General features: G+C 34.7%; 4 protein-coding genes and 2 long non-coding RNA genes across 7 annotated transcripts; 2 read left to right on the top strand and 4 right to left on the bottom strand.

Moving 5' to 3' along the window:
* The first annotated feature begins 1216 nt into the window (after positions 1-1216).
* LOC136803948 (E3 ubiquitin-protein ligase SH3RF1-like) lies at positions 1217-12133 on the top strand. Its single transcript, XM_067060674.1, has 12 exons — positions 1217-1761; positions 5119-5189; positions 5763-5877; positions 6234-6344; positions 7178-7273; positions 7889-8245; positions 8373-8743; positions 9190-9418; positions 9664-9758; positions 9929-10022; positions 10617-10681; positions 10905-12133. The coding sequence occupies exons 1-12, from the start codon at positions 1405-1407 to the stop codon at positions 11071-11073; spliced, it is 2130 nt and encodes a 709-aa protein (XP_066916775.1). The 5' UTR covers positions 1217-1404; the 3' UTR covers positions 11074-12133.
* Positions 12134-12936: 803 nt separating this feature from the next.
* Positions 12937-17067, bottom strand: LOC136803947 (uncharacterized). 2 transcript variants are annotated; one of them, XR_010846220.1, is made up of 4 exons: positions 16911-17067; positions 16020-16105; positions 14441-14509; positions 12937-13279 (listed from the first exon to the last, which is right to left on the bottom strand). It is a non-coding gene; the product is annotated as an uncharacterized lncRNA (long non-coding RNA). The 2 variants fall into 2 exon arrangements; XR_010846219.1 differs by lacking the exon at positions 16020-16105.
* A 600-nt stretch (positions 17068-17667) lies between these two features.
* On the bottom strand, positions 17668-40070 carry LOC136803946 (glutamate receptor ionotropic, NMDA 3A-like). Its single transcript, XM_067060673.1, has 5 exons — positions 39840-40070; positions 38910-39364; positions 22666-23506; positions 21594-21763; positions 17668-18817 (listed from the first exon to the last, which is right to left on the bottom strand). The coding sequence occupies exons 1-5, from the start codon at positions 40041-40043 to the stop codon at positions 18262-18264; spliced, it is 2226 nt and encodes a 741-aa protein (XP_066916774.1). The 5' UTR covers positions 40044-40070; the 3' UTR covers positions 17668-18261.
* LOC136803945 (uncharacterized) lies at positions 29630-34477 on the top strand. Its single transcript, XM_067060672.1, has 3 exons — positions 29630-29835; positions 30535-30562; positions 32906-34477. The coding sequence occupies exon 3, from the start codon at positions 32913-32915 to the stop codon at positions 34095-34097; it is 1185 nt and encodes a 394-aa protein (XP_066916773.1). The 5' UTR covers positions 29630-29835; positions 30535-30562; positions 32906-32912; the 3' UTR covers positions 34098-34477.
* A 3480-nt stretch (positions 40071-43550) lies between the features above and the next one.
* Positions 43551-45719, bottom strand: LOC136804036 (uncharacterized). Its single transcript, XM_067060776.1, has 4 exons — positions 45607-45719; positions 44740-44855; positions 44078-44158; positions 43551-43667 (listed from the first exon to the last, which is right to left on the bottom strand). Exons 1-4 carry the CDS (start codon positions 45668-45670, stop codon positions 43575-43577), a joined length of 354 nt encoding a protein of 117 aa, XP_066916877.1. The 5' UTR covers positions 45671-45719; the 3' UTR covers positions 43551-43574.
* Positions 45720-54054: 8335 nt separating this feature from the next.
* Positions 54055-59551, bottom strand: LOC136803952 (uncharacterized). Its single transcript, XR_010846221.1, has 3 exons — positions 59439-59551; positions 57617-57694; positions 54055-54461 (listed from the first exon to the last, which is right to left on the bottom strand). It is a non-coding gene; the product is annotated as an uncharacterized lncRNA (long non-coding RNA).
* Between the last annotated feature and the right edge of the window lie 1397 nt (positions 59552-60948).

Below are 60948 nucleotides of genomic sequence, written 5' to 3'. Positions count from 1 at the left end.
TAAAAAGATTCTAAATATAGATAACCGATTAATCGACTCCGAATCGACACAACGCAGTAAAGACTTATTATATTCTTTGAACTCGCAGATTGACTGTCAATACATTCACACGCAAAAATCATATTTTGTCAGTAGATGATTAGAAAAAGTTTTAAAGCACAGCAAGAGTAAGGTCAAATAAACCCTCCCTCGACTGGATAACAGAATGACTTATTAATAGAACTAACTGAGAAACATAAACATCAATTTTTCCGATTCGTCATTCGCACGAAAAACACAAAGGACTTCGTTCTCGATACGACTGTTATGGGTATTGACTTATCTTTGCTAATAAAACAACCCCCCCCTAAAATTAGAAATTATTTTATTACTATGGCAGTATTCTATTTCTCGATTAAAGTTATATCGAAGTTAGGAAAACATTTTCTTACTTTTGCTGACGCTATTATGTAAAATTCCAGTCTCGGTTTTATGGAGATTAACAGGTACTATATTATATTTCAAGTGAAGAACCAAAACACAATATAAAGCTCCCAGTCTGTCCTACTTTAGACCCGCGCAGTAGCAGGGTGTGCACCTGAATTACCGGCCCAAGACCTGCGGAACTTTGCGATTTTTGAGACTTGCTTTTTTGGAAAAAGAGGCCCCATGGAAAAGTACTTCAAATTGATGATCTTCTAATGAATGTGTTCTACTAGTTATTTAGAACTTTTTAGGCCGATAAGTCAGGTCTGGGGCCACTATAAATTCTAAAATCATGGCAAAAAAGCAAGTCTCAAAAGTCGCAAAGTTTCCCAGGTCTTGGGCCGCTAAATCAGGGCTTGGCCCGCTTACGGAAAAAAAATTTGCGTCGGAGTTGGATAAGTTGTAAAAAAGATTGATTGAAAAGAGGACGATTGAGGTCATCACTATTTTTGAGAGCGTTACCACCTCGATAATGAGAAGCATATTAGCATTAGGAAACTCTCAAAAACGACTCAGTATTTTCGCACGGGAAAATGGTTTTTATAACCCACTTTCAAAATAAAATCTTTCGCAAAACTCATGACGTCACAAAACATTAGAACAATCAATAAATCAAAACAGGCCTCTTTATTAACCCTGGACTCACATCCTAAAACGAAGGTCTCAGTTTTCACCACCACGGCACGGAATATCTTTTTATAGTGAGTGTGAGCATTATGTATATTAAAGATGTGTATTTTAAATGAAAGCTAAGTTGTAAACATAAAGGCCAGTTAACTGTGAGGGACAACATTGAAGGTTCACTTTTTATAACAGAGAGCGCCTTTAGTTCATAGTATAAAGTTTTATTTTTACCTGATTCATTTTTTAACTAATCCTCAAATGTTGGCATAAATGTTGTATTAAATTTATTGGTGTCGTTGTACTTTTTAAAACGATATGGATGGTCAGAAATTGAAAGACTTACTACAGTGTGCTTATTGCTTGGAAAGACTCGACGAAAAGAGCAAAGTGCTACCCTGTCAACACACATTTTGTACGAAATGCTTGAATATTATTGTGGAAAATAAAGGACATTTACATTGCCCAGAATGCAAGAGCGATTTTAGGAATACAAACATTGATGAATTACCAAAGAATATGTTATTATTGAGGATATTAGAAACTTTGAAAAATACAAACAATAAATTAAGAGGTTGTAGCGATAAACTTACTGAGGGACAAGATGAGATTCCAAGTGTACCAAAACATGAGAACCCAAAACCAAAAGACGCAGTTAAAAGAATCTCTGCTAAGGTATATATAATCTTTTTGCTTTGTCTAGACAACTTAGACGTCTAAGTTAGTTGACTGCTTGAGACTGGCCTTTGGCAGTTAGTCACACTAGGAAATTAAGCTTTCAGAAAAAACAACATCAGTCATCTACAGGATACATTTCAACAACAAGGATGAGAGTTACCTGAATCAAGTTTGCAAGACAATATTAATTAAAACTTGAAAGTTGGAAACAAAATAAAACGTGCAACAGCCAAAATCAACCAACCAAAATTTGTCATTCAATTCCCGAGACAGCGCTTCGATTTTTAATGCCTTGTTTATACGCTAAAGTAAAAATAATTCCGCACATGTAAATGGGTCATTGTTTGAGGTCCGGCAAAATTTCCGGGAGATAGCCTATCCGGTGGTGCGCGGATCTAGGTGGGTTCCGCCTCCCCCGTAGATCTTTTTCTTGGGAAGTTGATCTTCAAATTAGTTTTCGAGGTTGGCTTGGCTCAAAATTTTTCATCTATGACTCAAATTTTAGGCAATTTCTCAAAATTTTTGAAAATGTTAATTTAATTAAAAAGCGCCGGGTTATTTTTTCACGAATCCCTTTAGAAGTTTTGCGGCGCATATTTTTGCTTGAGAGTTAAGTAAAAGATATAGCGCTTTCGCAGCATTAATCTTTGATACGCATTTTGGCGGGACGCTAGTGTGACTAACTGTTTGGAATCCTAGAATACATCCATCCTTTTAAAGCACAAGATTGTCGATGTACGTGCAGGTGTAGCCTTTGCTGCCTTACTCAGTTCTTCTCCAGTAGATCCCTTTTAACCAGCCTAGCTTTGCATGCACACAAATGACAGTGAATGGGCCATTCCAGAAAATTTTCGGAATCGACTGGAGACGACATACATTTTTAAATTTTTTCTAGCCTCAGAAATATTTTTTTTCCAGTGATGGTTGGAAATTCTGATGAAAATCTATGTGCTTTTGCAAAATGTGTTGGAAATTCCACTCTTTTAAATACCAAACAGAAATTCAATTGCCTTGGAAATTCATACATTTTCTTCTCTCGCCTTGGAAATTTTGAAAACTTTTGCCCTCGGAAATGCCATGTCGTCCGCCTCCCTGTTACAGACAAATTCTGGAATGGTCCAATAATAGCTGTTTAGGAGATTGCACTACCAGTTCTGCTTGATGTTTTACTCTTTTTCCTTTGATTTCTATGGTTATGACAAAATTTCACAATAAGTGCATTTTGTGATTTCGATTTTCATATAAAAAAATGTCTGTTGGTTTTTTAGATTTAGATTTCAGATTTTTCAAAAGGACCTGCTACTGTACAGTATATAATTTTCGAAAAATGCAAAGATTTGATATTTGTAAAAATGTTCCAAATTTTATATTTTTGAATGTGGCCAAAATTAATCAACTTAGTTAGAATAAAAGCTTTGTGTGCTAGATGGGTAAATACACCTTGACTTTTGGAGCTCATGTCCTAAGACGCATAAAAAAGGACCTAATTTGAGAAAAAAACGATAATTTTTTGTGAATTAAGGGGGGTTGAAAATGAGCTAGGGAAAACTCATAATTTCTTTTAATTTTTAAAACTAATTCAGAAATTTAGTTATTATAACAGTAGGGAAAAAAATATAAAAAGAAATAGCGTATACAGCTAAGTTACAACTATTTTCTGTCATTAAATTATGCCCTTAAAAGATGGGAGAAAATTTGACAAAAATTGATCCAGTAAATGAAGATTGTTAAAGGAGGATAACATTGGTAAGAAGGGTTCCATAGTCTCTGATATATATATCGGATGTTCTCTTGAAAAAAAGTTGAATATAAGGCAGATGGTTATTTTTGTACACTAGGCATACAAATTTTGAAATTTAGTTCATCTTTTTGGTTGAGTTTCTCATTATCTTTATTTAAAAATTTCATCTCCTTTTGATCAAAGATAATATTTGAAAAAAATTCAATTCATATGAGATAAATTTACATTTGAAATAGAAAATTTTCTTCATTTACATTTTCTTTTCATTGTTTACAATCTTCAGATGGTACCAATTGGCACCTTCTCTCAAATTTTCTTTTTGACAAAAGCTCATGTAAAATTTATAGGTAAATAATGAATTATCAGAGTTTTTCATCAGCTCTCATCAATTTCATCATTGGGAAGGCTTTAATTTCTTATTAGAATAATAAACCATTCAAAACTGACCGTCAGAAACCACCTACTGTAATCTTAAACTCCACCATCTTTTAATTTTGCACCCTTTAGTATTCCTAATTATCATCACAGGAAACTTACAGTCTTCTCAAAGAGGTGTTTTTTTCAAAAATTGTTGATTTTGATACCTAGTCTACAGGCGTTGAATCTTAGTATGTATATAACGTTTCTTGAAAACAAAAGACCTTTATAACAATACACGAATTTATAACGGAGTGTGTGTATGTGACGTTTCCTGTTTCTTCTTTTCAACATTGCAGAACGTTTTTCAGGAAAGCATGTTGATATTGTTTAATTACTTCTCATCCCTTTTCTTGTCACAAGCATTTCTTGATGTGTTTGTATTGTTGACAGGAAAACAGCTTTTTGAAGGTATTTTCATGTTTGCGATCGAGCTTTGAAATTCTATCTGTAGCTGCTTGTAACTAACTTGTGATATAACTGTTTGACACGAGCATTCATTTTTCCCAAAAACCTCTCTTGATGATAAATATTGTTTCGTTTTATGTACATATCTTGGACTTAAGGAAGGTTTTTTTTACCTCAAATCAGCTTACATTTCAAAAAAGTTGTTTGTAATTTTCTATTCCAAACTGTGAAAACTTGATTTTTAAGTCGGAGAAGTCCCTCCTACAAAGGATATTTTTTGTACATTTTGAAATATTTTTTAAAGATTTCCAACAGTTTCTCATTAATCATGTTTTGAAACTTCAAAAGATATCCCCTTTTGATAGATGTCAAGTTTGAACCTTGTTTAAAAAAAAGGTTGATAGCTCTTGTAGATATATTATACCCACTAGAAGTGGGCTTAGTTCAAAAGCCTTTATATTAAAAGTTGACCGATTTTCACACAGTATCAATTTCCAACTTTCAGTGAGTGGGCTTTCAGTACTTCAGACTTCCCTTTAAATGAGCCTTGAATATCCGTCGTTATAATGGTGTTTTTACCAAATATTAAAAAAAAATTTTGTTACTCAAGTATTTCTTGAATATAATGATTTCCTTAGCAAACGGGCTTTCACTGTTTCAACATCGTGAACAGAAAACAAAAAAGAGGATCTTATTAATTTCATTTGACATTTTTTGCATTTCATTAATCTTGTTTTCATATTTTGAACGTAATGACTTTAATTTTGTCTCTTTTCTTTTCTTTGCAGAGCAAATATCAAGCTCAAATCAATCAGCCGTGCGCTCGCGGATTGCATAATTTCATTTCCAACGAAGAAGGGTAAGTGCCAAAAAAAACCTCCACGGGAGAGCTCATACCTTACCTCATTTTGATTGACCTTTCCATATAGGAGATACTCCATCATAGATCCCTACCAAATTTTTTGAATCTTTAACGGGGTTGTGTAACCAACACTTCATTAGCAGCTTCTTGATGGTTAAGCTTTATAATATTTCTTGTTCAAAAAAATGGATTATGAAAACTTATAGGTCCTTTATAGGTGTTAAAACCTCTTAGTGTTCAAGTTTGTAACGTTCGAAGCCTTCATCAATATTACATATATAATACAAAAGTTTAGAACGACCGTTAGGCACTCGGTGTCTTTTCAACGACCTATTTATTGTGATGTTGGTCATAAATTCTGACACGTCAGGTCGAACTGAACATTTAGTGCGAAAAGTTATCATAATTTTCCCCGTTACAAATCAAAAGGCTAAATTTTGCAATTAGTGAAAAAACTGATCTTTTTGTAAAAGCCAAAAATTCAAAATTTGTCAGTTGCAAAAATCAAGTTGAAAATTGGAATCAAATTCTAAGTAATTTGGTAAACTGATTTGTGTCGTATTTTTATAGAGATCTACCGTTTAAGAAAGGAGATGTTATCTCTTTGGCACACGAAATCGATACTAATTGGTATGAAGGATTCCTCGGTAATAAGCGTGGATCCATACCCAAAAACTTTCTAGAGGTAACTTTTTAAACTTGTTTTAAAGTTATTGGTTCTTGTCATTTATACGGCTTTATTTGTATTTTTGATGATCCGCGTTGTGTACGTTATGAAGTTGAAACCATAGCGCCGAAACCTCATTTGTATAATTTTGAGAGAAACCTCTTTACAAATATTGTAATTTGGAGTAATTAAAGTTCTCTATTGAAACCGCGAATTTTGAGAATATCGAAACAGACTATGCATGAAAGAATATTGTGTTTTTCCACTAATGTAATACTTTGTATATTGCGTTTTGAACTTGTCTACTTTGGGTTTAAAAAACATATTGATCTGATCGTTACATCATCTGACCCCTAATTTTATTTTATTAATAGACACTGGTGCCTTTGCCAAAAATAGAAGATACAAAAGTGGAGAATCCTTTTGCCAAGGCTTTATATAGTTATGAAAACAAGGAGGAACCTGAGCTCATCTCATTTCGTGAGGTATGTTACTTTTACCGTCATCGTTATTTTGATGATTATTTTTGTGTTGTTTTTGTTTGGATAAAAACCCCTTTTCTCATGGTGTTAAGTTACAGCACGTTTTAAGAAAATAAATAGACATTGGTTACAAAAAATGCACAAATTTGGAATGAGAATGTAAGTTGAATACCAAGCCAGACGAACAGAATCAAAAATCAGATTTCGAATTTGTACAAAAATACCTTTAAAAAGAGGAAATCGACAAAATGTCAAGACCTAAAAATTTCGATTCTGCTCTAAAAACTAGAGAAACTTTATTTTAAATACGAACATGAGTATGCTCTGTTGCGTGTATTTCATCATTTTCAAGAGTCGAACCCATGGAAACTGTCATTTCGTAATTAAAACGAGTTGATGACGGTCGTGATAAGAATTTTGGCATTGAAAACGATACTCGTAAATCAAATTTCTTCAAATTACTACTATGTCCACATTTTTTTCTACCTCATCTTGAATATTTGTGGGGTTATCGCTTCAAAATGAAGCTATGTCCAATTTTCATTGATATCTATGACATTAAATAAGTGTGTACTGTACGTACTGTATTCTATTGGGCCTTCTTTCGATTTCAAATATTTTATAACAGTCTTATTTGCCAGAAAATCTGCCAATTTCAGGTTTCAGTTTGCAACAACAAAGCGATATTTGAAAGCGTTCTTGAAATATTTAAATGATTGCTCTGCTAATCTTTTTTATTTAGTGTATTCACTTTCGATTTGAAACACTAATCTCTTCTCTCTTTTCTTTCATGAACCCTTATAATTATTGACTATCATTTCCCTCTCTTTTTATAGGGTGATATAATTGGTGTTATCAAGAAGGTCGATAATAATTGGTTCGGTGGTATTTTAGGCGGACAATATGGCATCTTTCCAGTTAATTTCGTCCAGGTATGTTAGAAATCCTTAGTCTAAGCAAAAGACCGTGTAATGGGATTCAAGTATGATCGTAGCACAAGGACTACAAACAAACCTTCAGTTTTCGATCAAAGATCCTGAGATGAAAGTTTGAGCATACTAGAGAATGTTTATACAAACTGAATTAGTTTAGCTTGTTACAACCTCTTTTGTTGCTTAATAAATGACACATTCACGAAATCTCGTGCGTTAGATTTCGAATCAGTCTCATGTCGTGTTTTTCCACTTTGAACCTTTCATAAAGCATACTTCAAACAAGGTTGTTTAGGCTTTCATCAGAATTTGATTAGCACTAATCAAGTTTCCATGCCTACTTGACGATAACAGATTTATTTAATATAAAAAGTCCCTGCTTTTGTTGTTTTCAGTTCTTAATACCCCCTATTCTTTAAGAAGGGATAATTCTAAGAGTTGAAGAGGAGCTTTTCTCTTGCAAGAACGTCACTGATGTACATTAAGCCCTTCGAAGCTTATTTGCACAAATCTCATTATTGAGAACGTTACTTTGAGCGCCAAAACGACCACTAGAAGTTATTACTCTCACGTATTACCTGAAAATAAAACCATTATTTTCTTTATCCCCGTTAGCTCAACAAAGCGGCTAAAGAGATTATGTCCGGTGATCAAAGTAGCTCAGCTACGAGCAGCTCTGATGAAGAGAATGAATCATCACGTAAAAAGACGTCACGTGGTCGACGAGTTTCCCGCCAAAAAGCTGCGTCCACCTCTGAACCTAATGCCCAGTCCTCTTGCGTGAGGCGTGATCGTGGTGCGAGCACCTCTAACGATCCGGTCACAAAACGACACACGATCCACGTTGAGAACCCCGACGAGCAACTGCGTCAATCACGAAGGGCATTGAATTTGAGTGAAGATTTTGAACCTCAAGAACGGACGAGGGCAATGTCTCAAGGAAGACGCGTAAACTATGAATGCCAACAATCGGTAAAGATTTTATGATTATTTGATTATTTTTGTCAAAAATATTGTCCCCGATACTTACCCCAAGGTGTGCGATAGTTTATTTAGCTTAACAAGACATTATTAACTTGTCTTTTCTTTTATGTAACAGGTACCCAGAACCTTGGCAAGTACTGTTTTATTATCGCGCGCTTTACGGCGCTCTGACGAGAGGCTGGGAATCAACACTTCTTCAGGCTTAACACCTACAGTATCTATGACGACAAGTATTCCAAGAGCAACTGAGGGAATCACCCGTTCCTTATCGACATCACCTTCCAATAGCATTCCCAATGCAATCGGTACCGGAGAAATGCACACTGCCCTTTTCACGTATTCCCCAGCTAGAGATGACGAGCTAGCTTTGATCCAAGGAGATCAATACTCTGTTATTGAAAAGCACCTTGATGGATGGTTCAAGGGAGTTCACGTGCGCTCGCAACAATGTGGTGTTTTCCCTGGAAACTACGTTAAGCCTAGCAGGTATGTTTTATAATACTTTTATAATACAATATTACAGTTTGTTTTTATATTCTCCACGGAAAAAAAACATATTTTCCCATCTCAAGCTGTTATGGAACCTATTTTTGAATAATCACTCCTCCTTAATCCTCGTCTGTGGCTAAACTTTCTTTTCATCCAAGTCAATGTAATCGTCTTCAAGTCCGGATGTAATAGATTATCATATCTCGTTGAACAAGGTGGCAAAATGAAGCTAACACATTGTTAAAGTCGCCACCTCTTCCCTCTTTCTATCTTACAACTAAGAAATGAAAATTGAATTTTCTTCAAAATAAGGAGATTAATAAGTCTACTCCGATGTCTGCTTCGTTGGCGACAATGTTACGAGTCTAGCGTAATCCTGTTTTTCCGTGAAACCCGAGTATATTTATCAATTAATCCTACCTCTCTGTCTCCTTTTTCTTTAGTCAAGTCAGTCAACAGATGCTACGCAGTATTGGTACTCACCCTTCCAGAGCGGTGATTGGATATGGGTCAAACCCTTCTTCTCCAAATGTACCTGCTTCCAGTGGTCCAGCTTTCAATTTTCCGCCTACGCGAATGGATGTGGGTGAAGATAGCAGCAGTAATAGTAATGGTGCTACTTCATCATCGATTTCCGCGTACGGAGAAAACAGCAGCCCGAAAACTAGTGGGGTAAGATTTAAGATCATCTCTAATATTCTATTGATGACATAAAGGCTTCTTGGTTCAAGATTAAAATCAGTCAGAACCGTACTTTTTTTGTCGTGTCCGTTTGAAACAAAGGGGACAGTCTATAAACAAAATAGGTTGCATGATTCAAAATCACTTGTAAATAACGAGCTGTTACAAATTACTGTAACGTATCGCCATCTTGTCACCTCATTCAATAAGCCGTTATCTCTTTGTTGTTTTTATAGATGTCAGGTTTCATGAAGATTTTCAAGAAAAACAAAACCAAACGCCAAACGCTTCCCGCGCCCACCACACCACAACAACCACCCTCCTATTACCAGTAAGTGTAAATGCATCTTTTGGATTTTGTAATATAAATCAGCTTAAATAGCAAATACCAGCTTCAACCCAGATTTTTAAGTATGTTTCCTATTTGTTTTCTATCTCTATGCTTACTTTCAAAGATGGATGAACAAAGGTGTCAACTTCCTTTAACTTCATTTTTTACAGCTCTTCCATGCCGGGACCGATTGCTCGCCCCAGTCCCAACGTGCCAGCTGAGCCACCACCACCTTATACACCTTCACCACTCATTCCTCAAACTGTGAGTATTCCCTTTTCAAAAGTCTAACTTTTTAATTGTATCAGGAATCAGACTCGAAATCCAACCACTAACCAGGCTATGTTGGGTAAAAGAAAAGTAAAGGAATTCCAAATCCAATTGCTTGAAAGAGGCCTTTTAGGAAGGCTCAGAGTTTCTTAGGGAAGTTAAATGCGCCTTTGAAATTCACAAAAGATGGGAGAATAAATTTGACAGTTCTTATTCTCTCTAAATAGTTGTACGGAATCACGTATTGCATTCTAAACGGAAACACAGAGCCATTTTCTGTAATAGTGGATCTGATTTTCATTTAAAATCTCATTACCCTAATAGCGTATTATAACAGTCTGATCAGTTTTATTGCTTTCATATCCAATCAAAGTTAATCCTTATGACTAAGAAGTAGTGTCTATAATGGCTCTTATTCGATCTAATTATTCCTGCTCATTATTCATTTTTATGTTTTCTTTGCTTGACATCCGCTTCCGGGAGGAGATATTTTTCCATCAGACATGATTTTCCTTTGATCTCCAATTTTGTTCATTCTAGAGGTTTTTGATCGTTTAATTTTGACCCGTTTTCTTCCTTTATCTACAGGCATTGTCAACCAGAACAAACGACTCTGTTATTAATACTTCAGTACCAAGCACTAGTATTGAAAAGTAAGTCTAATAATTCTTTTTCGAATAATCTCGGACTGTTTTTGCGAGATCTTTTTCACTGGAGTCAATAACAGTCTTTATTCAAATTTTAAAGTCTACACTATCTGTCCATTATATGTCCAACTCACTTTATTCTAATTAGCATTCCCATGTAGTCGCTGTTACCAAATAGTTACTTCTGCTCAGTTTTATAATTAAACATTTGTTTTTCTTTTTACTTCAGATTCCGTGCAATAGCAACCTACCCAGCCCTTCACGAGAATGAACTCTCCCTACGTGTCGGTGATCTCATCTTTGTCACCAAGAAACACATCGATGGATGGTACACCGGAAAGTCGCAGAGAACTGGAACAACCGGGGTATTTCCGTCAACATTTGTCATACCAAATTGATGAAGTTTCAAAGCGAGAGGCGAGTGTATCGTTCAAGAATTCTTAATTTAAAAAAATCGAAAATGAATTGGGCTTACAGTTTTTAAAGAGCTATTTTTCAACTCTATGAGTTGTGTTTGTTATAATTTTCTTTTGTCGAATATATAATTCACCTGGAATAGAAAATGATAGATGGGGCAGATCTGAGGTATGCATTTAAATGAGGCTTTTTGGGAAGTCGTTATTAAACCACTTGTTTGACAATTCTTGATAGAGTCATTAAATTTCAAACGTGAATTACATTTTAATGTCTGGCTATTATCTTTTCTATTCCAAAGTAAAAAAAAAAAATACTAAGCCAAAATTTCATCTGAATTTCAGCTGAATTGGTTGAAAAATATATATTTTGAGATAATCTTTCTTCTTTTTAAAATATTTCTGTTAACTGGAAAACCTATTATACATATGACATTTTTCAGCATTTTACGCTGGCAGCAACCATTTTATTTAGGAGAAGTCTTTTTTTTTTCTCCATGGTATTTTTTATATATTTTCTCTTATTCGCGTTTCAAGCGAGTTTTTAACGCGCTTTTCAGTTCATTTCCCTAACTTGATCTTTTGGGAATTCAGGTCGCGAGCTTATGACTAAAGGCCCCTTGCAAACTACAACGAAGACTTCCTTAGTTTTAGGAATACACTGTGTAAGCTGGCCCTTACACGTGTATTTTGGTCAGTGTATGTTTGCAGAGCCTTAATCCTAATTCGCAATTTTGACAGAAAAAGAACATCTTTTTTTCAGCCGTTTTAGGGATACTCTAGGATACTGTCTCAAATGGGAGGTTGGTTACGAATAGCCTAGTAACATACATTCTCTGAGATTGTATCTTTGGGTCCCTACCTTTTTATGTTAGAAAATATACCAATTATCATAATGATACCTTTTTTGTAAATATGAAGATAAGAATAGAGTTTAAAATGTATAGTATATAAATGAATCAGCTACATAGTTTTTTATATGGTCTAGGAATCTTTTAAAAAGCTACTTTTTTAAATGGAAGAATAGCTAAGAATTGAAACAAAATTTGTCATCATTTAGAATTAATCCAATCACTGCCTAGTTTGATTCACAAACCTCTATAGATATATCTATATTATGAAATTTATATTTGTCTCAATTCTAATGAAGATATGAAGTTTTAGCTGTTATGGGACAATATCCAGTTCGCCGAATTGGAAACTTTTGTTCCAATCAAATCAAATCAATGTTCCATCAAGCTAAATAAAACCTGACAAATCTTGAAATCTCTGTTTGTCAGCTTTGGAAGATAAATCTACACGTGGCACTGTGAGTTCTAAACTTTGGTTTTTCAGACAAAACATAGACATGAATTGGATTACTAACTCACCACCATATTATAAAACTACTGGTATTTCAATTAACTTTTTAAAATTCCGAGTCATATTCAATCAAAAAGTTGATTAAAGGGGAGGTCCTTCAACTCAGCTAAAGTCCTATAGTAAAAAGTGATTGAGTTAGTTCCTCGAACCTCCTGAAATTAACGATCGTGAAATCTCTTTCCAATGCGAGCAGGGAGGGTAAGATTAATATTAATCAAAATGTGATTTAATTACTCCGCCCTTTTCTATGTTAACGTTAAAAAGATAACAGCGATTGTTATATAAAAACACAAGGTGTAAACAAACAAGAGGCCCAAGGGCATGAAGGCCCAGAGTCTAAAAATTTCTTCTCGCGAAAATTTCTTCCCTTAAGGTAGTTTGTTTTTGCTTCCGAAGTCCTTACTCGCACAAATTTTGCACGGCGGGATCGCAAAAATCATGCTTTGGAAATTTAGAAGGGAACAGGTACAAGAAATGAGAGTTAAATAACAATATCAATGTATTTATTTCTTTTAAACCGAGCAAACTCAAGGAATTCGAATTGGTTGAGTAAGCTGTAAGATGGGTCGAATTCGCTATATAAATCTGAGCCGAGTAAACCGAGTAGATACCGAGTATATCAATGTAAGTCGAGTAGATTCAAGTTTAGCCGAGTTTTCCGAATAAATCAGTGTAACAGAGTTAAACGAGTTTGCCGAGTAAATCCGTATAAGCTGAATAGATTCCAGATTAGCTGAGTTTTTAAAGTAAATCCGTGAAAGCTGAATAGATGCTAGTTCGCTAATTTATAACTATTGTTGCACTCCACCTGATGATGATGCAATGATACCTAAAACAGAAAAAATTCAATATATCATAAATGTATACATCTCAAGATCTTCAATTAAAAGGGGTGTTTTAAAATTAAACAACATTGATCTGTTGATGTGATTCTATGCAATTGAGCTCCCTACAAAGAAAAATTACTTAATTTTATCACTGCCAAGGAGTTTCATTAATTATATAACATAAATATTTGTTGCATCTCCTTTCTATGAAGCTTTTTCTCCCAGACCCCCCTCTTTTGCACTTTAAAGTCTCTTTTGAAGGGGTTCAGACTATGACTGACTAATCTTGGGGAAATAGACCATGCCATGACTCGCTGTCCCAACACCTTTCAATAGAAAAATTCTCTTAGTGTTTTTTATTCCCACTGATACGTAGAAATCCACAGGGTTGACGGACCAAACAGGCCCACGGGGGTCCCCAGGCTGAAATCAAGAGCAGCTGCCGGCGGATTTTTCTGAAATATCTGCTCTTTTTTTCCAGGAGAGTAAATTTTAGAGATAAATCTAGGATATAATTGCCTTAAAACACCCAGTTAAAATCCAGGAGTCGCCTTAAAAACATCTGTTCTTAAAATCCAGGAGCACATGTTACGGAGAAACACATGTAATTTTCCAGCAGACAATCTGCTCAACCAATCCAGGAGCTAAATTGTGAAAAACACAACCAGATGCCAGATTTTTTTTCCAAGGGAACTTCGTAACTTTATTAATAAACAGTCTAATTTTCTAGGAACATTGTGACTTTCTTAGGGAATAGCTGTTATATTTTTCCAGGAGCATAATCTTTCTAGAGAACAGATATACATTTTCCAGGAGTCCCGTTTTCCTCCAGAACAGATGGTATATTCTAGGAGAGTCCAGAATACAAAACAGTTCGTTTTTTCCAGGAGAAAGGGACCCCAAGAACAGATATTTCATATTTTCTAGCCGGTGGCTGCTCTTGTGAAATGGTCACCAAGGGTCCCCTTTACAAACGAAAATTTGAAGGTCTGTAATTCTCATATCTAATATGACCAACTGGTAGGGCTTGAAGAGTAGATGAAAAAAGTGGCCTCAGTACGCTCATAGTAAAGGTCAGGTATGTTTTTGGAAAAAGTGTGATGATTTAGAATCACTCAAGCATTTTCTTCCACTTCAATCTGTGAAAGTGACAGAGAACTCACCTAAAATTGGGTACCAGTATTGACCTTCTGTTGCCTATGCCTTTAAGGTTGATTGAACTGACCAGGACACTGTAAAGAAAAAAAAAAGATTATTAGTACCTTAAAGGAAGAAATTTTGCCGGGAATTTAATTTTGCGGATGGCCAAAAAAGTTTTTTCAGAGGGAATTTAATTTGGCGGATGGACAAAAAAATTAAATTTAGCGGGAATTTAATTTGGCGGTCGCTTAAAAATTTAACCTTAAGATGGCGTCAAAACAACGAAAAAATAGCAAAAACATCCTAAAAGAGATCATATTTTCAAAATGTTTAATTTGGCGGGAATTTAATTTGGCGGATGGCGGAGAAAAGAAATTTTGGCGGGAACTTAATTTGGCGGATTTCAGTCAAATCCGCCAAATCCTTCAAATTTTCTTTCCGCCAAAATTTCTTCCTTTAAGGTATCTGTCTGAAAATAAACCCTCTCCAGGGTGGTCATTTTTTCACTGATTACACCCAACTCAGTTCTCGCCAAAGTTAAAACTTCTCCTGACTTGTTTTGTGCCACTGCTTTTGACGCATCTGGGATTAAAACAAAGGTTCTTAAATTTTAAGGATGACTCAAACCCACTCCCCCTCCTGGTTCACTTTTTGAAAATGGTTTGGTGAGAGGGAATTCTGGGTTAAATGATGTAATCTTTCTGGCCTCAGAGTACTGTTGCTCTATTAACACTTTCTTTTGAGAGAAATTGTGACCTGCGTTCCCGGGGGGGGTACTAGGATTGATGGGTGTCGGGTATGTGCGTGCCAGACCTCTGGACCCTTACCCTTAGAGAGACTGAATTTTGGTGAAAAGGTGACCCTTAGAGAGACTCAGTGTAGAAAAACCCAACCCTTAGAGAGACTTTTTCACAAAAAATTTCTATAATGGGCCAAAGAAATTCGATTTTTAAAAGAATTTCTCCAATTTTCGAAAAAAATTTCTCTAATTTTTGAAAAATTTTCTCACTTTTTTTAAAAATGTTCTCACTTTTTTGACTTTTCACTTTTCTTTGACCCGAGTTTGTGAAAAAACCGACCCTTAGAGAGACTGATTTTGACTTTTGTTGTTTTGGTAACCCTTAGAGAGACTTTGGGAGGGTGAAAAACCCTACCCTTAAGGCACGCACATACCCAGCACCCATTTTTGCCTAAGTACCCCCCCCCGGGCCTGCGTTTTAAACTAGCCCGTCAAATGACAATCAAACCAATAAAATACCAGTAATACTGTAGACCTTTTGATTTTACAGCCACAATATAAAAAATCTTATAACTCCCTATTTTGTATCCACACGATAGATAAGAAAGTTTAAACCACTATTGGGGCTGTCCACATTGTATTTGTGCACTGAAAATATCGAAAATTTGGTACCCCTGCCCCTGTTCCAAAGTGTATGCAAATGCCTGCCATTCCAATCTGTAAATGGAAGGGGGGCAACACAGAATTTAAGTCAAAATGATTTTTGAAAAACTTGGGATTTCTAAGACATTTTCTGAAAAATGAGAAAAACATGGAATTTCCAATGCCTCCTCTAAAAAAGTGTAATCTAAAAAAGTATTTACATTTAAGAAGGAACCAGACCTATGTGATCAATCCTATCGACCATCAGGATCACAAATATCTTCGTTTCGTGTTGCCCGACCGACTCCTGAAAATTGAGTAAAATTGAGTCAGAGAGTTGGTAAATTGTTCGGACTTTTTGTTTTGATGACGTTTCCTTTGCTCAAAAATTTTATTTTTGCCGATTTTTTTGAGCGATTTCTAGCACATTCGCAGCATTTTAACTTTGTTTATTATTACACGTGCCATTAGGTGTCAAAGGTGTTTAAATCTCATAATCTGAAACCATGCAAAACATACATGCGATTGGGCCTCCTGCCGCCTCAGTTAACGCCCTTTTACCTTTTACCCCCCTCACAGACCAATTTTAAGAAAACCCAAAAATTTTTACTACCGACCGACCGACCAAATGACCGACCGACCGACCGACCGACTGAATGACCGACCGACCGACCGACTGACCGACCGACCGACCGACCGACCGACCGACCGACCGACCAACCAACCGACCGACTCACTTTTTTAATCCAACGAGGACGCGAAATGATGATATTTGTGATTGCCGCCTAGGAGATTGATAGAGGATTCAGCCATAAAAAAGTCTTGAGTATTGATCCTTTGCTGATTATTTATCGAGCTAGTATTAGTTCAAGCAAGTATATCGATTGTAAATTGATAATCGATTGTAAATGGATAGAGCTCGATCATTAAAAAGAATCGATAAAATCAATATGATCGATAAAATCAATATGATCGATAAAATCAATATGTTCGATAAAATCAATATGTTCGATAAAATCAATATGATAGATAACCTCACTTTTTTGAGTCTTTTTATGTTTGTCTGCGAGTGAGGTAAATCTATTTTGACGGCCAGAAAAAAAGCAACATACCTTTCAAAAATTAATCCTTATTGTTCATGGCACTTGGAAGCAGGAGAGATGTTGCTACAACACGGTTGAATGACAAAAAGAAATTAAACAGAAATTGTATAAAAGCATCCTTCTTCTTTCTCGATAAGATTTTAAAAGAAAGTTTCGCAGAAATCCAACCAGGTTGTTGAGAGCTAGCCTGGGCATAGACTGATTTGATTATAAATAACGAACATTGCGGTCTGAACGAAAATCTAAGTTCTAAACCAAACTGATAGTCTTATTATTTTATTTATCTGTTCAAGCCTCTCCATTATAGCCAAACAGCCTGGATGGTTTTTTACTTTATGACGGAATGCGGCTAATTGCTCAGCGTTACACACGAACACGACTCTCTTTAAAGGCCCAGTTACGCTAAAGCTCTGGGCCAATTACTCCCAGTTCCTTTATTAATCGACAGCTTATCTCCTTGATCTGATTGATGACTCCATTAACGAGACAATTCATATGGCTCTTCATATCAAAATATTTTGAATTTTATTAAGTCAATGTTGTTTCAACCACCTGGGGTCTTATACAACTCTAGAAAAGGCTTTGAACCAATCCCATTTAGCATTGAACAGGCTCTTTCTGAAAAGAGTCTTCTATTTGGGGCCTGGGGCTGGTGTAATTCCGTAGCGGAAGATTCAAATGTGAAGGGGGTAATTTCGATGTCACAGGGTAAAACCACTGTCTAGAGGTAAATTATTGAAAATAAAATTTTCAACGCACAATGTACAGTGTTCTTTTCGAGCCCAAAATGATCAAAATTAAATGTTATAATGGATCAACTTGAAATTTTCTAAAAATCTACAAAATCTACAATCTATAACTTTATCTATGGAAAATTTCTAAAAATAAGTATTTAAATTATGCGAATTTAAATTTGTGCAAAATATGTACAGATGAGGATATGCAGCAGCAGTGTCTTCCAGGGCAATGGTATCACGTCTATTAGTAAAATTAATTAAAAAGTGGTTCTAGGTTCTCCCACTGGAAAAATTGGCCAAAATATTGTACCCGCCGAAAAATTATACTCCAATTTTTGTCCCAGCTGAAAATAATTAAATAAAAAAATCCTCATTGCTAAATATGGTGCTCTTTTTCATTGCGATTGAATTTTATGATTGAAAACAATAATGTAACTCAGCTCCCCGGTCATAAAAAAACATTGAAATATCAATCCACGTCAGCTTGCAGTCTGCTTTATTTCCTCGCAACCTTAACTGGTCTGTGAGAAGGGGATGTTATTATAAAAAGCACAATAGGTTGTGAAAAGTCTGCATTTTCGAATCCATTATCCCGAAGATATGATAGCATTACCTCTCTCACTCTAAATTAGACGATTTCTTTTCTCAGCTATTCTTGTTTCAAGATCTTCCAAAAACAAACTTAAATTTCTGTTGGCTTTGACCAAACCTTCATCATTTCCACCATTTTGATGATGCTTCAAACCATTCGTGTTCATTTCAGAAAAATGTTTCAGGTCCGATTCTTCTTTATGCTTCAAGTAATGTTTTCTAATGAAAACAAAGCTATGCTCAAAGAGATTGATGCATATACCTATAGCCATCATTACCCCAACAATGACCATAATCCCAGAGAAATAGGTCCAATTGAATTGCTCCACCGGTTTGATACCATTACATGGCGATGAACTATACCATCGAATCTTCAAATCTTCAAAATCTCCATGCTGCCTCATTTTAACCATGAGATTTGATATTGTTTTACCGAACGGGAAATCTTTACGATATGCAAAACCAAGGCCGTGTTTTCCAACACTTTTTGGATAAAATTCGATCTCTTGACTGCAACCAATTCTTGCCATCATTGGTGGGAAGTAAGCTTCAAATGATCCAAGCTCTGTAATATAGGCTTGAAATTTTCTAGAAGGAAGATTGAAAAGATATTGGTCTAGCGAGTTTCAAAATTATGATAAATGTGAATACACCTTTTCGACCATAGTCGCGCGGTTAGGCGAGGGGTAAATCACTTCGAAAAAAGCGTACGAAATGATTTTTGATTTTTGATTTTTTTGTGATTTTTTGATTTTTTCTGTGATTTTTTGATTTTTTTGTGATTTTTTTGTGATTTTTTGATTTTTTTGTGATTTCTTTGTGATTTTTTGATTTTTTCTTTTTGTGATTTTGATTTTTTTGTGATTTTTGATTTTTTGATTTTTTGTGATTTTTTTGTGATTTTTTTGATTTTTTTTTTGTGATTTTTTTTTTGTGATTTTTGATTTTTTGTGATTTTTTTTGCTTTTTTTGATTTTTTTTTGTGATTTTTTTGTGATTTTTTTTTGATTTTTTTTTTTTTTGTATTTTTGATTTTTTTTTGTGATTTTTTTGTGATTTTTTGATTTTTTGTGATTTTTGATTTTTTTGTTTTTTTTGTTGATTTTTTGATTTTTTGTTTTTTGTATTTTTTTTGTGATTTTTTTGTTTTTGATTTTTTGATTTTTTTGTGCTTTTTTTTTTTGTGATTTTTGATTTTTGCTGTGATTTTTGTGATTTTTTGATTTTTTGTGTTTTTTTGTGATTTTTGATTTTTGTGATTTTCTTTTTTTTTTGATTTTTTCTGTGATTTTTTTTTGCTTTCTTTTTTGATTTTTGATTTTTTTCTGTGATTTTTTTGATTTTTTTGCTTTTTTTATGTGATTTTTTTTTGTGATTTTTGATTTTTTTCTGTGATTTTTTTTTTGATTTTTTTGATTTTTCTTGTGATTTTTTTTTGCTTTTTTGTGCTTTTTTTTTTGTGATTTTTTTGTGATTTTTTGATTTTTTTGTGATTTTTTTGTGATTTTTGATTTTTTTTGTGATTTTTTTGTGATTTTTCTAAGAAGTGTACGAGATTTTTTCGAGTAATTTACCCCTCGCGGTTAGGCACATACCACTTTATTATTTAATTTACCACCCTATACTCGATCCAATCTTTTTTTACACATTTTTCTACGGTCTTTAGATGTGAAAAAAGAATAGAACGGACAAAAGTGCCTGCGCGGCAATTGGCAGCTACGGTTGAAATAATGTGAATAATTTTATGTCTGAAACAGAAAAAGACATCAGTTTTCTGAAATGCGTCCCTGTCTCAGTGACCACGGTAGAATCATCTTTAAACTATAGGTGATAGAATTTAGAGAACCCATTAGGACATCCCTGTATCACAGACCCCCTGAGACTCCAGCCCCACTGAGAGATTTGGCCAAATCTTCGTAATTTCATCCCCACTGGGAAATGGACTTTGATTTCATCCCTATTCGAAATTCAATTCAAAAATTTGCTGTCCTAAACCATTCCCACAGGATATTTTAAGCTCGGGAACAATAGATTTCGATAGAAATTTTTATCCCCATAGGGGGAGAAAGTTCCACCGGGAGACTGGGGTGTATTTGGTCATTAGTATCAAATTTTTGTAAATTTTTATCCCATGGAGAAAAATTGTAAAGGTCTTCATATTCATTTACTCAATAGCCCTTCTATAGAAATAATTTTGGGTTATTCACCATCTTCCTCAAGTTGCTATGAGGAATTTTTTGAGATACAATCTGTGGAGGCAAATGCTTTTTAACTTAATAGATATGATATTGTTATCAAACTGCAAAATGGAAATATTATCTATCAGATGATACTTTAAGGGTAATTTTCCCGGTTTTTTTTTTCAAAGTAGTAAAAAATTTGAATTTATGGATGGTAATTAGATATAAGGTTGTTTTTTGAGGACGAGTACGGTGCCTCAACAGTTGTGCGCTTTTATCACCTTTATACCCTTTCCAAAGATAGGAATACATTAGAAAAAGTATAATACCGGGTGCGCCACAAAAAAGTTTCTCTCTTTGAGACTAATTTTCTCGAAATCTAAAAGTTTTAGAAGAACCACTCCTAAATCATTGGAAAGAAGAAAGATAGACTTAAATTTTGATGGGTCATTTATTAAATTCGATTCATTAGATCAAAAGTTATGCTCAATTGAATAAAAAAGTTACTTTCTGAAAGTGCTCGAAAACGGTAAAAATCGACCTATCAAATTTTTACTTTAAATTTGGCAATTGCATTAGCCTTTACATGATTAAGAGCATTTTTCAGTAACAAAACACATAAATTTTGAAACTGAAGGCTCGAAAGGGTTTAAAATCTTCATCAAAATCAATTTAATTTAGTTTTACCGAAATTTTCCTCAAATTTTTTGTTCTAGACTGGATAAAGTCTATGTAAGGCTGGATCTACCTCAAAACCCATATTTGATGTATTTTTAGGAATTTTACCAGATTATTTGGCCTTTTTCGACGGATTTTCTTCCTTTCATTGAAATTCAACCTTCCTTTAAATAACTAAAGGTCATTTAGACAGCTAATTATCATTTTTAATGACTGTAACGAAAATACTGATATATCATGAAATCATGCTTATGTTTAATTCTATAGGTCGATTTTTTACCGTTTTTGAGCATTTTCCGAAAGTAACTTTTTTATTCAATTGAGCATAACTTTTGATCTAATGAATCGAGTTCAATAAATGACCCATCAAAATTTAAGTTTATCTTTCTTCTTTCCAATGAAATAGGGATGGTTCTTTTAAAACTTTTAGATTTCAAGAAAATTAGTTTTAAAGAGAGAAACTTTTTTGTGGCGGACCCGGTATAAAATTAAAATGATTTCCATACCCTTCCATCAACATTCGAACACCCACTTCATCATCATCAACAAAATACGGTTTCATAAATTCATGCATTCTCCTGAAGGCTGGATCATTGTGGTTCTCAAAGTACAATTCTTGTGAATAACCTTGTCCACCAACCACTGAGAACTTGTACTTTGATGTTGGGTTTCTAAACTATATAGATGAAGTACACGCTTTTTTTATAAGAATACACTTTATAAGAATGTCCATGATGAAAATGGCCAAAAAATTAAGAATATGCTAAGAATATCACCATCATGGGATTTTGCTACTCGAGCTAAGAATGCTATTTTTAGAGCATTTTCAATTATAAATTGTCAATTACCCCCAAGTAAGCTCACAAAAATACCATCTTATGCTTGAGACGTATGTACTAAATGTTAAATCTAGTCTGAATTAGGACCTTAACCTAAGAATATGCTGTAAGAATATTCTAGGATGATTTTCACAAAAAATTAAGAATATCCAAGATCAAATGGATTTACACCATTCTTATAAAAAAAAGTGTGTACTCATTTTGATTAGAAGAAAAGGAAGAAGCAGTGGTTACGTAGTTCTATCACAGTGTGTATAATCATAGTATAAGAAAGCCGCAGAAATAGCAATGGGAACTACACTGCAATAGTGATGGTAATAGTAACTCGTGATGATGTGCGATAGCCACTATCGCATAGTGTATAGATATAACAAGATTTCATATTTATCGCACTGTGCGATGGACACAAAGCTAATCCTTCAAAGGAAACCGTTCTATTGTCATTTAGGGAAATATCTTTTGCTTAATTATTTTGTGTCTTTAAATCTGTACACATGTTGTACACGTGCTTTTATGACACTTTGAGCTTCAAATTTCGGAAGATATCACACTGGTGGAAGCATCGCCCATCCTATAACTCCGTATTTTTAAGACAAAACAATCATCTATTGACTTTATGAACTTTGATTTGAAGGCGCATTCCAAGAAGGGAAATTATTTTTTTTTTCCTTTTTTGATTTATCAAGCTCCGATCGCTACTCGGAATTATATTTTCAACGATACATGAATTATTGCTTACTCTCTCATCTTGGAAGCCTTTGAAATCATCATTAACATTTTGAGCGATGGAATTCGCAGTGATTCTGGCAGTATAGATAGACATGATGATGGTCATTGCAGATGCATAACCAAGAGCAGCAAGACGTCCTGACCACATTCGAGGATTTGTACCACCCATGTCTCTTTGAAATGTTAATCCAAAGACATAGGTCATCACTTCTCGAAATGAAAACCTTTGATTTGCTTTCATTAAGTAACCAACATTCTCCAACATCATAATCAACAGAATTGACACCAAAGTACATGATAAAATCACCAGCTCCAATTCAACAGTCAAAGGCTTTAGAAATTCCCAACTTGGAAACGGAATGACCGGCTGCTTGATTCTTAAAATCCCAAAAGAGCTCTCCAAGTAGTGGCTAGTGAAATGAACTACAGTGGCTCTCTTGGAGACAATACTGAGAACATTAATTGCCATATCAGCTTTATCTCGAACCAAATCGCCCACCATACCATTCCAAGTACCATTTTCTTCAGATCCAAACTTTCCATCCTCAACTGCATACAAAGTATACTTAAAGTCTAATTCCCTTGCCAAAGTCTCAAAAATCTCGACAGACATCCCTGAGCAACATGATTTTCTCCAGGACAATGTCTTGGTGTTGTTATCATCACGGACTGGTATGTCGCATTGATGACCAGGGCTACATTTAGGGAATATGGCAGATGTCATTTCTTCAACATAAGGAGGAAACCACGTGGTAACAACTCGAATGAGACGTTTTTTCCGCTTACTTAAAGCCAGTTTACGTAGACTGTTAGTTCGACGGTCAACGGTTCTTCTTTGGTGAAGACTGTTCCTAAAAACGTATAAAATTGATACTTACTAGAACTTTCATGTCTTAATAACAGATACCTTAAATAAGTAAGAAAATAGGCATAAATCCGCCAATATATGTTCCCACCAAATACAATCCCCCCACCTGCTAAATTGAATTCCTGCCAAATTTAAATAATTGTAGTCATTCCACAAAAGCGTATTATTTCAGGCACGTTTTATCCAATTTAATAGCATTTTTTGGCCAAAAATATCCCTCATCCACCAAATTAAATTCTCGCCAAGTTTAAATTGTTCTGCTATCCGCCAAAGCGAATTCCTACTGAAAAAACTTATTTGACCATCCACCAATTTAAATTCACGCCAAAATTTCTTCCTTTGAGGTATTGGCCTTAAAAATGGCCCCAGAAATGGCCCCAAACAAAAATGGCCCCATTAAAAATGATTTTAGCTCACTCCGCTTGCTATCAAAATGTTCCACTTCAATATATTGCCTTTATCTAATCCAAATTATGTAGTTGGCTAACCCTGCGGGTCCGTGACATTGCTGTGTGTGTAAAATAAATCATATAATTGCCTTATCAAGATTTGAGAACAAAAGGAGTGATTTTAGCCAAATGGGAGGGCGGGTTGAAAATTAGAATTTTCCCACTCCTTTGTCACTATTTTATCCCAATTCTGTGCCCTTTCTCCCTTTCCTCCACCCCTGTGTCACAGCCCCACTGGAAAGTTTGGCAAAAATTTCGTCCCCGGTGGAGAAAATATCCCCATTCGAAATTCATTGTTTAGAAATTGCACTCCAAAATCATCCCCACTGGATTTTTTAACCTTGAAACAACTTTTATCCCCATTGAGATTTCAATCGAAATTTCACCGGTGTTGTGAGACAGGAGTGTTTCCTTTAAACCTACATTCTAGAGGCTTTCTCAATTGCGCGCAAATACTGGCAAGAAAACACTATTACTTTATCCATATATCCGTCACAGTGTACGAACGGATTCATTCTATCAAATTCATACATGCTCCTCATTTAGTGCAAAAATTTTATCCTGACCAGCAGTAAACCAAAGGTACTCTAGCTTAAGTAATAAGTTGTCAAAATTTTTCTTAGATTCCAGTGAAAATCAACCCCAACCAACATTTTAAATCAAATCTTGTACCTCAGTGAATTTCAGATTCCAACCGCACTTGAGCACAGAGACAGAGGTGTTATTATCTTCCATGTGATTTACATTACGTTATGGTTTAAAAATAACAAGCATTATCCCGCATCAGTAAGATTCTAGCGATTTCATTGGTCAAACGACATCACGTGGAGGTGGGATATTATTAGTTACATGATTTTCTCGAGGTGGGATAAGGGATATACATGGTCAGTAACAACCGTATTCGTGACTAGGGTTAGATTCTAGCGATTTCATTGATCCAAAAGACATCACGAAACGCCAAGTAGAGATTTCAAGGCACATCTTGCTTGTCTGCCTATTAAGTCACGGTAGTGGTTAGTAAGTGTGACCAGGTCTAGTCCATAAAGGAGTTTAGTTATCACTAGAATCTTAAAAAACGTTTACAATTTGGTTAGGATGCAGGTGGCGAACTCCACCTGTGATCAAGGATGAGACGACGGACCATATACTCTGCAACACGGTAGTCGATATGGTGTTTCAGCTGAAGGATGCTTGGACGAAAAAAACTAGGTGTTTTAATTTTTCTGAGGATGAATAATTTTGCCATCGAGCTGGATTGTAAGATCTGCGAGGAGACTTTTTCCTGATGTAAGATACTGAGTTTTTGTGTGGTTTTATATTTGAGGTTGTGTTTGTGACCATAACGAATACAAATCTCTATTAAGGATTGCAAACCAGAGAGAGTTGAGCTTATCAAGATCAAATTGTCTGCGAAAGCGATGACTGACGTGACGGTGCCGTTTGGGAGAGAGGCTCCATATTTCTGACACCCCTGTGTCACAGACCCGGTGGACTCCCCACCGCGGTGGAAAAATAGGCCAAAAATCGTCCCCGGTGGAAAAAATACCCTACATTTTCAACCCCACTGGGAAATTGGCCTATGATTCTATTCCCCATTGAAAATTGAATGGAAAAAATTGGACTCCAAAACTATCCCATCCCCACTGGAATTTTTGAGCTGGAAACAATAGATTTTCTATCCCCATTGGGATTTCGATAGAAATTTTCATCCCCACTGTGGGAAAAGGTTCCACCGGGGCACTGAGACAGGGGTGTTTTCTGATTGATAAGTTTCGATAGTAAGTCTTCGGTATAAAGATTGAATAAGTAGGGAGAGATGATAGAACCTTGTTTGACCCTCTGAGAGAGTTTAAAACTGTCGGATTGGATACCACCATAAACAACAATGGATTCACTGCTTAGATGTGTAGCATGAGATATCTCATCCCTGCAATCGGTGTGGGTATTGATTCTTTGGATAGTAGTTTCTCAAATAGGAGATTCCAGTTACAGCTGTCAAATGCTTTAGACACATCCAAGCTGCAAATATATAATAGTGAATTGTTACTGTTGTAGAATCTGATGGTGACTTGCAGTAAAACTCGGCATGGATTGGAGATGATTGGCTCGTAAAGCCGAATTGAGAGGAATGAGAAGCTTCGAGAATAGGACATTTGTTCAGTATAATTATTTTGATTGGCTTGGTCAGTATTGGCATTATACTTATACCTCTGTAATTATTGGGGTCTTTTAAAGTTTTATTATACGACTTCACTAAAAGAATGATGATGGACTTTCCAAGTAATGATGGAATGTGCTTTTCAGTAAAAATGTGATTGATGAGTTTTGTAAGATAGTTGAGGAAGTCAACACTGATTGCGTGTAGATAATGCTCTCTCAAAACGTGGAAAGGGTCCGGGGACTTTTCCTCATTCAAGCGATTGATAGCTTTCTGCATTTCAGAATGTGTGATATAAAAATTCTCGTCCTGAGGGTAAATTGTTAAAAATGTCGGCAAGATGAGAATTACTTGTGTTATTATCGATTGAGTCGATACCAGGGGTGTTCAGAATGGTGTTGAAGTGCTTGGAGTTAATATCAGTTTTGGGAGTTTTCCCGTTGATGGTGAAAAGTTTTTGTGAAGATGAACGGTGAACTTTTATGTTTTTCCAATAAGTCTTTGGGTCTTACTTTGTTAAGTTTGTCGATCTTGATATAATATTCTACAGAGGATGGATTTTTGGCATTTCGAACGAGCTGACGAAATCGTTTTCGAACAAATTTTTATCGATTGTAAGAAATGCTTTTCTCGTTTCTTGGAAAGTTTTGAGATTTCCATACGTTGAACATGGTTTGTAAATGTTTTCTACTATTAGTTTGGGTGCTGTTCCAACACAATGTGGGTTCAATTCTGTGGTGTTTTTGCTCAATTTCGTCGTAACTTTCGTAAGCGAATTCTTTTAAAGATGTTCCTGTAGGTTGATCCTTGTCAATTGAAGTATTACTGAGGTTAAGCGTACCAGATTAATCACGACGACGGACGAAAAATGTAATAGACTAGTGAGAATACGAAATTTGATTGGTTGAAACTCACTAGCCTGTTAAATTTTCGTTCGTCATCGTTGTGATTTTACCGATTTACTTAACTTAATTATTAGAAAAGAGTTAAAATAATTTAAAGTTCGCTCTCTCGATATTTGTCTAAAAAAGTGCATTTTCCACATATAATTAGGTACCCTTCTTGTAATGGTTGGTGGTGGAGTTGAATCGAGGTTATCAACGAGTGCACAAGGTATTTGAAGCAGTTACAGGTAAATGATCACTTGTGTTTGTTGGTTCCGGAAGAATGACTGAAGATGAGATCATGTTGTTTAGAAAATCTTGTGGTTGATATATGTTGAATTTAACATACTCTGATTGTGGTATGTATACGTGGGATCAAAGTCCATGGTGATGTCAACAGGTATGAAGTATGTCTATCGGGGAAACGTCCGTTAAGGGAAATGTCCGGTTATAGTCGGGGAAACGTCCGTTCGGGGAAAAGTCAGTCGGGGAAATGTCAGGGTCGGGTAAAAGTCCGTCGGAGAATTGTCAGTCGGGGAAATGACTGTCGGGGAAAGGTCCGTCTGGGAAACGTCCGGTCAACGTTCCCGATGATAAACTCTGTCAAATGGGTGATAGAGTGTATTAGTTTGCGAACACCGTTATGAATCCGGGATGTCAGGGTAGCATTGAAAGTCCATCCATTACGATTGATTCACTCGATGGGGAGAATTTGGTGTGGATTCCTTGGATGGTCGCTAGTTGAACTTTGTAATTGTCTGTGTAATTCTAAGAGCCTGTGGAAGGTAAGTAGATCCCAGTGACGATTAGGGAAATGTTTTTTTTAGCATAGTTTTGATGATTGTAACATGATGCTCTGAAATGTTGATGTCTATTGATGTGAATAACTTGCGGTTAAGGAGGATAACAGTCCCTCCGAATGCACGTCCTGAACTGTGTTTACTTGCGTAAACAGGTATAACAACAAATTTTTGTTCAAATATTGTAAAGTCGAAAATCAATAGCGAAGCGTACACGTTTTTTTTATTAGAACCCAGTTTATAAGAATATTGAGGCTGAAATTCAAAAACATCGTAAGAACATGCCCAGCTTCAGTTTGGAAAAAGATGACAAGAAACTACAATTTTTCCTCTTTTCAAGCAGTTTTAACCGAACTTAGGCATGGATTTTCTAAAATCGAGAGTCAAATATTGTCCAAATTTTACCAATTTTAAGTGCAAATGATATCGTCGATTTTGAGTAGTCTGAAAAATTAAGAACGCATTTAAGAACATTTTAGGCTGAAAATTGCTAAAAAAAATAGGCACATCCAGGCTCAGCCAAATTTTAGGTGTTCTAATAAAAAAAACGTGTACTTTACAAAAGGCTCTTTACTCATATTAACATATTTCTTTTATCTTTCAAATAAACATTTGAAATAAAGTTTTTTACCTGGAAATCGACGAAAAGATGTCAAAAAAACTATAAGAAGATTTACGCTTTTGAAGTGTAAAATTTTGTCTTTCGAAAAATGCACGCGGTGTGAGAAAACAGAATATATAACTTAAACAGATATAGGTATTTTCTTTCATTGCTACTTTACTGTTTAGTTATTGCTTTTTGTAAAGCTATAAAATATCACAATATACATAAGATAGAGATGCATAAAACACCTCTGTGTCACTGACCCCCGGTGGGAAACTACCCCGGAATTTCAGCCCCACTGGGAATTTGACTTTGATTTCATCCCCGTTCGAGATCTAATGTTTGAAAATTGCACTCCAAAACCATCCACACTGGATTTTTTAACCTTGGAACAATAAAATTTCCATCCACATTGAGATTTCAATATGAATTTTTATCCCCACTAAGGAAAAAGTTCCACCGGGGCTGTGAGACAGGGGTGTGTTATAAAGCAAATCAAATTTTATTGAAGCAATGGAAAAGAAAAAGTGAGACAGTGGTATTCAGTCATTCAGGGATTTAGGAAAATCTATGGATGTGGTCTACTTTCAAGTACTTTAACTGGTGCTGTTTTTTAGTATCAGCCTTGACGATTTTCACTCAGCTGAATGGAGGGGACAGAAGTAAAGAAAAATAAAAGAAAGGGTAAGTGTAAGGGTAACGTTATCCGGAAAACAGTTTACAGAATAGGAAGTGATCAAATAACAGCTTTAAAGAGCATTTCTAAAATATTTCTATGTAGCTTTTGTTAGCGTATTTTACACCCCTTTCTCACAGATCCGGTAGGATTTTTTCAGCCAGTGGGGGTAAAAATACTCTGTACCAGAGTGTGTATCTCACGTTTATCGCTTCGTATTACTTATACCTAGCCGCTATTGGAATAGATAATTCTAGCTAATCTTATGTTAAGTAATTTACAAGAAATGATTTTTTGAAGTGAACTTTCAGAACTTTGTCCCACATAGAAACATATGTTGATTCCCATCCCATGCACTTTTTGAAATGTTTTTCCACGAAATCTGAGAATCATGATGCATGGCATGGTTATTTTTGGAACAAACAAAAGAATTTGACTTCATATGGAAATAATAAATCTGTTCATGGTAAATACTTTTCCACGAAATTGAGGTATTACCTCATGTGATGCGTGGTCATTTTTGGATTAAATTGTTATTGTAAGGGGGCGAATTCCGTATAAGTATAAGCTTGAACAAATTTACTTTCAGACAAATACAATAAATGTGATAAAAGAAGGAAGGAAGTTACTGTAAAATCAAAAATGGCTGGGAAGGTAGCAGACAGAGAAATGGCTTCAATTGAAGGAAAGAATGAATCAGGAAACCTGCAAGATTTATTGGTTGAGCAAATACCCATTGATGTAAGTTAGATTATTTATCAAATTTTACCAACCCAGCTGGCACACAACGTCGTTTCAACGTTCATCTAACGTCATATGGACGTATCATATGAGCATTAGATAAACGTTGAAACGACGTTGTGTGCCAGCTGGAAGATATTTAGGTTTAATACTATGGTTTGCGATCACCTCTATCTTCCTGTTCGCTGCCTAAAATATTTTTGGCTAAAAACTGCTAATCTTAAGGTGTGAAAAAGTAAAGGGGCGCCTAAATTAGTAACCAGAGAAGCCTTTCTGTGTCTCTTGCTTTCAGCGCCCCCAAATCAGCCACTGATGGGGGGGCAGTTGCCTACTGAAACGTAGTGGAAGAACCCAGGATTTCAAATTACTAGATCTTGGCTTTAAAGAAGTTATATCAAAAATTGGAGACTTTACTCTCGTTCTGAGATTGAATATTCAGATAGGATTCAGTACTCTTAGTTTCAAAATAAACAGGATGGTTAGAAAATTTTCGAAATTTTAAAAACGGGGAAAACCTAACTTCGTTGTTCGAAATTGTACTTCTGAAAACCTAGATTTTTAACCCTTTAGTAACCAAGCTCGACGTTGACAGCCGACCTGGACGTACCGCTTGAGTTTGAAAAGTGGACCCTGTCAGTTTAAACGTTTGGATGTAAGTGCCTCCCTTTGCTAACAAGTACTTTATTTTTTATTATTCAGGGTGACCTTGTTGACAACCAGTCGTAAGGTATTGTTATTTACTTTATTTATGATATTTATGTTATTTAGGGAGTGGTCAGAAAGTATCTACTAGGGGGGGTATAGGATATTTTGAAAATTTTTCGCACCCCCCCCCCCCTACTAGAAAAATTTTTACGCAAAAAAATAATTCATACAGATGCGGTACAAAGAGTATTATTTGTTTGTGTGACAGTTTTTTATGTCAAAATTAGGTAAGGGAGATAGTTTAGCCCTGTTAAGTTGAGTATAGTTCTTTAGGAGATCTACCGTTTTGATTGACGTTTACACCACGGGTTTTTTTTCGTCAATTTCCATGGTTACGAAGTAAGCAAAAGAAAAAACCCGTGATGTAAACGTCAATCAAAATGGTAGTGTGATCTCCTAAAGGAATAGTCCAGGGTTAAAATAAGAATCAACAAGTTATTTTCTCTGAGTCTCCCTAAGTTTTGGGAGAAAATTAAGGCTTATTTTCCCTGATACACGATCTCCCTGAGTCTATTTTGAAACTTGATGGTGAGATGTCGAGTGCCATTTTTCATCATACATTACAGAGGCATCTCAATTACTCAAGATATCCTGAGGGACCACCATGGTTGGCCCCGAAGAGAGAAAATTTTGAAGATCAGGTACTCGAGACCCTAAAATACAAGCTATTCTGTTGTTAAAAGGAGTCTAAAAAATAAAATTCTCTGAATTTGAAATTTCCCTGTAAACCTATATTTTTCAGGTTTTCCAGGGTCTGTCAAAGCTCTGTGTATGTAATTTAAAAGATATTAGTAAAGTCTAAGGAGGCGCAACTATGGTTTACACCGACGGGAGAAAATTTCGATGTTTTTACCCACCATTTGAGCTAAAAGACACTTTGTTTTGACAAATTTCATTCTAAAAAGTACTTTTTCAAACCACTCTGATGAGCTGTGAAAGCCACAAATCTACTTCCCTCATCTAACTCAATGCTACAAACCAAAAGGGCAAGGCTATGATGCCCAAATAATGCTAGTATGACATGTGCATATATCCAATAAAATTAATTATGAGTTGTCAGCCGTGAGGCCGAAAAATTTTTTAAATCTTGAAACGTAAAACTATGAAATTAGACTTCCCACATTTTCCCTTGAGTTGCCCAAAAAAATTGGAACCCCCCCTAAACCCTCAAAAAATATTGAACCCCCCCCCTAAACCCTCGAAAAATATTTGGAACCCCCCATAGAATCCTCCACCCCTCCCTAGTAGATACTTTCTGACCACTCCCTTACTCTTGCATGGACAATGTGCGTCTGATTACTAATATGAGCTACGAAAAAATGGGAATAGCCTTTTATATTTATATGAAGAACAGCCTTGATAATTATGATGTTTTTTTGTTACCAAAATACTTGACCATTGGAATTTCCGAAAATTAAAGCAAGTCCAGGAAAGAAAGCTCTAAACTACCTTATTACACGAATATTATTAGTCATTTTATTAACACGAATTGAAAAATTTCGTGTTAATAAAAACCACCTTAATCAAAACCAACCGTGGTGTCCTTGATATTAAGGGCTCTGACCATAGTGAATTTTTCATAATTGCCGTGTTTAAAATGTGTTTTCTGACTGATGTAACCAACAAAACTATGGCATGTTATACATTTTCTGTTAGACAAACTATTCCTGAATCTGAAAATTCAAAAATTGCATTGAAAAAATTTGATGAAGAAGAAAATGAAGACTTTTGCGAGGAAGAGTATTTCAACTTTGAAGAGCTTAGTTTCGGCGAAGAAAAAACATTTTGAAAATTTTTTCGCAGTAGATGGTGTATCTTTTACCGAACAATAAAAAATTTTGCGGAAAATTTTTGTAAATGCTTCTTTGTCTCAAAATCTTCAAAATAGTGGATTTTCATGAATTTTTCATCTGGATTTTGCTTAAAAAAACAGTCATAACTTTTGACACATCTTTTTAGAAAAATTTTCCGCAAAATTTAAAATAGTTCAATTCTTTGCGGACAGTTTGAAAAAACTTCGAAACAAAAAGGTTAATTATCCATTAAAACTTAGCACTTTTCATAAAAGAAGGTGATGCAACATATTATTAACGTCTTTTTAAAGTTCATAACGTCATTTTTGCAATTACGTTCTTAATTACTCTTAAGGGATTTGATTAAAAAGCAATTTATAAAGGCAATTCTTTGTTAAAAGTGTTAAAGAATCTAAAACATAACTTTCATGTTCAGATACTAAAATCAATTTTCCAACTATGATCAAAGCACTTAAGCAAATAAAACTCGTGTTAATTTCAAGGCCGTTTAATACTTGCCTAGTAATATTCGTGCAATAAGGTAGGTATTTAAACTTTAATTATGTTTGTAGAAATCGAATGTCGATCCGAGAATTGGAAAAAGATGAGAATACCCAAGCCCGATACGCATTTTTGAAGGCGTTTGATAAAATCAAAAATCATCTTAGTCCTGACGATCCGGAAACCTATTGGAATATAGCATCAATTAATGGACAACCGTTTAAATCGCCGAGAACATCAGCACCTCAGACAAAAAAGGTATGGCGAGGAGACAGCCAGCATGAAAATGTTCTTTTCCTCTCCTGGTACCGTGCATATCTCTTGCGATTGGAAAACGCTTTGGTCAACAATACTCCAGTCGGTGATCAGGACAAGGGAGCATTGCATTACTGGGATGAAACATCAGATGAATCGTTAAAAGACGGTCTTCCAAGCCTTTTGACTGTCGATTTTGTTGAGATTGATGATTTTGGAAACACTATTCCCAACCCTCTCTTGGGATATATTTTACCAAATGCAATCCCATTAAATGAAGCAAACCAGAAGTATACAAAAGCAGCTGGATACACTACCTGCCGATATCCATTCTCTGGTCTTATGAATCCTCGAAATCCAAGCAAATATACCACCAATTCACAACTCCAAAATAATTATCTCAACCTGCTCCTCCGTTACCCAGAAGATTACTTGAATCAAAACATCGTCCACTCTCTGAATAATTTGCACCATCCCCTCATACCAATTAAAGAGATGTACGAAAGATGCCTTGATATTGATAATTACAATCAATTTTCAAACATCGTGTCAGCAACAGGTGGTCAGATCTCTCTTGAGCAAGCCAGTATTAATATGCTTCACACCTTAGGTGGGAATAGCCCGCCATCCAAAGAGTTTCAAATAGAGTTGGTAGCTGGTTCCCATGGCGATTTGGGTGCAAAAGAAATGGCAGCTTTCGATCCTTTGTTTTTCTTACACATGGCAAATGTCGATCGCATCTTTTGGCTTTGGCAAACTAAATATCAAGTCAACACTGTCTTACAGCCGTTCACTATAACACCAGACGACGGAACCAAGCCAAAGAATGGTCAAGGGCCTTCCCCAACGCAACAGGGAGATCAAGAATTGGATATGAATACTCCACTAAACCCCTTTACATCTGGAGCAGACAATCAACCAACAGTCACCAATGACATCATCGATATCGTAAACCAACTGAATTACGGATACACAAATGGTTCGATTACCTTGGAACAAACAGCCTGATTATTTTTCCAAGCGAATTAAAGGTATTATTTTTTTGATGGATGAAAGATGTATAAAAAACAAACGTATACTTAACTTAAATTCCAGTGCTGAATTATAATCGATGTTTGACAATCTGTGGACTTTTGATGTAATGATAATTTTTTAAACGTTTATACAGTAAATTTTTCCTGGGATGGAAGCTAAAACAAAAAAGGAAGTACAATGGTGTACTATACGTTTTATCTTTTGGCTGGGTCAATATGAATTTCTTATCATATTATTTTATGGGTAGTATCTATGTAATTAATAATAATTTGAATTTCTTCATATTATTTTAGGGTTAGTACGTAATTATTAGCAGTTTGAATTTCTTCTTTGAGTTTTACTTTCCAACTCAATTTTCACTTGATTTGATTTTATCCCGTTTTTTTTTCGTACCGTGATAATCACAGGTTAGCCGTTTAATACTTGCCTAGTAATATTCGTGCAATAAGGTAGGTATTTAAACTTTAATTATGTTTGTAGAAATCGAATGTCGATCCGAGAATTGGAAAAAGATGAGAATACCCAAGCCCGATACGCATTTTTGAAGGCGTTTGATAAAATCAAAAATCATCTTAGTCCTGACGATCCGGAAACCTATTGGAATATAGCATCAATTAATGGACAACCGTTTAAATCGCCGAGAACATCAGCACCTCAGACAAAAAAGGTATGGCGAGGAGACAGCCAGCATGAAAATGTTCTTTTCCTCTCCTGGTACCGTGCATATCTCTTGCGATTGGAAAACGCTTTGGTCAACAATACTCCAGTCGGTGATCAGGACAAGGGAGCATTGCATTACTGGGATGAAACATCAGATGAATCGTTAAAAGACGGTCTTCCAAGCCTTTTGACTGTCGATTTTGTTGAGATTGATGATTTTGGAAACACTATTCCCAACCCTCTCTTGGGATATATTTTACCAAATGCAATCCCATTAAATGAAGCAAACCAGAAGTATACAAAAAGCAGCTGGATACACTACCTGCCGATATCCATTCTCTGGTCTTATGAATCCTCGAAATCCAAGCAAATATACCACCAATTCACAACTCCAAAATAATTATCTCAACCTGCTCCTCCGTTACCCAGAAGATTACTTGAATCAAAACATCGTCCACTCTCTGAATAATTTGCACCATCCCCTCATACCAATTAAAGAGATGTACGAAAGATGCCTTGATATTGATAATTACAATCAATTTTCAAACATCGTGTCAGCAACAGGTGGTCAGATCTCTCTTGAGCAAGCCAGTATTAATATGCTTCACACCTTAGGTGGGAATAGCCCGCCATCCAAAGAGTTTCAAATAGAGTTGGTAGCTGGTTCCCATGGCGATTTGGGTGCAAAAGAAATGGCAGCTTTCGATCCTTTGTTTTTCTTACACATGGCAAATGTCGATCGCATCTTTTGGCTTTGGCAAACAAAATATCAAGTCAACACTGTCTTACAAGCCGTTCACTATAACACCAGACGACGGAACCAAGCCAAAGAATGGTCAAGGGCCTTCCCCAACGCAACAGGGAGATCAAGAATTGGATATGAATACTCCACTAAACCCCTTTACATCTGGAGCAGACAATCAACCAAACAGTCACCAATGGACATCATCGATATCGTAAACCAACTGAATTACAGATACACAAATGGTTCGATTACCTTGGAACAAACAGCCTGATTATTTTTCCAAGCGAATTAAAGGTATTATTTTTTTGATGGATGAAAGATGTATAAAAAACAAACGTATACTTAACTTAAATTCCAGTGCTGAATTATAATCGATGTTTGACAATCTGTGGACTTTTGATGTAATGATAATTTTTTAAACGTTTATACAGTAAATTTTTCCTGGGATGGAAGCTAAAACAAAAAAGGAAGTACAATGGTGTACTATACGTTTTATCTTTTGGCTGGGTCAATATGAATTTCTTATCATATTATTTTATGGGTAGTATCTATGTAATTAATAATAATTTGAATTTCTTCATATTATTTTAGGGTTAGTACGTAATTATTAGCAGTTTGAATTTCTTCTTTGAGTTTTACTTTCCAACTCAATTTTCACTTGATTTGATTTTATCCCGTTTTTTTTTCGTACCGTGATAATCACAGGTTAGCCTTTTGGAAACAAACTGCTTTTGGTTATATTAAAGAAACTACATAGTCTCAATCAAAACAGAGACTTGAAAAAGGACACTTGAAACGTTTTCATCTTTTGTCCATGATGCCCGTTAACTCTAAGTCTTGTTTTAACTCTTGGATAGACGGTGATATACCTTTCCGTAATTAGTTCTTACAAAATAAACAAGGGATGACGTGCCATATGAGCATATTTATCTTTTATGAGCATATACTTTATAAGAGTTCTTAAAAATTAAACAACAATTGTTCTTAAATCGGTCTTAAAGTCTATTCACGATAAGTGTGCACTCTTTTTTCTTTTACTTATAACTTTTGAAGGAATTCTTCAATCTTTATAAATTTGGCATCATTGGAAAGATATTAGTGAGTGGAACAATTTGAAATAAAAAAAACTTTAAAAAGATTATAAAAATGAAGATGAAAATGAAGAAGAAAAAAATGAAGATCTTGTAGAAAAGTGCTATAGCTATCATTTTCACTGAAGTGAATCCTTAATCATCGAACGTCATTACTGTGAAAAAAATTCTCAAAAATAATCATTCAGTCAAAAGATATCAAACAAAGTTATAAGCTGATTGACGTCTAAAAACGCTGTTTTCTGCAGTTTTTTGCTGTTTTTTGGGGTCAATCACTTTTAACTTTGTATTATAAACTTTAATTGAATAAATATTTTAATGAAATTTTTTCACAGTGATGATCTCCTAAGATCAAGGAATCTCTCCAGTGAAAATGAAAGTTATAGCACCTTTCTACAAGATCTTCATTTTTTTCTTCTTCATTTTCATCTTCATTTTTATGATCTTTTTAAGGTTTTTTTTATTTCAAATTGTTCCACTCACAAATATCTTTCCAATGATACCAAATTTAAAAAGATTGAAGAATTCCTTCAAAAGTTATAAGTAAAAGAAAAAAGAGTGCACACTTATCGTGAATAGACTTTAATTTTTTAGCGATTTTAAGCCTCGTTGTTCTTGTAAAATTGTTTCATCGAGGCTCGATGTGAAGTAGATTTCACATTAGCCTCAATCTCTACTTCTTGTTTTTCCCATGCAGTTCAAATTCTAGGCAAAATTTTCGACTTCAAGGTCGTCTTGTTATAGTTTTCTCTACACTTTAGTTTTTTTGTTAAGGTATTTTATGGCCACGTTTACACGTCTAAACTTTGTGATGAACAAAACGTTAACATGTCTAAATATCGAAATCCCGAGAAATATTTGCTTGATTACCATTTTACCGTTAGATTTAAGGGTAGAATCCCGGTATCGGCATAGAGCTCTAGTCCTATATTCCCTTTTTATTTTCATGCGAATCCCGAAATACCGCGCTCAAAAAAGAGTCTGATCCTGTGATCTCGTTACTTTGGATGCCCCCCAAAAAAATCAAATATTTACATAATAATGAAGGTGTGGTTTGTTTGAACTGTTTAACCGCTGTTGGCTGAATTCAAAATAAAGTTCAAAATTATCAAACAGTGTATCACAATATTATATTGGAACTCCCTTTATATTATCCCCTTATTTTGTAAGTAAGTAAATAAGTAAGTCACGACAAAAGACTTCAAGATGTCGAGAAAATATTGATGTTGAAACATCCCGAAAAAAGTTAATATAAAATGGCAAAAATTGCCATCTCCCTGAAAATGATAAAACTACATATGGCACGCCATACAGAATAGACAAAGGGGTATAATTAAGACAAAATTGATTTAACATTGTTGCCTCATAACCCTGTAAACTTTCAGAACACATCTTTTGTGAAAAAAGCAAATACAGATCTTACAAGTATATCTTAGCAAAATGTATTTCCTTGCAAACTGAAAGTCGTAGCATGTGGTCTCCTAGAAGATGAGAACACATATTTCTAAAAAGTCTCTGTCGCGAGTTTATTCTGGTCTGTAAATTTGATATAAAACCAATTGGAGATTTTCTGAGGAAAACTGGATCGCTGATAACAACTAGAATTTCTCTAATTTTCATAGAAATTCCTTCTGAAGACGGCTCTTGGTTATTTTTTGGGATATTTTCATAGATATTTGAATATTTACCTTTTTCTGTTTGTTCACGAACAGTAGTGAACTGATGGAAGCCAGCAGAGCAAGTCATAAGTCAAATTTCAAACGTCGTGGATAGCTAGGAAAACTACCCTCTCTGTCACCCTTACATAGCTAGGAAATCGGTACCAGTAGCAAACAAAAGAGATATAATAATAATAAAAAGTGCACATTTTTTAACCGCGGCGGCCCGCTCATAATCGGAAGATCAACGACATGAATATTTTTCAGGCGAGCAAGTTCGCTACTGTAAAGCAACAAACGCATCTGTGGGGCAAAAAGGTTTCGGTATAAATAAAATAATGTAAGTTTACAACTGGTTGACACGCTTAGACACCAGTTAGCGGAGACGTTCGAAATACCTTAAAGGAAAAAATTTGGTTACAATCCACCAAATAAAGTTTCCTCCCAATTTAATTCTTTCCCGCGTTGTCTGCCAAATTAAGCTCCCGCCAAAATTTCTTCTTTAAAGCGAGACTAAAATTCTGTTCGAGGAGGAGCGTAACCAATTGGTTCTTTTGGATCTCTTTTTACTGTTAATTCAACCGCAAAAACAGTTAAACAATTCTGAGAAAATAATCTTTCGATTTCTTACTTTTTAGTTGTGAACCTTTGATTCTGTTCCACGCTTGCGATGAAATCACTCAGCATATTAGCCGCTGCACGAGTACCAGATCTCTCCAACATCAAATGAGGAAATTGCATTTTTAAAGTTTCCATTTCTTTCTCTGATATTGCCACAATGTAGAAAAAGAAATTTCTTAAAGTAATTTCTTGATCCATTATATCCAAGAAAACAGTGAGCAAGTCTGGATGTAAGAGAATATGAAGATCTTCTAGGTGGCTAAAATGGCTGATAATATCATTGGTAATGAAAGGTTCTATGGATAGGGGTGAGCAATAAATATCAAGGAAGCCAGAAAGCTTCATGATGTAAAAGCCACGAATATGATGACATACACCATAGGTAACGAAGAAACTTTTCGTGTTGGTATGAGTCGATTTATTAAATAATGTTTTGTGGATATCTTGGTTAGTAATTGCCAGCAACTAAATAAAAACAAAACAAAAATCTGAACAATTGGGCAATAAAGTCGTCTCTGTGATACCACAGGGTGTAATTTTTTCCTACCTTTATAAATTACCATAGAGTTATATGGTCCTCCGGCATATAGTCGTCGTCGCACTAAGTATGACCCCAACAAAATTTGGCCGCGTCAAAATCAGATATGCTAAATTTATTTTGAAAATTTTGACGGTTTTTTTTTTATTCCTAATTTTAAAGTTTCTAATTATAAAGTTGTGCTTAAAAAACAGCTATTTAAATGAATTAAAGCTCAGAAATCAAGATGGGATGGGATACTAAAAACTAGCGTCTTTTTTGTGTGAATATGACTGTTGTGATTTTTCGAAATGGAGCTTCCGCGGGGACAATTTTTCGACTAATTTTTCCAATGCGCCCTTACAACACTTAAGGGTCTACTCGGGTCTCTTATAATCTTAAATCTTAAAATTTGATGCTTACCTGGTTTCCATTGTGGATCAGGTGATAATCGAGTTTACATTTCCAAGGCTCCGAGAGACAGACCGAATTAACATTTGAAGACGAATTACCAGTCGTAACATAAAAGTTCAAGTTATCCGTCGTTGTAGAAATATTTGAAATAACCAGGCAAATAAGTACTGTGAAGATTTCTACCGAAATTATGAAGAACCTTTCAGACAACATGTTCTATCAAACTCTTGAAGATTTTAAATGAAAAAAGGATGAAGAATTAAAGTGTCTCTGTTAAAATTATTGTTTATTTTTTGTGAGAAGAAATTATGAATTCATATTAAAGATTTACGAACAAAGTTACTATGAATATAAATTGAAATTATGTTTCAAAATATGAAATGATGAATAAGACTTCGAAAGTGAATCAAAAAATTATTTATTAAAAACGCAGTTATATTACACCAACTCCAAAAAAACTGTTATTAAATCTAAAGTCTATTCACGATAAGTGTGCACTCTTTTTTCTTTCACCTATAACTTTTGAAGGAATTCTTCAATCTTTAAAAATTTGGTATCGTCGGAGAGATATTTGCGAGTGGAACAATTTGAAATAAAAAAATCTTCAAAAGAATTCTAACAATGAAGATGAAAATGAAGAAGAAAAAAATGAAGATCTTGTAGAAAAGTGCTATAACTATCATTTTCACTGAAGTGAAACCTTGATTATCGAACGTCATCACTGTGAAAAAATTTCTCAAAAATAATCATTCAGTCAAAAGATATCAAACAAAGTTATAAGCTAATTGACGTCTAAAAACGCTGTTTTCTTCTGTTTTCTGCTGTTTTTTGGGGTCAATCACTTATTAACTTTGTATCATAACTTTGTATTGAATAAATATTTTAGTGAAATTTCTTCACAGTCATGACCTCCAAAGATCAAAGAATCTCCCCAGTAAAAATGAAAGTTATAGCACTTTTCTACAAGATCTTCATTTTTTTCTTCTTCATTTTCATCTTCATTTTTAGAATTATTTTAAAGATTTTTTTATTTCAAATTGTTCCACTAACTAATATCTCTCCAATGATACCAGATCTATAAAGATTGAAGAATTCCTTCAAAAGTTATAAGTAAATGAAAAAAGAGTGCACACTTATCGTGAATAGACTTTAGTCTTGTTTTGTATTTTAAATTCACAGCTATTGAAGGTTCAAAAATATCTTTATAAAATATTTCAAACATGTAAGCTTATAATAAACTTTGGGACTTTTTTCCCTTAGGAGAAAAAGGGATAAATTAACTTTTGGGAGGCGACTCTAGTTTAAAGATCTAGTCTAGAAAATTTTAGCTATCACTAGTTAGGACCTTAAATTTCAGATCCAGGAGTTTTTGGTCTCATAAAAAACGTAACTTATATAGATTTGTTGGCTAGATCAAGCAGAATGTGATAATTTCTTAATAAGCTTCTTCTAGACAAGTTTTCTTTCAAATACAACACTTCATTTCTTGTAAATAGATAGATATGAGCCCTCCGAATACATTCGGGATGGGTCCTACCCACGAAGGAGTAGGAATCACGGCGCTGACAGACACTGCGACTTGACAGACGCAAGCTGCCAAGCCATGGCGTATACCATGAAACTCCAACGACACTGGGAGAGCGATGCTCACGCAAGGCCGAACCTTATGAGTGCCACAGCAGATCACAATATCTGCCTAATCTACCCACACTCTTGTATCAGAGTAATGGTACCAAATTCCCCTCATGGGCATGGGTTGATCCGGGCGAAGGTATATTCACTTGCCAAGTGAATCGTATAGACACGGTGGATATCGAACTCGGGCCTTCCAGGCTATCTAAATTCTAAAACTTTTTCCAAATCATAATCAGGAAAAATATCTGTACAGACGAAAAAATGCATTAAAAATGACCTTTACCACAATTTCCAATCAGCTGAACATCTCCAGGCTTAACTAGGACAGGCACAGTCGATTCTACAATCTTAGAAAGGTCACAGGGGTAATATTTTAAAACTTAGTTGCTGAAAGGTGTGGAGAAATTTTTAGAAGTGACGGAGGTGGTAACAGCTTTAAACTCTAACCACTGATAATTTACACTACCATTTCGGCTGTGAGCTGTGCACTTAAAAAGTCTGTCCAGATATAATTGGCAGTGGAAACAAGAATGCCTGTAACTTTTGATAGTCAAATATAATTATGGAATTTTATTTTGCTTGTTTCAGAGAATCAAAAGCGCTATATTTGAATGTATTTTTGGTTGAAAAATTCGCGATTTTTAGCGGTTAAATTTGTGATTACAAAAATTGAGCTTTTTTTCTACTTATGCTATAACGTTAATTTTTACACCAGTGGTAGTTCAACCTTAGGTTAAGAAGTTTGTTAAATTTAAAGGCAAACAAAAAAGTCCTTCGGAAGATATGGGACCCGAAATACCCCTTGGTAGCACTTTTCTGTGAAATATCAATCTCCAACATATTACTAAAAACGGGGGTAGTGATATGATAAAACAGTTTTTTTCGATCATAACACATTTTACGATCTCTTTAATGACCTCATAGCCAAACTGTGTTTAGTGTTTTGGGAATTAGCAAAGTTCTTTAATGACTTAAAAATAACAAAGGCAATATAAGTTCATACTTATATTTTCAATAAAAACAATTATACTGTGATTTCACTTCGTTTCGAAATAAATGATACCAATAATACCAATGCACCAACACTTAACACTTTCCAACTTTTAATTGCACTGTTCAAAAAAGATAACATAACCCCCGTTTTTAGTAATAAGTTGGAGATTTGATATTTCACAGAAAAGTGCTCCCAAGGAGTATTTCGGGTCCCATATCTTCCGAAGGACTTTTCTGTTCGCCTTGAAATTTGACAAACTTCTTAACCTAAGGTTGAACTACCACTGGTGTAAAAATGAACGTTATAGCATAAGTAGAAGAAAAGCTTAATTTTTACAATCGCAAATTTAACCGCTAAAAATCGCTAATTTTTCAACCAAAAATACATTCAAATATAGCGCTTTTGATTCTCTGAAACAAGCAAAAAAAAATTCCATAATTATATTTGACTATCAAAAGTTACAGGCATTCTTGTTTCCACTGCCAATTATATCTGGACAGACTTTAATTTTGCCACGTTCACTATCCCTTTTTGAACGAAACAATGTTTATGAGTTTGACTTATTCGGTGCAGGGGGGAGGCTGAAATTTAAGGATCCTTTAAAGGCACGGTACGTCAACTTCAAATTTAAAAGTTCATGTTTCGGTTCGTTGGAAAGCTTTTCAGCATGCCACTTTTTTGAATTAGGTCCCAAATCAAAATTACCGGCAGCTTAAATAAGATCATTCATAAATAAAGGAAATTTAGCTATTGGCAGTACTGAAAGAGTTAATACCCGGGGGGGGGGGTACTTAGGCAAATGGAGGGAAGGGTATGTGCCGCCCTTAAGGGTACCTTTTTTGGATTTTCAAAGCCCCGCTAAGGGTCGGAAAAATATTCAACTCTTTACTCCCGGAAAGATCGAAATTTGGTCAAAATTGGTTAAATTTGTCCCGCTAAGGGTCGTAAAATTCCCAAAATGTTCGTTTGTTTTCTTTTCTTTTAGTCCCGATAAGGGTCCAAAGGTCGAAAGTCGGGTGGTACCCCCCCCATCAGCTCGCAACCCTAGTTCCCCCCGGGAGTTAATATCATCAATTTAGAATCATTTGACATCTTTCTACATTTAAGAATTTTTCTTAAATTTTACAAAGGTTTACATAACGATAAAGACATTGTCGGTAACGCCCCATATCAACATATCTTGCACATCGGTTGAACTCTCGTTCACACTGTAAAATTGAAAAACAATATTGAACCATTATCGAGAATATTGGACATAAATTCTCGCTTACAACAGAGTGATTTAAAAACTTTTGGAGGTAATCTTGCTCGGAAATATAGTGCTGCAATCAGCATAATCCATAAACAAGCTTGAAATAATTTAAAAGTTAGTTAGAGGTAGGGTAGATAGGTTAAGGGGTTAAATAACTGCTAAAATCTCAAATTTCCTTTTGCAGAAATTTCCCTTTATAGTTATGGCTCCAAAAAATCCAAAAGTAAAAACCTTTTGTTTCACAAAGGTCAACCTTAGCCAGAAGAATCCAAAAATATATAAACTGAGAATGGAAAGAATGGACAGAATGTTGAATAGGCAAGCATCTATTTTTACCAGGCAGGATATGCAGTGAAACAAACTTACGCAAATATTTCTTTCGGTTTTACAACTGCAAAGCAAAGGGCAATACCATTTTTTCATACACTTGTCATAACTCTTCTTACACTGAAAGAAACAATGAGAAAAGCATCATAAATTTATGCTTTCGGACAGTGAAATCAAGCTGAACCTTTGTGGTGGAGTCCCTGCTAAACGAATTTGAAATTTGAACATTACATTTTACTAAATAAATAATTTTCTTCTAACACGCTAAAAAGATCTAAATCTAAAGATCGGGAGAATTTATAGCATCTGGAAGGTTTGGGATCGGATGGTTTCGCCCAACCATCACAGATTAGGCAGTGGAAGGACTAGCAAGCCAACAAGTCCTCATTTCCGGGGATTGGTGGATGATTCAATCGAAGTATTTTAAGGCTTACGCAAAAGGGTAGCTGAACTCAAGCAGGAATGCGGCAGGACAAAGACCGTCTACAATTCCTCTCTGATGCGTAATTGGGCTACTTTAGGGTTTTAGCAAGAAATAGAAATAGCAAATTATCCTATGAGATATAACGCTTGTTTTGGAAAATGTACTCCAAAAAAACAAGATTCACTCCATCGTTTCAAATTTGGTGCAAATTTAAGGGCAATTAAATGTATAATTCATTGTAAATATAAATCAAAAGGGGCCCATAAAATCATAATACGTAGTTTTTGTAAGGGGGTAATGTTGGTTGTCTTGTGGGTCGCTTTGTTGACTTCTCAGGTTGGATAGTTGTCATTGGTAACCCAGAGCCATCTTCCATGTAGTCATCTAAAATACCTGAAAACCGAAAGTTATGGTTATGGAAAAACTTCATAATTGCTATTGTCTTATCGATCTTTTTTCGTTACCCCTACAATACTGGATTTAAAGTCTGTCTCAATATAATTTGCCAGTGGAGACAAAAAATGCTTTAACTTTTGATAGAATACACCTTTTCGACCGTAGCCGCTAATTGCCGCGTGGGCATTTTTTACCACCCTAAAACCGTCCCAGTCTTTTTTTCGCGCCTGAAGACAATAGAAAAAAGTGCAAAAAAAGGATTGGTTTAGGGTGGTAAAAAATGCCCGCGCGGCAATTGGCGGCTACGGTCGAAAAGGTGTATTTGAAGTAGATAGCGGTTCTGTGAATTATGTTTTTATATTACCAATAGGTACAGTAAGTGCTTAGTCGTAAAAATCTGCTCTCTCCTACGTAGATTGTTCTTCACCCCTGCGGCTATAATAGTCGATATATATATATATTTTTTAACCACATACATTTCTATTCGGAGTTTTATCCATAAAGGTTGAGTCCAGATCCGGTTGGACCCTTTACTCATACTACTACATTTTAAACATCCGAATGGATGTTAAATCAAACTGTTAGATTAAATCTGACCATGGCGTTGTAAATCTAGATTTAGCATTGGTGGTCAGAGAAATAGAACATTGACATGTGATCTAGATTTAGAACGCCATGAATCTGACTAAATAAATTTTGCTGTACCTGCAAGAACTAGTCGAGCGTAGAACGAAAATGACGTCATTACCTTGATCTGCATTGATCTTCATACAAAAGCAAGCAACCAAAGATAAAATTATCAAGCTCTTCATTTTGTTGATATCTAGCCTGTGTGCGATAAGCGTCAAATTATAATAAATATTTTTTTACCCAGGTATACCGTAAAATTGCGACAAAGGAAAGGGAGTTATATAATATAAGTTTTTTTATGGTACCAACGTTTCCATCAAGAGGATAATCTGATAGATATAGGTGTCATGTAAAATACTAAACCTACCATAACCTTCTTACTAAATTTGGAAAGTGTGACAAAATTGTCGACGTGAATCGATACCTTCTAACAAACATTTCTCATTACTTATGACGTAGTTTAAAAAACATTTCAATAAAATTTTAAGATTAATGCTTTACTAGGGCCTGGGGTGATTTTTCATTCTTCAAAAAGTTTGAGCTTTAGGGGCGGCCTAAAAGTTTTTTGCAAAAACCAGACTAAAGCTTCGGTTACCCCTGAGATTTCAAAAATGGTCACTGGTTTTTAATTTGGCTGAAATTTGGAACACTTGTTCCCTTTTTTTATTTAATAAAAATTATACATTTGATATTTTGGGCTTGGAGACGATTTTTTTGCCTACGACGCTAAATCTTTTGGGCAATCTGTTCACAGACTTGTTCATTATTGGGTGAAGATATGTGAGTGATTTTCATAATTTTTAGATATATAATGCACTAGATACACTTTACAACACACGCAAATTTCACTAGCTGGTCTTTAAAGTTCTTGGAGAAAGACACAAAGAATATTTTTGAATCAATTCAAGATAGCAGCCACCGGCTAGAAATTATGAAATATCTGTTCTTTAAGTCCCTTTCTCCTGGAAAAAACTATCTGTTCTGTATCCTGGGCTCTCCTGGATTATATCATCTGTTCTGGGAAAAAATGGGACTCCTGGAAAATGTATATCTGTTCTCTAGAAATATTATGCTCCTGGAAAAATATAACAGCTATTCTTTAAGAAAGTTATAATGCTCCTAGAAAATGAGACCTTTTAAGAAAATTATGAAGCTCCCTGGAAAAAAATGTGGCATCTGGTTGTGTTTTTCACAATTTAGCTCCTGGATTCTTTGAACAGATTGCCCGCTGGAAAATTGTATGTGTTTTTCCTTAAAATGTGCTCCTGGATTTTAAGAACAGATGTTGTAAAGGCGACCCCTGGATTTTACCTAGGTTTTTTGAGGAAAGTCTCTCCTAGATTTATCCATTAAATTTACTCTCCTGGAAAAAAAGAACAGATATTTCAAAAAAATCTGCCGGCGGCTGCTCTTGTCAATTTAACATATTCTGGTCTGTAAAATGAAACTTGACTATCTTTTCTTGATCATTTACATTTGTCAAAATTTTATAGGAAGGGCAATAACAATCTGCATTATTTCAAGCCAGCAAGAATGAATAAATCAGGTATTTGTCTTTCAAGAGACTCTCTCAGGCACCGCTATCAAAATATTAAACAAATCTCAAAACCAAAAATATTTTGTCACGCATTTGAACATAGAGTCAACAATCCCTGAAGTACTTATATTATACTTAAAATTCTTTTACCTTTTTCACACCTGCTGTCCGCACAATTTTTAAAGCAAAATGACTCCCCTTCAAATGGCTGTTCCTAAAAGGTAGGGTACTCCAATTGGGGCCCATTGATCATTTACTCTCGGGTACCTAATAGCCGTCCCCCCCCCCGCTAATTAGTTTTTCGAAAATTTTCCACCCAGGACATTCTTATTCCAACCCCCCCCCCGCTTATTAATTTTTGGGAAAATGTTTTTGAAAGTTCCCCTCTTTTGTCCTAATTCTGCTGTATTAGCCTTCTTTTCAAAAATTTTCCACCCAGGACATTTTTATTCCAACCCCCCCCCCCCCCCGCTTATTAAGTTTTGAGATTTTTTCCAATCCCCCCGCTTATTCCAACCCCCCGGCTATTAGGTACCCGAGAGTACAAAAATCAGATTTAAAATTGCCATAAAACTTAAGTCGCAATAGTCATGTTCCCAGTAAAAATTTCCAGGATTGGAAATCTCTTATTTCGCCCAGTGCATTTTTCAAAAGTTGGGATTTTGGCTGCCACCCCGCTGCTATCTTATCACTTCCAAGGACAAACCAAAATAGTATAAAATACAAAGCCTTCTTTCTTCTGATAAGCCTAGTTTAACATTATTCACCTGTCATTATATTTGTCAAGCTGTGTAAGTAAAATATTTAAAATCAGTACATAAAATGCTTTATAAAAAATAAAATATTAGCAAAGATGGTCGATTGATATGGGTAATTTAGATCTTTTAATTTCATATTAGCTAAACATGGTATCACTTTATTATTGTATATATTTGTGTTTTGAATATAAAACATTGTTCAAATTTGAACAAATTTTACTTTTAGTCTTGTATACTCGTATTCTAATCTAGTAGACTAGAATTCTTACTTAGGCCCGACAAAGGCGAATTTCGCTGGTCTAAGGAACAATATAAATTAATATTCACCGGTCTTTAATTCGGTTCGCCGTCTCAAGTACAAGTTCATGCTAATCAATACACTACACCCTTGTCTCGATGACCCGGTGGGTTTTTAAAACAAATATTATAGCAATCGTAAAGTTTCGACTGGGTCTGATTTCGAGGTCTCAAAATCTCTCTGGAGCGAGAATTTCCACCTCCGTTTTCACTGGGGTATTAATAGTATGGGATTTTTCAATTGAAAGATAGTCTAGCAAGCTAGACGACTAAAGTCTGTCCAGATATAATTGGCAGTGGAAACAAGAATGCCTGTAACTTTTGATAGTCAAATATAATTATGGAATTTTATTTTGCTTGTTTCAGAGAATCAAAAGCGCTATATTTGAATGTATTTTTGGTTGAAAAATTCGCGATTTTTAGCGGTTAAATTTGTGATTACAAAAATTGAGCTTTTTTTCTACTTATGCTATAACGTTAATTTTTACACCAGTGGTAGTTCAACCTTAGGTTAAGAAGTTTGTTAAATTTAAAGGCAAACAAAAAAGTCCTTCGGAAGATATGGGACCCGAAATACCCCTTGGTAGCACTTTTCTGTGAAATATCAAATCTCCAACATATTACTAAAAACGGGGGTAGTGATATGATAAAACAGTTTTTCGATCATAACACATTTTACGATCTCTTTAATGACCTCATAGCCAAACTGTGTTTAGTGTTTTGGGAATTAGCAAAGTTCTTTAATGACTTAAAAATAACAAAGGCAATATAAGTTCATACTTATATTTTCAATAAAAACAATTATACTGTGATTTCACTTCGTTTCGAAATAAATGATACCAATAATACCAATGCACCAACACTTAACACTTTCCAACTTTTAATTGCACTGTTCAAAAAAGATAACATAACCCCCGTTTTTAGTAATAAGTTGGAGATTTGATATTTCACAGAAAAGTGCTCCCAAGGAGTATTTCGGGTCCCATATCTTCCGAAGGACTTTTCTGTTCGCCTTGAAATTTGACAAACTTCTTAACCTAAGGTTGAACTACCACTGGTGTAAAAATGAACGTTATAGCATAAGTAGAAGAAAAGCTTAATTTTTACAATCGCAAATTTAACCGCTAAAAATCGCTAATTTTTCAACCAAAAATACATTCAAATATAGCGCTTTTGATTCTCTGAAACAAGCAAAAAAAAATTCCATAATTATATTTGACTATCAAAAGTTACAGGCATTCTTGTTTCCACTGCCAATTATATCTGGACAGACTTTAATTCATACATATTAGAAATAAAACAAAAAGTAATGAAGGGAACAATTTTAGTCGTCTAGAAACCTTTGTGCACTAACTCCAAACAAAAGTAAAGTGTCAATATTGCAATTATAATTTTTTCCCGCTCAAAATAATTCTTGAGAAAAAAATGTGAGTGGATTTGTGTATTGAAAGTTCTTCATTTGAGTTGATTTCGTTTTGAGAGTTTGTTGTTGCTTGATAAATTGTTTTCTCGCTACGCAAGTTTCTGCGTAGCTAGCCGGGGTATCTATAAGGCTGGAACACCGTATTCTTCCAGTCGTTTATACAAACTAAATTTCGTATTATTATTAGTTTTGGTATTATTAGTATTACACGCATTATAAACGACTCCAGTCTAATTGAAAGATAATATTGGGGTGAGCACAGTCAAAATTTTTGTTCAATAAATAAGATTTTTTTTATTTTTCAAACCCTGGAAAGTAAAAAGTGGATACCCTGATGAAGTTTTCCTGTAGGGGTGTCACCTAATTGTTTACACTCTCATTTTCGCGAAAAAAAACGCACAAAAAAACAAAAAGTTTCATGTTTCTACCTTTAGCCAAACTGGACTTATTTTAAAAAGGTTTTTGCGGTTTTTCACGAAAATGAGGGCGTAATAGGTAACACCCCTACAGGGAAACTTCATCATGGTATCATGATATCCTTCGTATTAAATCATTGGTTTGCTCATTTTCTGCCGGCTACACTTTTTATTTTTCATAAGAATGGTGTAAATCCATTTCATCATGGATATTCTTAACTTTTTTGGGAAAATCATCCTAAAATATTCTTACAGCATTCTTAGGCTATGATCGTAATTCAGACTAGATTTGACATTTAGTACATGCGTCTCAAGCATAAAATGGCATTTTTGTGAAAGAAGTGAGCCTTGGGGTGATTGGTGACTTATAATTGAAAATGAGCATGAGTACAGTAGTCAAATTTCATGAAGGTGATATTCTTAGCATTACTCTTAATTGTTTGGCCATTTTCATCATGGACATTCTTATAAAGTATATTCTTATAAAAAAAGTGTGTAATGGTCTTCAAAAATTATGGTAACTTTTATCTTTTTGAGACATGGCATAACTTACCTGAGAGCGAAAACAAAAACGCTGCTGAAAAGGCTTCAGAGGCGTACGGCTATTGTTATATAGATATGACATACTATTTGTAATATATAGTGATCTTGCTACCCGGTCGATATTTTCATTGTCTAAAAAGGATTTCTTTTTCTTCAGTGACATCTCCCTTACTGTAAAATGTTAACTCCTTTGGTTTGGACACACCATATCTGACGAAAAATTTCAAGCCAAGAAAATGATCTTACTGTATAGCTGTAGAAAAAATTTATGTGTTTTTAGTGTTAAAGGGATTTTTTTCTAATAAGATTGATATTGTTTGCTTACTCATAAATTACTCAACCTTTTTCACATTGGATTGATGTGGAGCAAGACTGGTCAGAAATAGGAATAGAAAATACGAGAAGAAATTATGATCACAACAGTCTTTTGTTTATATCAGCACAATATAACAAATGTCCTGATATGAAATATGTGTCTGATAGGAAACGGGAAAACACTTATGTAAAAATAATTAAACATTTAATAAATTTTAGTACCATTGATCAGTCTACTTATCCTTTCGCAAGAAGTTTTTTTAAATACACGTTTTTTTTTTATTAGAACCTAGTTTATAAGAACATAGGCTGAAATTCGTCGAAAAATTAAGAACATCTTAAGAACATGCGCAGCCTCAGTTTGGAAAAAATGACAAGAAACTACAATTTTTTCCTCTTTTTAAGCAGTTTTAACCGAATTTAGGGGTGGATCTTCAAAAATCAAGAGTCAAATATTGTCCAAATTTTGCCAAATTTAAGTGCTCTTTATTTTGTATCATTTTGTCGATTTAGAGTAGTCTGAAAAATTAAGAACACATTTAAGAACATTTTAGGCTGAAAATTGCTAAAAAAAATAAGCACATCCAGGCTCAGCCAAATTTTAGGTGTTCTAATAAAAAAAAAACGTGTAATGAAAAAAAGTTAATTTATTAATTAAAACATAAGTTTATAAACCAATCTTCTCCCAGCTCCCAGAGTATTGTTGGTTTTTAGTAGAAATATTCAACAAAAAAATATTCATTCAACAAAAACAAATTTATATTCCAAAATCTCATTTTTATATTCAAGAGATTAAAAATTGGTTCAATAAGATAAAAAAAATTATCCAAGAATGAAAATTTCACCGGGTGCGCCACAAAAAAGTTTCTCTCTTTAAATTGAACTTTCTGGAGGTTCAAAAATTTAAAAGTAACCAATTCTTATTCATTGAAAAGACAAATTTGAATTTAGATGGGTCATTTATAAAATTTGGTTCATTAGATCAAAAGTTATGTTCAATCTGTCAATTGAATAAAAAAGTTACTTTCAGAAAATGCTCAAAAACGTTAAAAATTAACTTATCAAATTAAACAGAAGCATAATACATGATACAGTAATTTCGCTTCAGTCATTAAAAACAGTAATTAGCTGCCTAGATGACCTTTTGTTGTATAAAGGAATTCCAATAAAAGGAAGAGTATTCGTTGAAAAATGCTAAAAAATATGGTAAAATTCATAAAAATACACCAAATATTGTTTTTGAGGTAAATCTAGCTAGACTTTATCCAGTCTAGAACCAAAAATCTAAGGAAAATGTTAGTAAAAGTAAATCAAAATGATTTTGATGAAGATTTTAAACTCTTTCGAGCCTTCAGTTTCAAAAATTATGTGTTTAGTTACTAAAAAATGCTGTCAACTATGTGAAGGCTATTGCAATTGCCAATTTTAAAACAAAAAAATTGATAGGTCGATCTTCAACGTTTTTGAGCACCTTCTAAAATTACTTTTTTTATTCAATTGAGTATATCTTTTGATCTATAATCCATCAAATTTAATAAATGACACAATAAATTTAAGTTTATCTTTCTTCTTCCCAATGGAACACCCACTTCTCACAGACCCGGTAGGATCTTTTCAGCCAGTGAAGTGATTCCCTGTTAGATATGAATATTTGGAAAATTTGGAAACCTGTCGGAACAAAAAATTGGAAAAAACTTCCCATTTTCACCCTGAAAAGTGGCAAAAATGATGAAATGTAGACAATCAAAACGCATCAGTCCCATTGTAACAATAGGGCTGGTGCGTTCTTTATGCTTTAAAAAGTTATAAAATAGTTTTCTTACGAATTAACAACAAACAGTATCAGCTTATAAAGAAAAACACCCGCTCGACTCTTTCCATTACTCTACTCAAGATTTTTTTTTCAGTTAGCTTCCCTTAATAAGCGCTGTGGTGGAAAAACCATCTTTTAGCAAATATTTTGTTTTTTTTGAACCCGGTAAACAGGTTGCAGAAAAAAAAAATTCAATGTCAAAAAAGATGTAAAAAAATTTGTACAAAAACCACACGGGCCGCTCAAGGCCGTACAAATTTGGTAGGATTTAGTGGCTAATCCTTACCCTGAGTATCAGAGGTTGAGTTTTTAAAGAATTTAATCAACCTCTGAAGACCAATAATAGAAATTTTATCGCGCATGTGTCAATCTAATCACTGTAGAAAGAATCAAAGGTGAAGAGCAAATATTACCATATTAATGTCTAGCAGAATGTATCAGTATGCAGTTTACTATTTACAAATTCCCCAGAAACCTCCAAGTGTAATTGAAATGAGTTTCTTTCGAAAGAAATCTTTTACATTACTGTATAACAGTAATTACTGAACTATTAATTATAGTAATGTTACTTCAATGGAATGGAAATAATAGGCAGATCTTTATGTTATGATTCTCTATCACCGACTCTTTTTAAAAAGCATTGATGACATTTTTAAGTTGTGTTTTCAACGACGGGAATAAAAATATCAACTCTGAACTTCATCCAAGATCTCGGATGGTCATCATGGTTACTTTTCTCTGCGTTGATTGCGCGCTGAATAGAATCTCGATTGGTCGGCACAGGTCAATATATGATTTTGGCCTGTGTTTTTCACGGCACATAAAGATCTGTCCACTCTGCGACTTGACCTCATTTCATTTTCTTGACCTTATTTCATTTTCTTGAATAATATTTTTCTTCTTGAATGTAAAAATGAGATTGTTGAGTATAAATTTGTTTTTGTTTGGTGAATAATTTTCTATTGAATATTGCTACCAAAAGCCAACCATACCAGCAGGGACTATCTTTGGTGACTTAAACTCATTTGCGAAGGGCCCATTCTAGGTTAGTGATCTACCATATATAGGCGCGGCGCGTATGTCACTTTAGTTAAACAACGGCAACATGGTAACCCATTGTTGTCTTAAATTTGCTTAAGCTCAAAAATTCAATATAGAAATTTTTGAATTTAATAGCCTTAAGCTCAATGTTTGAATCACACCGCACAAAAGGCGTCTTCCTTTGAAATAACTGTGGTTAGTTTTTTTGGTTTTGAGAGCACACTTCTAACTACCGCCTTGCCGGTAGGTTTCGAAACCAATAGTTTCGAAAACTTTGATGAAAAAATATTGATCGGTGGTCATTTTAGAATAATTTTGGATTGAAAATATACAATGCATTAAAAATAACTTATTATACCTACAACTACAAAGATATAATTGGTGGATAAATTTTATTCATGTAGCCTTCTAGCCAAGTAGTACGTAGCTCTAATCAGACGTGACCGTTTTACATGAAACTTATCTTCAAAAACGTCACCATATAAGAAGTACATGTACTTAGGACATGTTTATCAAACTCTTATCTAAGAAAACGTTGAAATTGCGTCAATGTCTGTTTTTTTCCCTGTTTTTTTAACGGTACGTCTTCGCGCATTTAGTTTTTGTATTGGTTCCAAAACTATTTACAGCAAATTTTGTTGATTTAGTAGGTTCTCCGGGAGAACATTTTTTTCTTGTTTCTCCATATCACGTTCTCTTGTCTTTATTACTTGCATACATTTATTACGATCGCATTTCAAATCTGTGACGTCATCAAATAAGAGTTGAAGAAAATCACTTGATTTTGATTTCTTATGTTTTTTCCAGCACTGTTCCATGTAATTATTGCACTAAAACAAAGAAAAAGAACAAGAAATAATCTAGCGTTACCTTAGACTGAAAGGGATATGTGGCCGGGGGGGGCACTCGATTTTTAAACAACGGCATGTGCTGTCAAAAACTTGGCTTTCAAAATGGCATCCTTACAGTGCAGCCCTTGAGCAGTGAAGAGGTACCCTTAAAGTGCTTTTTACCGAACGTTTCTGACCCTTGGGCCTGTTTTTTAATAAATTACACACTTTGAAATCACGTTTTTCTTGACTTTGGCGTGTTTTAGCAGCAACCAGATCCTCAGTTCAGCCTTCCTAAAATCGAATTTTGTTCATATTTACCAAAGAAAACGCTAAAGTTAGTATTTTACCTAATCTTGAATTTTTATGGAAAAAAACTTTTTTTTTCTAACGGATTTTACGCGTACTACGTCTAACAAATATTTAAGCTTCAATAGCGGAAAACTTGATAGCACCGAAACTACTCAAAAACATCTTTCAGAAAATATATATTTTGAAAGGTAACACTTTTCCCTCATTCCAGGATTCGATAAACCAAAACCGACAGGTGCGTCTGACAGTCGACTCAAGTTTTTGATAAGCCATTAGACTTATTCATGAACAGAAAAGTTCATATATAGTTAACTCAATTCAAGTGTCGAAAGGCTAATTTTCATGGAAATACATCACTCTTGGGTTGATGTCTCTCCATTTTGAGTGCAGGAAACCTCAAATTTGGACAATAAAAAATCATGTTTATCGATGTACGTCCAACAGAAACATAAAAGAGCAATTAGAAAAAAGCAAGTCAAACGAGGTGGTAAGACCAAGGCTTTTCGGTGCACCTTATGGGTAGCTTGAACTATGCTAAACCCGGGGGGGGAGGGCACTCCAGGTAAGTGACCTACCGGACGTGCGGCTCTTAAGGGTAGGTTTTTTGGACTTCGGAAAGTGCACTGTAAGGGTTGATTTGTGAGAAAGTGGGAAAAAGTGCACTGTAGGGGTGTAAAATTTGAAAAAATACCAAATTTTTAGGTAAAATTTGAGAAATTTCCAAAAATTTTGCCCTGAAAAGGGCATAAAATTTCGAAAAATTGCACTATAAGGGTCAATTTTCAGCCAATTTTTTTCTTGCTTTGTAAGGGTCCGATTTTAGAGACCTTATTTTTGGCCGAACGTACGGTTGTTTTCAAAATCGAGTGCCCCCTCCCGTGATGCTAAAGCACGAATAGATGGGCATGGAGCTCTTTTTGCTACAGATCTTCAAAGTATCGATCGTACTTCGAACTAAAAATTTATTAAAAAACAGACCTCCTTACAGTGTAGTTTGATTTCATATCTTTTTTTGCGGAAGCCACCTGAAACTGAGCCTGAGATGCCCCTGAGATACCGTCAAGATATTAAAAACAAATCAAAATGGATGCGAGCTAAAACTGTAAAAATACATCCGATTTCTACTTGCAATTCAGCAGTCCCCAAACGCACCCTTACAGTGTATCCAGCTAAAAGAAGACCCTTGTTGTGCACTTCATGAAAAGTACACCTTTACAGTGCATTTCGAGGGTCTCAAAAATCCTACCCTTAGAGGAAGAACATGCCGTGCGTCGGACCTTATGATTGCCTCCCCGGGATATGTGCCACTGGATATGTTATATATTAGTCACCTTATACGTAATAGGTAGCCCAGTGGGCTCACTTAGACTGGTAAAGTAATCTACTCTTCGTATACCATTGTAGGATTCCTTATTCAAACCTCACAGAGCCACCTTCTTCTCTTTCCAAGAGTATATGCCAGGGACGATAATGATATCGGTAGTCCACCCAGCTGGCACACAACGTTGTTTTAATGCTTAAATAACGTTAAATGGACGTTGTGAACGTTAGATAAATACCCTGAGTATCAGAGGTTAAGTTTTCAAAGAAAGTAGTAACCTCTGAAGACAAATAATAGAAATTTTATCGCGCATGTGTCAATCTAGTCACTGTAGAAAAAATCAAAGATGAAGAGCAAATATTAGTATATGTAATCACATGATAACGAGTGCAATTCGAGATTAATTGCACGAGTGATTTTTTTGTTATTAATTTTCCGAGTCCGAAAGGACGAGGAAAATTCGAAACAAAAAAATCACGAGTGCAATTTTCGAATTGTACGAGTTATCATGTGATTACGAGCTAATCGCACAATCGGTTTCACTGCTTTTTCCCCGTCAGGAAAGTAAATTACACTGAAAGTTTTATATTTTTCTCTTCTCTTTATGTTTTTCTTCTATTGTTGCTTATAGATTTTTTTCTCATAAAATTAATTTCGAATGCAATTAAAACGTTCGATAGTAAAAATGTAAGAAAAAACATTAAAATCTATTTTGTAAACATTGGCCCGTCATTGAAGAGTGTGATTAACGATTAATTGCTCTCTACAGGATGCAATTAACGATTAATTGCTCTCTTTGAAGGGGCGCCAAATGAGAAAAAATAACTCAACGTGCGATTACCATATTAATGTCTAGCAGACTGTATCAGTATGCAGTTTACTATTTACGAATTCCCCAGAAACCTTCAAGTGTAGTTGAAATGAGTTTATTTCGAAAGAAATCTTTTACATGATCCCCAAATGTATAACAGTAATTATTAAACTTTTAATTATGGAAATGTCACTTTAATTGAATCGAAATAATAGACAGACTTTATGTTATGATTCTCTATCACTGACTCTTTTTACAAAGCATTGATGACTTTTTGTAACTTGTGTTTTCAACGACGGGAATAAAAATATCGACTATGACGCTCATCCAAGATCTTGGATGGTCGTCATGGTTACTTTTGTCTTCGCTGATTGCGCGATGAATAGAATCTCGATTCGTCGGCACAGCGTAAATATATGATTTTGAGCTGTGCTTTTCACGGTATTAGATAAACGTTGAAACAACGTTGTGTGCCAGTTGGGCCATTCTGAATTCTAAATCAGATCCTGGTAAGGCTTTAAGTGCTGAGTATGTGCGTACCAGACCTCCAAACTCCGATTCATTTTTGCCTATTTACCTCTCTCCGAAAAACAGATACCCTAGTTACAATATATGGGATGAGAAGTAAATTGCATTGACACCTAAAGTAGTGCAACTGATATTGGTGCTACAAAATCAACAAAAAGCTATAAGAATTGATGAATAACTTACACAAGCCGTTATAAACATCTGGCATCTTTTTGATTTCCTTTTAGAATTCGCACAATCATCGTTGTAAGTAGCATGGCACTAAAATTAAGAGAATTTAAAAAATGATACGTTACATTTTGTTAAACACACGCAACAACCTTCTGCTCAGAATCATGTTCGAACTCGATACTTTTTTCGGGACACCTTGTAGAAGGTTGTTTAACAAAAATGTTAGAAAATATATACCAACACAATAATTGTTTTTACAACAGTCATTAGGATTAAAAAGAATTAACTTTCTTTACAATATTCATTACGTTAAAGTTATTGAGAATTGTTTTTTGTAAAAGTCATTCATAAAAGATGTCTCATGACAATTAATATGACACGGAGAGAAACTTTGATAAAGTACAACTCGATACTTTCTTTCGGGACACCCTGTACTGTGTACTCTGAATCATGTTCGAGCTCGATACTTTTTTTTCGGGACACGCTGTATAGAGAAGCAGAGTTCGTGTGCTCAAACTGTACAGTATCTGACCCCGAGAATGTAGCAAACCCCGAGAATGTAGGTTTCTCATTTTTTAGCATTGTAGCCCTAACGATAGTTCAACTTCATAAAAAATTGTTTCAGAGCATACTGTTACATATTACTTTTTATTTATTTCATTTTTAGACATAAATTTTTAACTTGAATTAATTTTTTCCAACAAATATCTGAATCGAAGTTGATTGGATACTACCCGAATTGAGAGATTTTAAAAATAAATCCTCTCTAAATTGAAATCTACTGGAATTAAGTTATGATGATAGGGTATTTCCTTACTCCTAATGAACAAAGAAAATAGGGAAATTAGTCCATTTCAATATTTATTGTTCTAAGTTAGATATTTTGACGAAAATGTTTGACCTACCTTTTGGGGTTAGTTGACCTACAATTTGGGGGCCTTTCAAAACCCGACATAAAAAGTCTGTCAAACTATATAAAACTTGTTTGTTGTACTTTCATATACATGAAAGTACTACATGAGTGATGATTAATGTTGACATTTTGAGCTTTTACGACGTGTTCCAGTCCCGCTGGGACACCAGCCTAAGTTTGGAACAGAACAATAGAATCTCTATCCCCATAAGGACTTTAGTAGAAATCTTTGTCCCCTCTGTGGGAAAAAGCTCCACCGGGACTGTGAGGCAGGGGTGTTGTTACATTATTCAAATTTTAACACCAAATTTTCAACCTAAAAAATATGGGGGTTAAAAAGCGAAAAAATCCAATTTTCAGAGTAATAAATGCTCTTTAGAATATTGTTTTGGCACAAAATGCTTCTAAAATTTGCTGTTTAATTAATCCAATTGAAAAAATATTTTACTATTACTAGATTCAAAGCCATAAAACCAAACCTCCATCCTGGGGATTATAACGAAAATGGGAGTCAACTTAAAGGACCAAAAAAATAAAAGTAAGTAAAACTAACCCCTGGGAAAGGATTTTGGGGGTTTAAAATTTCGTTGAAAACATTCCATGTTTTTAAAAATGCAAATCTACATCTTTCAGGTCTGGTTCAAATTTCACTTACATTCTCGGGGTCAGGTGCTGTATGTAAAAGTAAAAGCAATATTGAGATTATGCATCTGCATTTACTGCAGCGAAGACGGCTAATTTTTTTCCAGATCCTGATTCGCTGAGGATGACTTGAGCAATGCCGTTGGGCATTCAACCTCAATCTTGCCAAAATGCTATTAGTTAAAAGGAGATTTTCCTTTAGAAATGCACAAGTAATAAAACGCAAATTTACGGATTTGGTTGCCTCGAAAGATATGGTGAAAGTCATATTTTTCTTACATATTCAATTGTTTTCATTTGAACCTCGGTAATCAATGCCAATACGGCGAAAGTTAATATTGAAAGCCATACGAATTTCATGATGCCAAGTTAATTAATACTTTTTCAATTATTGCTCTAGAAAAAAAATTATATGATTATTTAAATTAGACATCAGTATAGAACTGATCTTCCTCATTCAAAATCAACATTCTAAACGATGTCCTGCTACAATGATTTACATCGTTATAAATGACATCGGGAAAATTTGCAATGAATATAATTTTCAAGCTAACCAGAGGTGACCATTTAACAAGGTTATGCAATAAAAATGATCCCAGACATTATTGGTCAATTTGATGTTTGACTGTGAACTGTGTTTACAGTTTAGAGTTTATTCCACGAGTTGAAAGAAACCCAGTATATTGGGGTTTATTTTTTTTTCTTGCCCTTTGTCGGCTAAGAATTTAACACTAAAATGACAGGATAGCTGTCTACTATATCCACCGAACAAGGAGAGTCAAAGAGACACCGTTTTGGATTTATGACGCCAGGTTCATTAAAAGATTTGGTATAGACGTAAACCAGGGAGAAAAAAAGGATTAAAATTCTATATTGATCAAATACTTGCTAGGAATCCATTCCAAAAACAATATTTGTATTTTTCAGGATTTCATGCCCATGATGCAATTGTGCCTGTCTTTTTGTCAAAAAACGGCTTCAAATGGTCAAAACTTTTATTCACTGCATTTTTGACGTATGTTACTAATGTTTTTCTAAATCTGCATCAAATTAGTGACATTTTGGTATGTAATATGGCCATGTTTTGACATTTTTTATTTATTGGCCACTACCATAAATGGGCTATATAAAATAGAACATTGAGGGCTTTATGACCTTAAATTCATTTGTGAAATCTCTAGGTCCAAACAACTTGATTTTTTGAAGGAATTTTTGATAAAATTTCAATAACTTCGAATTTTACAACACTTTGCAATAATCTAATCATTATTCTTTAAATTAGGTATTTTATGAAAGTCTATATTAGAGATTGTAAAAAAGTGAATTATACAATATTAAATTAAGTTTGGTGGTCAAAAGAGCCCAAAACCCAACTTTGTAGGTTTTAAATGGTATGTGGTTTTAAGGGGTATCCACTGGTATCTTCAAAATATTTGTATTTAATAGCGTAAAATTAAGACATGTTTTATTTGGTAATACCTGCGTTTATACACTTTTTCTTGTTAGAACAGCTTTATGAGAGAATAAGGTTTAAACCCTTCGACGCGCCTAGAACGCGCCGCAATGATGACAGTAACGAATTTTATCTATCGTTTCCTTTGTTTTTGAGGACTGCATTTTTTTTAAATCTAGCGATATATTTTACTTTCAATCCAGCATTTGCTTAAAAACCACACGCGGGCGTTCTGGATGGGAAATAATTGGTTTCATTTCCCATCCAGGAGTCTAGCCCTTCGGGCTTGGAAGTCAATATTTAAAACACCAAAAATAAGAACACTAGCCAAAAGCT

This window comes from Clytia hemisphaerica, unplaced genomic scaffold (genome assembly GCF_902728285.1).
Source record: "Clytia hemisphaerica strain Z4C2 unplaced genomic scaffold, Clytia hemisphaerica genome assembly, whole genome shotgun sequence".
NCBI lineage: Eukaryota > Metazoa > Cnidaria > Hydrozoa > Leptothecata > Clytiidae > Clytia > Clytia hemisphaerica.
This window is presented reverse-complemented; position numbering and strand designations above follow the sequence as displayed.

Bases quoted from the DNA above. Each gene is read 5' to 3' on its own strand.
- LOC136804036 (XM_067060776.1), bottom strand. From the start codon at position 45,670: ATGAAGAGCTTGATAATTTTATCTTTGGTTGCTTGCTTTTGTATGAAG. The intron at 44,159-44,739 runs GTATTATGATTT...TGTTTCTTTCAG, and splicing joins TACCCCCTTACAAAAACTAC to TGTAAGAAGAGTTATGACAA. The intron at 43,668-44,077 runs GTAAGTTTGTTT...TCAATTTTACAG, and splicing joins AAACCGAAAGAAATATTTGC to TGTGAACGAGAGTTCAACCG.
- LOC136803948 (XM_067060674.1), top strand. From the start codon at position 1,405: ATGGATGGTCAGAAATTGAAAGACTTACTACAGTGTGCTTATTGCTTG. The intron at 1,762-5,118 runs GTATATATAATC...TTTTCTTTGCAG, and splicing joins TTAAAAGAATCTCTGCTAAG to AGCAAATATCAAGCTCAAAT. The intron at 8,744-9,189 runs GTATGTTTTATA...CTTTTTCTTTAG, and splicing joins AACTACGTTAAGCCTAGCAG to TCAAGTCAGTCAACAGATGC.
- LOC136803945 (XM_067060672.1), top strand. From the start codon at position 32,913: ATGTCGATCCGAGAATTGGAAAAAGATGAGAATACCCAAGCCCGATAC.
- LOC136803946 (XM_067060673.1), bottom strand. From the start codon at position 40,043: ATGTTGTCTGAAAGGTTCTTCATAATTTCGGTAGAAATCTTCACAGTA. The intron at 39,365-39,839 runs GTAAGCATCAAA...GTTTTTATTTAG, and splicing joins TGATCCACAATGGAAACCAG to TTGCTGGCAATTACTAACCA. The intron at 23,507-38,909 runs GTAAGAAATCGA...ATACGTTTTTAG, and splicing joins CAAAGGTTCACAACTAAAAA to GAACAGTCTTCACCAAAGAA.